At 33.6% G+C, this 72,089-nt stretch overlaps 5 protein-coding genes and 1 long non-coding RNA gene across 7 annotated transcripts; 4 read left to right on the forward strand and 2 right to left on the reverse strand.

Annotated features, from left to right (window-relative positions):
* Nucleotides 1-7,689: 7,689 nt before the first annotated feature.
* LOC136273247 (uncharacterized) lies at nt 7,690-12,267 on the reverse strand. The gene is made up of 11 exons (XM_066077783.1): nt 11,899-12,267; nt 11,643-11,775; nt 11,422-11,541; nt 10,969-11,161; nt 10,512-10,870; nt 9,971-10,222; nt 9,516-9,876; nt 9,150-9,413; nt 8,742-8,987; nt 8,529-8,660; nt 7,690-8,444 (listed from the first exon to the last, which is right to left on the reverse strand). The coding sequence occupies exons 1-11, from the start codon at nt 12,066-12,068 to the stop codon at nt 8,098-8,100; spliced, it is 2,577 nt and encodes an 858-aa protein (XP_065933855.1). The 5' UTR covers nt 12,069-12,267; the 3' UTR covers nt 7,690-8,097.
* Nucleotides 12,268-13,113: 846 nt separating this feature from the next.
* On the forward strand, nt 13,114-14,937 carry LOC136273552 (uncharacterized). Its single transcript, XR_010711746.1, has 4 exons — nt 13,114-13,372; nt 13,458-13,843; nt 13,985-14,104; nt 14,383-14,937. It is a non-coding gene; the product is annotated as an uncharacterized lncRNA (long non-coding RNA).
* A 16,103-nt stretch (nt 14,938-31,040) lies between these two features.
* Nucleotides 31,041-34,367, forward strand: LOC117688269 (uncharacterized). Of its 2 annotated transcripts, XM_034466146.2 has the most exons (4): nt 31,041-31,422; nt 31,516-31,749; nt 31,865-32,015; nt 33,440-34,367. In XM_034466146.2, exons 1-4 carry the CDS (start codon nt 31,142-31,144, stop codon nt 34,223-34,225), a joined length of 1,452 nt encoding a protein of 483 aa, XP_034322037.2. In that variant the 5' UTR covers nt 31,041-31,141; the 3' UTR covers nt 34,226-34,367. The 2 variants fall into 2 exon arrangements, with proteins under 2 accessions (XP_034322037.2, XP_065934711.1); XM_066078639.1 differs by having other exon boundaries at nt 31,042-31,749.
* Nucleotides 32,072-35,503, reverse strand: LOC117680595 (uncharacterized). Its single transcript, XM_034466145.2, has 4 exons — nt 35,129-35,503; nt 34,644-34,783; nt 34,361-34,470; nt 32,072-33,148 (listed from the first exon to the last, which is right to left on the reverse strand). Exons 1-4 carry the CDS (start codon nt 35,324-35,326, stop codon nt 32,079-32,081), a joined length of 1,518 nt encoding a protein of 505 aa, XP_034322036.2. The 5' UTR covers nt 35,327-35,503; the 3' UTR covers nt 32,072-32,078.
* Nucleotides 35,504-36,682: 1,179 nt separating this feature from the next.
* Nucleotides 36,683-42,137, forward strand: LOC105319880 (uncharacterized protein DDB_G0271670). Its single transcript, XM_066079928.1, has 9 exons — nt 36,683-38,542; nt 38,807-38,866; nt 39,023-39,088; nt 39,224-39,283; nt 39,372-40,043; nt 40,191-40,259; nt 40,444-40,500; nt 40,784-40,964; nt 41,330-42,137. The coding sequence occupies exons 1-9, from the start codon at nt 38,327-38,329 to the stop codon at nt 41,431-41,433; spliced, it is 1,485 nt and encodes a 494-aa protein (XP_065936000.1). The 5' UTR covers nt 36,683-38,326; the 3' UTR covers nt 41,434-42,137.
* A 17,618-nt stretch (nt 42,138-59,755) lies between these two features.
* On the forward strand, nt 59,756-64,278 carry LOC117685132 (uncharacterized). Its single transcript, XM_066086818.1, has 9 exons — nt 59,756-60,216; nt 60,656-60,757; nt 61,188-61,331; nt 61,665-61,746; nt 61,970-62,136; nt 62,635-62,699; nt 62,922-63,013; nt 63,397-63,506; nt 64,144-64,278. The coding sequence occupies exons 1-9, from the start codon at nt 60,058-60,060 to the stop codon at nt 64,276-64,278; spliced, it is 1,056 nt and encodes a 351-aa protein (XP_065942890.1). The 5' UTR covers nt 59,756-60,057.
* Nucleotides 64,279-72,089: the final 7,811 nt, after the last annotated feature.

The raw sequence follows: 72,089 nt of genomic DNA on the forward strand, positions 1-72,089 counted from the left end.
ATGAAGAAAAAGTAAGAAATTAGCTCAATTTTTTTAGTTCAGGCTGTCGTTTTCCTCCTTTTTGGTCTTCTTCCTCTTTAAAGCATCTTTAGATTACATGTGCAGTATGTAACACTACATATTAGGTAACATATACACTACATGTAATTTACATATTATGCTATTTGTATCTCTGAGAGCTGATAATGTAACCCCACCCCCTGTGCACAGAACATAACACAAAACACACAAAAATAGGTGATTTTTAGAGTTTTTATTAAAAAAATACGAATGGCAGTAGGAATGATGTTTTGGTTTTTCTTCACTCGGAATGAACTGAATTTCTCAAAACAGGGGTAAAGGGCCATTTTAAAGGGGTTTCCTTAAAGTTAAAGGCGGCAGGGGATAGTTTCGTACTAAAGACCCGGTCAAATTTCTTAAAAATTAGTGATAGGTGCTGTTTGATGAGATATTTTATGAATAAAAATGAATGAAGTAATTATCAGATACATTTCCTGTATAGCAGAGTGCTTGCTGAGAAAAATGATGTGCAATATGTAGGTGTCACTATGATGCTTAGGATAGACATAGATGCAAATGCGAAACTAATACATGCTGTGAGATGCTGAGGAAATTCCGCTGGTAAGCAGTAGGGTTTAGGAGAAGGTCTGTATCTCAGAACGAAGGTGATTGACCCCAGATCAATTGGTGAAATTTCATCAGGGCATACAATTATCTACCAAATGCTTTGTAATTTATCTCCCTCGCTCGGGACTGGGAGGGGCTGTAGGGGTGCGGATGAGGCCCAAATTTTGAAAAATCAAGCCAAAATCTTGCAGGGTCCCCAGTGTGTTTTTAGTGCATCTGCACTGCAATATGTAGATTACATGCTCTGGGTGGGTCTATTATTTAAGCTAGGGGTATATGAAGTGTAATTAACCAGCCCTCATGAAACTGCCCCCCCTTATTTATTTACATTGACCTCAAGTATATGTCTACCCCCTTGGTACATGTTAGGCACTCAAAAAAACTGTCCCCTGCCACCTTAGAGGTCAACAAGGCTTGCTCTAACTTAATTTTCAATGTTATGATTATAAAGTTATCAATATTGTATTTAGATTTTATGTATGGATAACGTATACGGGTTAGCTATACTTTATTATCTTCAATTGTTTATATTTGGCGCACCTTACGAACGATAGGTTAAAGCAAAATTTCTGTTTTGTGTGTTTGTTTAATATTTTTCTTTCATTTTTTATTTTTTTATTCTCTTTTTTCCTCCAATGAGTCCTCGGGTGGGGGTCTTTCGGTCATGGCGGTTTTTAACCCCACCTTTGCAAAATTATTGTCATTTATTCAATGATTTTTTATTATTTACTCTGTTGTTTTTATTGAACTAGAGCCGAGCTCGTTGCAAAGCAACGAGTAGGTCTTCCGTCGCAACTTCGTGTCGCGAAAGGATTGTCCATCAGTCTGATTAAAACACCTCCTTCTCCTGACACTTGTCAGAGCCTGACAGACCCTGTTTTGATAAAAGGTCATCTTTACACGACCATTTCTTCTTAACAATTAGAGCTTTAGAAAATTGATTGGAACTCTTCAAATGGAGACAAAATAAAATTAATTCATGCCTGTTTTCTATGTAACCTCTAGATTGAGTATTGCACCACTCATTAAACAGATAAAGGCATATCATTGCTAAGAAGGTGTTTATTTAGATTGTATGCAAATGTGGAGGTCAAGTGGAGATAGTCTGTTATTGATACAGGTCTATCAGAACCTGGCGAGTGTAAGGAGAAGGGAAATGGTTTTTAATGATACTGGATTATCAATATGATAATAGTAAGTTCAAGAAATCGAAAACGAGACTCAATTTCAAAGTATCATTTTCATACCAGGCAAGTTCTTTGTTTAACTTACTTCAAGTTTAGGATAACTTTAAAAAGTACATCATTTATGTACATGTATATAATCAATTTAATTATAATAAAAGTGTGGATGTGGTGGTGGGGGAAATGACCCAAAAATCAATTTTCTAAGCGTTAACTTAAGGGAAATTTTGGCTGAGAGAAAGGGGGGCATTGCTCCCACTGGACCATCTAAAAGGTACTGTTAGCAAGCTCACAAATGATATCCCCGCTAAGAAAGAAGTCATTACTCACGTATTTCTCTATCAGAGAATAATGGATGGTTCTTTTTCTTTAGTGAGTCAGACAAGGCAGGGTATATTTACAGGTCACAAGTAATCTTTATGTCAAACTCTAGCTTTTACTCATTTCCATTAATACAATATATGACACATGTTTAATATCACTTTGAACTTACGCAACTGACCCTGGGTCAAGTTCGTGACACATCATCGGTCATCAGGAATCTTTACATGAAAAAGAAACTCCCAATGTTTTTCCTTAAATGACTTAGGGACAAATCATTACACACCCTCAGGTCATAAGCAATCTTTGTGTGAAGTAATAAATTCCAAAGTGGACCGGAAACAAATTTTGCACTTTTCCTGCCAGTGACCTTTACTTTGTCCAAATGACCTTGGGTTTAGGTCATGGCGCTTTGTCAGGTAATGAGTAATATTTGTATGAAGTAAGAACACTTCCAATGTTTCTCTATCAGAAAGATATAGACCGGACACGACGTACGGACGGACAAGGTGATTTTTATTTACCCCCCCCCCCCCTGAATTTATTTTCGTGGAGTATAAAAATCCTTTTCGCCCGTTTTGTGCGGCACAAAAAAAGACCTATATTTTTCAATTATTTCTATTATATCACATATAAATATACATGTAAATGTATGATTTGTATGTACATTTGAGTTCTTCTCATCATCGTCGGAAAGGATAAGAAACCCTTGGAGTCCAATAATGTCTTTTCATGGGCATTTGTCAATTTGCATCACTAAATGATTTCCAAGCGGTAAGCTATCAAAGCTTTTGAGATGTTACATGTAGATATTGAATTTCTATATATTTAAATTTAAGGTTAGGAAAAAAAAACACTTTTTCATACAGTAAAAAAAAATCTAAAATAGCTTTATGTACGCGTACACATAAATAAGAAGATGTAGCAAAAGCTATAAAGACTTTATTTCTTCTGTTCTAGACTTTTTCAGAGTTAACAAACTACAAATTAACAATCTCCCATTTTGACAAGCTAGATTAAAAATAAAATATTCAGCTGAGTTTTAGGTCACTTAATCTGCATTACAACCTCATACTACACAACTTCAATGATTTTTTTTCAATGTGCATATAACAATAAGTAAAATCCCCAAGAACAAATATCTATCGCAATTAAATGCATACATTTTTGGGAGGCAGAAAAGTCGCTATATTATAGTCTGCAAGTCAATTGAACTACTACACTTATTTCAAAGAAATAAGAAACTGTTGACACTTGCAGTACTCTATATCATTACTTCTAATCCTGAGAACAAATTTTATTTAATCTTTGACTTAAAACTGTTAACTTATAAAACCAGAGACATAAATAACTTATTAAGTTATTTATGTCTCTGATAATATATATTTTATTCTGTTCATAACTATAGAAGTTTAGCGTGTTCAACAGGTTGATTTTTTATCCACATTCTCAGATTGCGATATCGCGCCTTTAATGTGAGGTTGATTGACATCGAATATTTAGACACTTATTGTTTAACAATTGACCGCTGCAGTGAAAGCATCCTTCCAAATGTTACTCAATTATTTATCAATTGCTGATCTGCAGCCCGGGGGCAATATTCTGATCGCTGACGCGACACGAGATTTTCGGTCGCACGTGGAGCGGATTGACTTAGCATAGACTGACCAAATAAACACACGGGTGGGAAAGTGACATACATTGAGGAGAAAAATGTACACATGTTAAGTAGTAGCCAAAAATAGGTCTTCGCCACATTTTGAAAAAAAATAAAGCCCTTGCACTGTGATCATGAAACCGATAAAATCTAAACAAATCTTGTTTAAGAACTCATGTGAACATTCTAAAAATAATCACTAAATCCCTCAATTCTGGACAATTCTTTTATCGTGTCAGCCTCTACAGCCAATCGCAACTTCTCGGGCCTTTCCGGCAAGCTCGGAAAAACACTTCGAATGTTTTACCTAGGCGTCCATGACAACCCCCCTTTTTATAAAACTTGATATAATTACAACACATTTTATGATCTGTTGAGATGTGAGCTATACTTCATTAAAGGTATCAATATACACTAAAATATAACACAGAAACGACATACAAGACTTCTTGCCGATACTTATTTTAATGGGAAGCGACTCCATTTTGTATAAAATTCTAACATCCGGTGATGTTAATACATTCGAGGTGTATTTCCAAACTTGCCGGAAAGGCCAGAGAAGTTGCAATTGCCTCTACCGCATGTGTTAATTTGATATTTGATTTTTTTTTATCCTGCCTTGAACGCTTGGGGACTGTTTCATTTTCTATATTCGGCTAAATAATGCTTCCAATTTTGAGCTTTCTCTCTCTCTCTCTCTCTCTCTCTCTCTCTCTCTCTCTCTCTCTCTCATTTTATGTGCAACCTTATGAAGATGTCAACTACTTTCTACGATAGCTATAAAACCTCTCAGCAGTATTTAGTGGAAATATTCGTGGGTAAATAAAAAAAATCTTAAATTGAAACACAAGTCAATCTTACATGTACCGGTCAAAATCTCGAATAAACAAATAGTTGGAATCGTACAAAATATCAATAAACATGCACGTGTGATAAAGTACATGTAGAAGAACACGAAGCTACCGCGGATCACTTGTCCACTCGCGCGGGATCTCCTTGGCTATGTTCTAGGGGTGATCATCATTTTAAGGTTTAATCTTTGTGGTTTTTCGTTGTTTATCTATAACATTATTAGTACATGTATAGTTTTTAGAACATTTTAGAATTACAAATTCACTATTGATTTATGTCTGATGATGTTTCTGATTTGGAAAAATATCGCTTATATCAATTTTTAGAGGGGCTTCTCATTTCACATTCTAATGTTTAATTAAATAAATTGAAGGTGAACAAACTTTAAGAACATAAAATTGAAACATTTCTTGTATATATATCTTGTTATTAGATAACCGCTTCCCTCTAGGTTGTGCAGCCGCGACCGATTTTCTCGGCCGACTTACGTAAAGGTAAAACACACATAGAGAGCTCAGAACCCAGGAAGATTTACAATGTTTGCAGTATGATTACTAAACTCTAATTAATATAAGATTTTTCCGCAATTAATCCCACAGTTGTTCTTTCTGTCTGACACTGCTTCAGTTCGAGAATAGCATTGCTTTTATGATTAAACAGAACGATTTCTTATTGACACTCTATCGTTTAATTCAAATTAAGAATAGTAAGCTTTAATGGCATTGTGTACGATTCTTGTGTTTGCGGCTAAATAAAATCACATATGACAGACGCGATTCTTGTGTATTAGATAACCGCTGACCGCTAGGTAGTCCATCCGCGACCTTGGCGATCGATTTTCTTGGCCGCGGGCGAGATGAGTTATGTAATGACGCACACAACAAAGAATTTAGGTCGATTTGAAATGCTTGCAGTAAAATGACTCAAATCTATTTCATGGAAGTTATTTTTTTTTTAAATCTAGTTTATGTATCTCACTAGATAAGAAAAAGAACGTTTATATTTTCTCGTTTTTGTTTTTCTTAACGGTTGTCCACTATAGGACCTAAACAGAGGTGACTCCAAAAAAAAAAGGCTGTAAGAAAAACATGTACACGTATACTTTTTAGACACTTTTTCAAATGAATCAAAGCATCCCGTATATGCTGGTACACTTTCAGCTGTTAATTTATGGACGTTATGCGCACGAAGACGATTCGCTTACTTGCCAAATGAATACAGGTACATGTTAACAAGACAAGCTTTTTACGCTCATATTTCGCATTACCGGTACAAAATAATTTTGTAACGACATTGATAACACAATAATGAACAACTTTTCTATCGACAGCTATAGCGAAATATTAACCATTTTTGAGTGATAAAGCGAAGACTTTTAAGGGCTCTAGACCCCTAATTTAAGGGGCCAACCCTTTTTCAATGGTGTCAGGTGAAAGCCCTTGATATTTTGCACATATTTTGTTCTGTATGTGTTTAGAGAAAATTTTAAACTAAAGAGCTACATAACAAAAACACACCCAAAAATCAGCATTTTTTGAAACACAAATTCAAATTAATTTTTTGAAACTTTAAAGGAGGAAAATTGTAAAAACAAAACTCGGAGGACAACGTTCAAACTCTTTATTTTTAAGATTTGTGACTTTGTAACACATGCTGTGAGCGGTTTCAGAGCCTTTGCGTGCACAAGAATGCCTATATTTTTGGGAAAAAGGGGAATAACTCGGTACCGGAAGTGTCGATTTCAACGATTTTCATTAGATATTGAGAAATATTAACTACAAATAAGCTCTGAAAATTTGAACTTTATAGGACAACAAACAAGCAAGATATTTGAGTTTTAAAAAACGTCTAGAAGAAAAAAAAGAATAAAAAGAATTACCAACAGAATCAGTACAAGGTCTTCCGTTGAAAACGGAAGACCTTAATAAACGACCTTTAATGCAATAACTTGTTCAATTGTCTTTGCAAATAAACTTGGACTCATTGGATTATGATAATGTAAAGGTTTTTCTGGTGTATGGTGGATTTCCTTTACTGGAAAAATTTGGTTGTCAAAAAACTAATTTTATTGTAAATAAAAACATTTTTGGGAACAAATTTTGTAATTATTCATGGGATGTATGTGTCATCTTTATATCTCTTTGTAAATCAAGCTGGCATTATAAATGTATAATAAGCAGATGTACGCATGCAGGGGGTATATCCATTAACACCCCATGGTCAGGTTACCCAGGTTGTTTGATATTCTACAACAGGGTCACCGAGTGTTAGGTGTCATGTTTTCACCATAGTTCAATTAACACGTCTAGCATCGATTATCTTTATGTAATTATTGTCGTAATATATCATGTCTGATGTGAATATTATCTCATTACTATTTTTTCTGTTCTGGCTGCTGGACGCAAGAAATTTTCATGAACCTTAGCTTGCATATTTACCATGCAACTTCCTTAAGACTTGGTTTTAATTTAGTTAATATTTTGTTTGGTGAACTTCCAATGTCTAAAAACAACAAAGTTATTAATTTTATTATTCTATGTTCGAAACAATATTTGTTTACTTGTTTAAAGAAAGGCAAACTGCCATGCCTTTCTGGTATTTTATCTTATTTATTTAACAAATACAAGGTTGAAAAATATATAGCTTGTAAAAATTTTGAAATGCAAAAATGTGTCAATACCTGGCAACCCTGGTATTCTATCTGAGACACTATGATTCAATCTTAGTCATGTTATTTGTCTTAGATAATTAACACTTTGTTCATTAATTACCAATTTATGTGCTTTCATCCGTTCTAATATTCTTACTCTTTTATGTTTACCTTATTATTTTTTTGTTTTTGTTTTTTTTTTTTGGGGGGGGGGGGGGGAGGGGGGGTTAATTCTTTTGTTATTTTTTTAAATTTTAACACCCTCTACCAATTAGATTGAGTGTGAGAGAGTGAGCACGCGTGAAAGAATATTTAAAAAACTGTATTGAATTTATTTATTATGTTTCTTGAGAGTAAAAAAAAAAAAAAAAAAAAATATTTCATTAGCATTGCTATTCTCTTTTGAGAAGTGGACAGGCATAGCCTACATCCACTTCTCTTCGCAAGCCCTCATGTTTTGATTCTGGAAAACGTGTAAATGCCGGAACCGAAGACGGTTTTCGCTTCGATCCATATTTCGACTCCAGTTTCCTTGAATTTTAGCAGCGGGCATATGAATTCCACATTCTAAACAATAATGCACATATACATCACAAAATAACCAACACTTACCCGCTGTCAAAGCAGTTTCCCAACTTTTACATCCCGGGTTTAAATATGTGGGTCACATTGTTTATATACGTCAGCGCACTCCTATGACAGCTCAGAAAATTGAGTTTCGGATAAAATTGAAATCGTTTCAAAAGAAAACATTGAAACAGAAAACGTCATTAAATCAATTTAATTTTACATTGTATGGCAGAATTTTACATAGTGGTATTTCGTCTTATTTTGTCTAGTTCTTTTGATCTTTGTTGGATTTTGCTCTTTAATTTTAATGGAAAATTGGAATTAATATCAAACTTAAACTGATGAAACGCGCCGAAAGATCGACCAGGAATCTCTTTAAACAGCTCTTCTGGGTACAAAATTTTAACGAATTGCTTAAGATCGTCAGAGAATTTGCTTTTTTCATGAACAATGAATTCTCTTTGTTGTATGTCAGCAGCTCCTAGAAAAATTTTGTCCAGCGTTTTCCCAAAGCTTCCCACCATTTGACTGTGTCTGGCTACAGTCTCATCAGTAATATTCCCTCCTGCATCCCTGAGAGAGTCTATGGAGAAAATCATACATATCAACAAAGCTGCTAATACATACTTAAATTAATTTTTTTCAGAAATGAAACATTTTTTTCGACCTTTGAATTCTTTATTGAGAAACTCATTGACAATATCTGCCTCCATGTTTCTACCCGGACCCCCTGCCAGATTGACCGTCCGATTCCATACACTGTCAAACGCCAGTCTTTCTGGTAACCATCCTTCAATGCCTAAATTAAACAAAAATTATCAATTCTTTCATAGTAAATAATGAAAGTGTATGTGTACTCTACAAATATAACAGACCAAACCTGCTAAGAGACGGTGGGCCAGTACGACGTATTTTGGATGGTGCCTGTTGTGGAACTGCACAACGTCATATCTCCAATGGCCCATCATCGCGTCCCCATCATTTTCTCGCACAGCGTCGTGTCTAACGAGGTCCATCAGACCATGGTATGTAAGTGCTCTAACATACAGGTTTTTCAAATCTGGTTTAACAACTGACTCTGGTTGATCCGTACCGGATTTGCATTGGTTGCAATACCACTTCCCACCTTTCATAAAATATAAACAATGAGCTATAATTATTTGATTAAGATAAAGTAGCGGAGCGGTGTATGGATGGGTAATTACGAGTAGTGAAATTTTATAATTAAATCTTTTAAAAATTCTAAAATGAAAATGCATTAGCATTTATTTGGTATATATATTCTTACGGGGTGCTGTTTTCAGTCCCACACATTTCATGTGAAACCATTCCAGTGGACAAGCAGTATTATCGCAGCCAATCATTGGCTCATGCTTTCCCAAGTCAACGCCACAGCAATATTTATAGCTGCCCCTACATTCCTCTGAGCATGCAAAGTCTTCAGATTGTTCAAAGTCCCCATCACCTCCTGTGACGCAGTCTATGTGGAACCAGTTGTTCCCTGGACAGTTTGCTCCGGTACATTCCACCATGGGTACGTCATCTCCCAACTCTGTAAAATACGATTTTTTTTTAGATGAAATCGACAGCTTTGGGAGAGAAAACTCACGAAACTCATATAATACAAAGTACAATATATAATAATGAGATATACCTTCCTTACAGTAACAGAATTCGTACACTGATCCATCCTCTCTCGCATTGACTATCCTATTCACATCGATCTCAAACCAGATCAAGTCAACGATTTGCCTGGCAATGTTCATGACATATTCTGTTTTGTTTCGGACCGTGTCTATGTCTGTGGGCTCGTCCGTAATTGATTCCATGTGTAGTACTTCCATCGCCGCCAGAATAGTGTACCCGTATGTAACAAACTTTAAAAAAGTAGATGCATGGTTGAAAGAATCACCTATCTGTTTCTTTACACCTCTGTGGCCGAAGAGATTTTTCAAGTGGAATAGTGTTCCCTTGTCTTGCGCACTTTTCCCACTAAAGAATATGTCCATTGTATCCTACTCAAAAAAGCGTTAGATTATGTTACATGTATATCATTATGATAAACAATTGAAAAATATAATATTTCTTTGAAAAAGGATATTTTTCTACCTGCATAAGTAGCATTCTTTTGTGAAACTCTTGCGCCACCGGCTGAAGCCCCTGCAATCCCTCCAATGGCGTCCCTGCGTTGGCCCGAGCCATGTGAGCATCATTATGACGCTCACATGAAAGACCATCGCCATAACATATCAAGGGGAAAAGGAGATTTTCTTGTCTAGGTACATACTCATGGAGTCTTTCAAGAATTCTGATCGTCCCCTCTGTTGTTGAAGGATTTTCTTGACACACACCTAAATTGATCTAACAGGAATGGCATCGATTAGTTATGGTGTTAAAAGGTAGGTGTTAAAAAAAATTAATTACTCGATTGATCATCAAATTCTTTAAATGATTGCGAAAGAGGGGCGAGGTCGTCACGGAGAAATTTCCGGCGTCCGTTTATCTACTAGAGAACCACCCCCACCCCCCCCCCCCCCCCCAACGAAATCGTATTTTTTTTTCGCTTTCTGCAAAAGATATAATTTTTCGTTTGTAAAAAAGTTTGACCTCTAAGAACACAAAATTATAGATGGTGTATAAAAATATTTACAACACTGCTTTTCTTTGACGACTCTCGCCAGAACCGGTGTCTAACGTGCTTTGGCACACATTCTGAGAAGTGTCTCTGGAAAAAAGGGATTTCTTGCACCAATATGCGTGCCACTATGATGCTCATCCTATTGCGTATCTCTTTACTATCATCTTGACTGGGCAGGAACTTCTCAATGGGAATTTCTACTGCATGTTTCCTAATGTCGTTGTCTAAATAGGTTGATGGAACTCTGTTTTCAACACAATAGGAAAGTGCCCACAACATCATCTTATTTTGACGTTCACTGCCTTGTCGGGACACTCGAACCATCTTTCCAACATTGTCCCAGACAAGGCAATACCCAGGTGATTGTTTGTCTAAAAATGGATCAAGAATTATGGATTTTGTGTACGTCTAATTACTAGTATTCAACTAAAGATTTATTCATACAGTTTAAACATAATCTGCGTTTTACCTATATCAATAGATGTATCTGATGCTACGCTTTCTAATTCTAACATCGGAAGAAGACTATTGGAGTCTGAGCTCATCCCTGACTCCACAGAACTGTTGTCGTCTTCGTCTGTATCTATAGTTTCATCCGCATCAGAATTTGTCGAATCCATATCTGCATCAGTTGGCTCATCAAAACCAAGTCCCATGTGTTTCTATTCAAATATTTTAAATGTGATACTTACGATATTTAGAAAAAAAAGTCAGCATTTTAAATATGTTTCCGCATCTTCAACGTTTATGCTCGGATCAACAAAAATTTCAGGAGTGGGGGAGGGGAGGGGGGGGGGGGATATTTAAGTTTGCCTTGCGGGGGTGGGGCTCGAGATATGTTTTTGTTAATTTTACTCTGTAAATTTAAAATAGAGCCCCCCCCCCCCCGATCCGCGCATGACATTTTATTGTATGTTCAAACCTCAATATTTTCTTTCATTTCTACCACTTTCTCATCGACGTGTACTCTGATGGATGACAAAAGTCGTAGGGTAGTGTCATAACTAGTACAAAATCCAACTCGATTTAGGTGTAGGAAAATCTGAGTAAAAGCAATATGTGTACATGCCTTATTTTATGATCATGTTGAAAGATGAATGGATAAATACATGTCGATGAATGAAGACTATTTGTTCAATGTACCTTTCTTTGTGCGCCACATCTCCATAGTTCGACCCCATGGAGTCCCTGAACAAGATTTATACGTGGTGAACGCATATGAAGCAAAACTGCTGACACAAGACCTATGGCCGGAATCAGTGACAAATCTTTGGGTCTGTAAATGATAAAACACATCTTACTATTTCTTCACACCCATAGTTTGATAAGTTGACGTTTATAAATTAATATTTTCAGTCAACAATTATATTTTTTTTTATTAGTTTGTGTATATAATTACCCTCGCAAACTCCGTTCGTTTTCAGTGGTCGTCACAGCTGCGATGATTGCCGTGGACAAGAGAGGGACAAATTGGTCGACTGCTTGAGTGATATCAGGCCATTTGAAATCTTTCATATTTTCGTATGTACATTTTTGGTGTACTTTATTTTCTTTGTCCCGCAAAAGCATACGAATTCCTCTCCTTACTTCCTTTTTCACCAAGACATGCAAGGCTCTCCTTGCTCCAGCAAAGTTTTGGTACAAGTAGGAGAAGCCCTTTCTGTACTCGTGATTTTCGATACATCTAACTGCATAGCCAATGTTTTTCTTGGCCTGTTATAAGAAAATAAAGTATCTACTATATGCGCAGATCTAGAAGTGGGAGAGGTCTTATATCACTAAAGTAAAATGGCCATAAATTGGCAGGACCCCCCCCCCCACCCCCACCCGTCAAACGTAGGTATCCCTCGAACCCCACCCCAACCCCACAAAAATGTTCTCTACCCGCGCATGGTTACTACATTGATATTAGCTAATTTGAATATGAGTTAAACTCTTTGATTATGTATTCTCTTTAAGAAATGAACAGATATAGCCTTCATTCAACCTTAATCATGAAGGCTATGCATGTCCACTTCAAAAATAATGTGAAAACTGCATACCTTCTGCTTTAAATCTACAACTATTTTCTTCGGAGTTGTTCCGGAAGGTCTGTAAATCTTTATTTTCCTCGGTGTTTTCAATGGAGTCAGCAACCTTTTCCCCTCCATCTCCCGTGCTGAAACTGCTTTCAACACTGTGACATTTAGCGGGAAACTCAATGAACGACGTCAAATATTTCATTCACAACAAAAAAACCGCGCGAAAACCGTGGGAATGGAAGGTGAGGATGTAATAGCAGTCTTCGAATCGATTAAAAACATATATAGATTTGATTTTGATTTGAAAAAGGAGCAAATCAATATCATACAGTTGATATTGAACGAAAGACACGTGTTCGGTTTGCTTCCAACAGGATTTGGCAAGTCTGTTTGCTACATACTGCCACCTCTGATGTTAGATGAAGTAAGTATATAGCGCGGGGTTAAGGCACGAAACGGGGAGGGGGGGGGGGTCAAATTTATTCATAATTATTTTTACTAACTTTAGTATATGAATTCAATAAATCTGAATTTGCCAAGGTGCCAACAAATTTCCAAGGGGAAACTCAGAGGAGGGGAGGGGGGATGGCGCGGCTATGCAAATATGATATGTATACGTTTTAAATCGTGTATTTGTTTTGATAAAAAATACATTCCTAGGTTTACACACACACATGCCGTTCATGTTATTATTGATCATCATCACATTTCAGTTGAACTGGACAATTAAACATGTTTCGATTGTTGTGTCACCTTTGAAGTCACTAATGGCTGATCAAGTCGCAGACCTTCAGAACTTTAATGTTTCTGCTATTGCAATTGAACCGGGAACAAGTCCAGATACCATACGGGGTAAACAAATAATATCAATTTTTACATATTCATTAATTGATGATATGTTGCAGTTTTCATATTTATTTTCTTGCACATTTTCTAGATATAAAGTTTGGGAAGTATTCCATCATTTTCATGTCCCCCGAATCAGCGACCTCCCCCCACTGGAGAAATATACTACTTTCTGAAGACCTGAAACCCAGAATATGCGTGTTTGCGTGCGACGAGGCCCACTGCATTTCAGAATGGTTTGTATATCCACTCTATGTATTAGAAAAATGTTTGTAAATTTTTAATTATTGCCATTTGAATATTTTACAGGGGAGAGGACTTTAGACCATCGTATAAAGAAGTATTATGTCTAAGAAGTATAATCGAAGCTCCGGTTTTGGCAATTACGGGTACTTGTGATGAAAAAGTTAAGAAAGATATCTTTTCTTCTTTGGCATTAACAGACGAAGTGTCTGTAATTGCTGTTGTCCCAGACCGGTATGTTTTTATTTTATATACATGTATTTGAATATTTGCATGATTTTAATATTAGTATGATCAGTATGATTAGTAATCAATTTTCTTTGTATTACTATAAGAAAAGTTATTTTATATATATCAAAACTGGTACATTTTCAGGCCAAATATTTATCTTGATATCCGAGAGTCAAAACAAAATCATGAGACTGATCTCCAGTGGATGGTGGACTACATAAGTGCAGAAAAAACGAATGCAAAGAAAATTATAGTGTACTGCAGGTATACGTTTTATATATATTCATATATACATGTTTATAATGATAGGGAAGAGAAGCCACTTGATCTTGCAAAAAGAAAATGTCGCAGGCGACCCCTTTTTTCGTATTTACTGTGAACAGCCAACGCTGATTTTTTAAAATCAAGAATGACCCCCCCCCCCCATTTTTTCACTATAATATTTTTGTTGTATGTAAACTTCATACTACAACCACTACCTTCTCTTCTCTATTTTTTTTGTAATCGCTGATACCTGTTTAACTTTTGTTTCCGTTTTTTAGGTCGGTCAGTGCTACAGCCCTGCTGTACGTACACTTTAAGGACGCATTGCGCGAGCGTGGAACTCCTGATGGACTGATAGACATGTATCATCGCTCCATCGATGATGAAAGTAAAAAAAGGATATTGGAGTCCTTTAAGAAACCCGATAGTTGCATTCGTTGCCTTTTTGCCACCATTGCGTTTGGAATGGGCATACAAATTAAAGACATTAGAATTGTTGTTCATTGGGGGGCGGCAAAATCATGTTTATCATATTGGCAAGAAATTGGTAGGGCGGGTCGCGATGGCCAGCAGTCTACTGCAATCTGCTATGCATATGGCCGTTCACTCACAAAACAAATGACAGCAGAAAGTATGATATCGGCTGTGCGTGGAACACTAAACGACAACAAATGCATGAGGCAGTCTGTTATGGATGCTATGTCAATAAAAGAAGCCGTATTTCACATTCAAAAACAAGAATGTGTTGGCTGTACAAATGAATGTTCCTGTGCATTTTGCATGTGCTGTAACTCATGTAAGAGTAAATGTTCTTGTGTAAATAAAAAACCTAATATGGAATTAAAATAAAGATTGAAATGTATATCTTTTTGTTTATATGATACAGTTATTTTAATTGAGCGTATTTTACTAAATTATTTTCTTAGAAATAGTAAAACATACTTTAAACCTCTTTTGATTGTGTCAAAGATACGTAGATACGTTTAATCTGAAGTCGCTTAAAAAAAAAATTATATTTCCAATTTTTCCGACTTGAAAATTTTCTCCTTTTGAAACCGCCAATAGAGAGCTCTGACCTAGATCTCATAATTTAAACCCGGGATGTAAAAGTTGGGAAACTGCTTTGACAGCGGGTAAGTGTTGGTTATTTTGTGATGTATATGTGCATTATTGTTTAGAATGTGGAATTCATATGCCCGCTGCTAAAATTCAAGGAAACTGGAGTCGAAATATGGATCGAAGCGAAAACCGTCTTCGGTTCCGGCATTTACACGTTTTCCAGAATCAAAACATGAGGGCTTGCGAAGAGAAGTGGATGTAGGCTATGCCTGTCCACTTCTCAAAAGAGAATATAGCATTGCTACACGAGGCCAAATCTAGCATGTATTTTACTGTTTAACATGTTGTTTTTTTATCTTATAAAACATACAGTCACTGTTGCTGGCAGGAAATCTTTAAAATCGAACGGGAATATAGGGATTTATTTTGTCTCTACCATGATTTGTAGTGAACCTTTGGAATTGTATTGGTTTGAGACCTTCATTCAAAGCGGAGAAAAAATGATATTATGTACGGGTTAACAAATCTGCAGACCTTCGCAAAATGTTAATTTATACCTTAGAACATTATTCACGTTTATCAAAATGAATCAATCACATACGACCTAGAATCATATAAGTAATTTGACATTTTAAACACTATCCGTCTTAAATTTATGAGCTAAAAATTGATAATTTTTCATCATAGTGGAAAAAAATACAAGCGACCTAATTAGGATAGAGTTAACAATTTGTGGATGTTTAACTACTTTTCGAACTTTTCTGGCAACGTTTTTATTTCCGAATTATTTATAGGTATTATGAATTCATTGTGTATGTTTTGTTTTCTCTATTGTTTATGATGTATATTGATCAGTAAGTTTTAAAAAAGTATCCCTGAATGCTTATATAATGTTAGAAGGTTTCATTTAAGGTGGAGTAATCCTTCTAGCGCCTCTCTCACAGGTGAATGAAACGTGACACCTGTATTCTGATTGTTATCTATAAACGTATTTGAATTCGTTATTCATTCATAAAATCATTTTTTAAAGTCTCGAAATCACTTGGTGGGCATGTTTGTTTAACAATGAATCCCAGGGTGTATATTTATAAGGGCGTTCACAATTCGTAACAGAAAAAAATTCATCTTTCTTTATAAATTGAAAAAACGCATTTTGTACAAAAAATATCTAAGGGTTGAACTTCCGATATACTTACGTTGGGATAACTGTCTTACGGGAAAGTTTGTTTTGTACATCAAAAAGCGAGTATGCTAAAATCATATTGACAAACGATTAATAGTACGATTTCCTAGTAGAGAAGTTTTGATGATGTAGAACATAAATGCAATTTGTTAAAAACCACTAATTTTTCATCGTCATTAGTTCTGAATTAAATTTTTCAACACATAAGCACAATTAAGGTGAAAACCCCCCAGAAAATACTATGTTTTTTTATATTTTAAAAACACCGTTTGGAGACAATAATGACAAAGAAGTAGTTGATTTCCTTTTTGTCCCTCATTCATTTATCTGGAGTGTTGTATCCAGCAGTACAGCGATTTCTCCCCCTTGTCTGCTTTCTACATTCATCCCGTCGCGTTTCTGCGTGTCGGGTTTGCTAGACTGGTGGAAAACCATTCTTCTGGTGGTCTACATTGAAATATCTGAAGTTTTTCTGGCTTTTTTTTAACAATTTTGATATTTTTTGTGCAAGAAAAACGGAAGAACCAGCGCTACTACAATAACTGTAAATTCGCCGCCTCGAACTGGAAGCGGCATTCTAGATTCATATATATATAATGTGATAAACACACACATAAAACAACAGTGTTGTTTACCTATTTCTCGCGAGATGTCTAAAATGCACCAACTTATAACAAATGTCATCAGTTCCGTAAAATGTATTCAAAAGTCTGTTTGAATAAATGTTTCTGTTTGAATGGGATGAAGGAAACCATAAAAGCGATATTAGTGAGCAGTAAAGTCCTCGTTTTATTAATTAGTTGTGAATGAAACATTTTATTCAACTTGTAAATATTTAAAATCGATCGGAGAATGTTGCCTCCAGTTTGAGGCGACGAATTTCCAGTTCTATAATGGCGCCTGTTCTGGCGTTTTCCTGGCATCATAAATGTAAATTTATTTGCAAACCCATCAATTATGACAAGAAAAGTTTTAAGAAATTTTTTAAAATATTGTTTAAAAACATACAATTTGAAACAATTTTTTCCTAAACATAATTACATATTCATGTCAGTGAACACAAATAATCTGAGCAAACTTAAGATATTTCACAATTTAATATTTAAGTCGTTTGACTTTGAAATTGAACTTGGCAAAAATCCATTTGATTCTGGTTTCTTAGGAATTCTTGCCAAACTCCATCTCTTTTATTCGTCACCAACCTTTTTGTCGACTTCAGGCACCAGTTTCCTGAGAGATTCCGAGGGTCGAACTGACATTTACAACGGTTAGCATTTTTTTAGCGTTATACCTTTATTAGTTACGTAGTCGGTTCAATCTTTCTTTTTCTTTGTTTCATCCCGATTTTGCAATACCCTCCTAATTTTCCCGTCTTTTACTAATGATATAATATTTCAATAGATGTTTGTTAAAGTAAAAAAAAAAATTTTTTAAATAAAGTTGTAAATATTTGATATAATTATTGTTTGCGGAAACAAAAATGAGATAAATCAATCATCATATTTGATAAGAAAAAAAATCAGAAGTACCCAAGGGCGTCATCGGAACTATCGGACACAGTGATAAACGGTTTTTGTACACATTGTCTTCTGTACATTTTCGTCCAAGAGATAGTTATATAAAAAAAAATGCCTCTTTTTTCCTAAACGCAAACTTTAATGTTACTTTCTGGAATATATTGAAAACTTTTTTTTTTCCAATGTGCTTGGAAATATGAGTCATCACCCCAAAGCAGATTTTTTTTTTTAAATCAATCAATCCATTGCTCAGTCTACAGATTTCTGGAACTATAGATACCAGGTTTTTTTTCTTTCAAGTAATTCAATTGCAATATACACAACTAACAATGCAAACACTTTTAAAAAATATTTATTAATTTTAAAACATGTCCATTTTCTCCTCCTGTCTGGGGGGAAGGGGACCTCTGTTAATCTGAAATTAAATCAAACAAAATATTGCTAAATTCATAGGAAAAAAAAGTACATTTTATTTATTTGTTTTTTTTTCATTTATGTCTTTGAAATATTTGTTTGTTTATTTAAGTTTAGAAATTTATTCAAACAAAACACTGTTAAAGTCATGATAAAAAAAATAGATTTTTTTTTTGAAGTTATATTTAATTTTTTTGTTTGTTAATTTTATGTAAGAAATTTAATCAAAGACAATACTGTTAAATGCATGACCCAAAAAAAAACTTTCATTCAATTTTTTTTTAATTACATTAATATTCATTTGTTAATTTTATTTCAGTGCATTCATTTTATTTTCAATCATCAACATAGACTTACTTTTCCAATCATTTCTCGGGCTCCTCGGGCTCCATCGCCGCGGTGGAGGTGCTGGCCGAGGCCATACTTGCGTTTCCCTCAAGCGATCTGAAATTTATTGTACACAAACCTCATCATTAGGTTAGAGAAATTTTTATCTAATTCATTAACATATATATATATATATATATATATATATATATATATATATATATATATTCGTGACAATAATATTCCCATTATATCTATCTTATTTTCAACATTAAATGTAAACTTACCCAAATACAGTGACATCCCTATGTAAAAAAAATTAATATAAACCAAATAAAAAATAAATAAATATAGAATTAATAAATAAATGAAAGAAAAAAAGAATAAAAATAGACTATATAATGAAATACTGAATAAATATTTGTTAACAAATAACTGTATTTCATAGTTCTTAATTTACATACATGTAAAAATTTATCATTAATTTTCTCTTTCTTTCTTTTTTTTTTTTTTAAATGAAATCGTTATTATATAAAATAATAACTCACAGCAGTTGTCTCTCGAGACTAAAATAAAATGATTACAAGACAGTGTAAAGAAAATGCGCAAAATTGGTTAGATAATGTTATACGTTTCTATGTACTTAAAAGCATGAATAAATAACGTAGACATCCAAAACCATGACAATTAAAAATGACATAAATATCATACAGTTAGTATTTGATATAACAGATATTCTATGGTGATTAAAAAAGACATACATACCTATTGTCCAGAAGGCAGTAACTCTCCGTGGTTGAACTACGGGAAAAAGGACGTAAAATTTGGAACTAAAAAAATCTATATATATTTAAAATTAAACCAAATGAAACATGTAAATTTGTTACGTAACTTACTCGTCGCTAATTTTTTTACATATATAACCATTCAAACATTAAAAAAAAACATAACTCAGTGACAAAAATATTTTAATTTAATAAAAAAGAATCATACTAACGTCGGACGAATCGGCGCATTGGGGGGTAATCTAAATGAACATGAGAATTAAGGGTCACATTATATTTACTGCATACTACAATGTATAAATTACGAATTTAATATTTAAAAGGATAAAATCAAAATTAATTTACTGACCCAATCGGCACCGACGGAGTAAAGGGATTAAAGTTAAGAATATATGAAAAAATTAATGTATACGTATATTTCTAAGATCATTTACAAAAAATTGCGTTTCATTGAATATAAAATATACTAACAGGTTTCCCCTCCTCTTCTATGATATCGGCGTGCTATATATGTACGGACAGAATATGAAATGCTATTAATTTTGAGTGAAAGTTGAGTGTAGAATTTATTATTTCTGAACAATAAAACAATTGAAACTTTTAATTTTGGGAAGAAAAATACTAACCCTGACGAACATCCCGGTGAGGAGCTGTGCGTCCTCTTTCTGGATGCTAGTGGAGTACTTTACATATGGGTGAAAAATGATGATCAATTTTATTTTTTGAAGTGTAAATCATAAAGAATAAAAATTTGGTTAAAGTAAACAGAACGGAGATTAAAATTATATACACTGGAGAGTACGTTTTATTTCTAAAAACAACACAAACGAAACTTACGAAGAAAGAAGTGGAGTGGCACACTGCTCCATACTTAATCCAAAAAAAAAAAAAATGAAAAGACTAATTTACAACTTCGTTCTACATTCTATTACAAAAGATATTTTCACACAAAGTTGCTTCATATTTCAAGTTATCCTAAAATTTACTTTTTTTACTTTACAGTTGTGAAGTTTTCATTGTAATGTGTGTTTTAAAAAAAATGACTCACTTGTAGCTAACTTTTTAAGTAAAATCGTGTTATTTTTTTTTTCTATTATCAATTACTCACGGACATGGCAGGTCGTCCAAGTCGATAATCGCTTGCGCGAGATTTCTCATTACTTGACGCACTTCCCCGCAAGTACAGCGACTTAAAATTATATTTAAGAGAAATAAATAATTTTATCGCCATTTTTCTTGTGCGGAATTTACTAATTTTATTTCTGAAATAAAAAAAATGAAACACAAATCATAGGTAAAAAAAAAAAAAAAAAAAAAAAAAACTTACATTGCCATGTTTGAATCCTTGTGAATATATTCCAAAGACAATTTTATTGAGCGTTTTCTTCGGTTTTAATACAGCTTTGAAAATTCTCGTGCTCATTATAATTTTAAAGAAATTTAGAAAAATATTATAAATCAAATTTCGAGGCAATTTGGGTTTAGGAAAAAAAGATGGAGGGGCCCATTATGCTTTCTTATCTTTTCTGAAACTCATCCGTTCAATTTTTATGTTACTTTGATTTTTTATTCTTTTGTTCATTTTTTTTTCTTTTTGGTAATTATATTTGGTACTCCTGCTGTCAAATTTCGTCGGAATTTGATATATATTATCACTATCTTAAAACTTCATCGTGAGAAAGGGATGAAGGAGATCGGTAGGTACTTTTCTCCTTAGAAATTGTCTAAATGACTTTTTGAAAAATGACATGTTTGCAAACTTAAAACCGTCAAACACGGCCACTAGGTTAATCACGAGTTCAAACGCGTGACATTAATTCCCTTACGCACTCTCCCAACTGGTTTGGCCTACAATTATTAACAGGGAATTTCAAATCAAATCAATTGTCGTTAAAATTAAAACAATTCATAAAACTTAAAATTATCGAAAAAGCGACATTTTGTGTAATCAGTATCCTCGTCAGGTACAGAATGACCAAATAAGCAAATTTTGATAGACACAAATGTATGTCATAAAGCTCAGACGATATACACAATACAGTGATTGTCTGTATACAGAGTCCAATAAAAATTGGTTATCATCACTTTTTATTTGTTCGGGATCACCCTAACCCGCACTGTTAACGGGAGTTAATGACTGATCAAAATATCACGTGAAAGGGTAAACTTTAATTTCATGATTAAAAGTTCATAATTAGTGCATTTCAGTTATTCAATAACACTGCTACATAAAATGTTTCATTCGAAATATAACTACCTTAGTCCCGATCGTACAATTAAGAATTCGGGGTAATTGCGGATCTATTGTACAGTATGTACATTTATGCAAAGAGACCCAGATCAGAGACATAGTCATGCTGGACTCGACGGAGAAAAACCACAGGTGCAGACGTAATTATTTTTTTATTTCCTTAAACGGGTCTCTGCGCTCACACTTCTAAGGTTAGACCGATCATAAGAAAACACCGATCGCGAGAAAACTCTGCCTCTGTCACTTTTATCAAATGAATAAGCACAATTAATTGCCGATTGCATCACATTTCGCAATGGCTTGCCGTTTCGTTAATGGAAGGCCTTTGTGCCCTGGTAATAATTTTTTTTACTCCAAAAAAAGGATAGCGGAGAAATCTATTTTTAATGTTATTAGCTAATGTAAATAGTGTTTTTTTCCTCCCGATAGACGACGCAACCACCGCAACAATGCCGCCAATGTGTAAGTATGTGCATGATTGAAGATGTTGATTTTGTTTTATTTTTTATTTGTTGAATAATTTCTCGGGTGCAGATACACTTTGATATTGCTTTTTGCTTTTTGATATTCAAATTTTAGCAGACACTTCCTCTGTTCAACCCTCCTTAAATCAAATATGTCGCAGACCAGTCGACCGTACAACACACAATTTCAACACGTACATACTCTCAAACTGTCACAGCGACCCCATTTACCAACATTGATTCCACACGTACAATCAATATCAGTACCCCGCACACTTTGACATCAGACATCACTACATCACATCATACGGGCACCGCAGACAGCAGTACACTGTCTACTCGACCCACCATTCTCTGGCCGCACAGTGTATAGTACACGCAAACTATCATCATTTCTACTTTAATTACTATCATTTTTAATACATCACTTTTAATACATCACATTCTATCAACATCAATACTGATAGAAACATAGAAGAAACTCCGACGACAGAGGAGGTCACGGCACAGGGGCATCGGCAACGACTTACCGGGACAGTGACAGCGACACAATCTGTAAAAAAGTACACAATCTGACTAACGTTCCTTCTTGTGATTGGCATTATTATCCCCTCGCGCAACTTGTTATAGCGTCGCTGCTGTGCATGTGTGCGCTTCATTTCTGTGAAACCAACATATTCTTATAATACTTATGTTTTTTTTTTAAAAAGTTATATAAAAAATATTGAATATAATTTTATTTTGTTTGTTTTTCCCCTTATTTTTTTTATTTTCTTGCTTCCTACAGTTAATTATCACAAACTTGACTAGTTAAGCATATGAAAAAACTAACCGTAGGCTGTCATGAAAAGTCTTTCATCATCAAGTACATTAGGTGGGGAAAAACCTGTTCACCTACTATATTTGATTAATGCTTTTCCCCCAGTTTCATTGTATGAGATACATCTTTTCGAAAAATTTGGTGGGCGTTAAAACGACCGTTGAAATATTTCAGCTTCAAAGAAGCTACTGTTCTTTTCTCTTGTCTTCTTCTTCCTTCTTCTCCTTTACTTCTTCTTTATATTCTTCTTTTTGGTCTTCTAGATTTTGTAAGTACTGTTCGTACTTATAATCAAACATATATACCAGTCTGCCATCAATGTCCCTTAACCTCCCAGAAGGATAGGGGTCCATTGCTATTTCCCAAACCCAGTCTTTATGCTCAGGGATTGGTAAAGCAGTATCCAGCCCGTTTACCGCAGCCGAAGGAGTTGAATCGTTTGGTGTTAAAGGCATTTTGAAAAATGATAAAAAATTGTAACTACTTTTTAAAATATACCCTAAACTTTTTTAATATACACCCTTTTTTAATGTTCAAGTGCGCATGCTACATCACCGCATTTTTTCATGTAATTTTTTAAATTAAAATATCTCTCTCTGTGCACAGGTAAGTATACCTTATTTTCACTGTTTGCTCAAAATAGGTCATCTAAATCGACCTATTATTTCTAAATAAAATTCACGTATTGCTTAATATCATCTATTTTACGTTATCGATACTACAGCGCATGCTCTCAAACCATATAATCATCTTATGGTTTCGTCATAACCTAAAACCTCCTACTTTTTTTACGCATGCTCACTAAATCTGTATATTCATCCTCCCTTTCTAAAAGCAACCAATGAGAACACGACCTCTATAAATTTACTGTTCTAAAAAGTCCCCCTCTATAGGGCCTCAATAGTAACTACGTCACCACCTCTATATTCAATCCTCCAATGAAAACACGACCTCTAGTAAGACTGAGGTTAAGAGGTCGCCGCGCGCATTATTCTGACATGGTGTTGACACATGATTGTTTTAATATTTCATTGCAGACATGACGAAATTTTGACCCGTTAAAATATAGGTTAAGATGCTTAATTCTTTTAATTAGTATAAATAATCAAATCGGAGGAAAAGGGTGTCACTTCATGGTCCACAGCAAGCATTAATACATTTATTATAATTACGCATTAATAAAATGACAATTAATCAGTGTACCCCAGTTTGATGCACTCATAATGTAGATTGAGTCACCATTCATAATACAAGAATACATGAGACCAGTTTACATCAATTCAATCAAAATATATTCCAGGTAAACACATCAGTTATGATAAAGTTATTTTTTCTATTTATTATATGTATACCTGACGAAATAAATACTCAGGGGTACCATGATAACAGTGAAAACAGTACCTTGTGTATTATTAGGTAGGGTTAATAGTAAAATAATTAACGTCAGGTACCTGTGTCAAACGTATATAACAAGGGCGGATCTAGAGAGGGTCGGGGGGAGACACCCCCACCCCCCCCCCATGGAATTTCCAAAAATTTTGCATTTTATCATAAAACCATGGGAATTCCAAAGTCTCCTGGGGCTTCGCCAGACTTTCAATCTTTTGGACCCCTCCTGATTTAAAAAGCTGGATCTGCGTCTGCTATATAGGACATCTTGTACCTATATCTATGATAACGCTTACAAGTATAACTAGTGGGTATTGTTTTTTTTACAAAAAAACACATGTCTCCCCTTTTCCCCAAGGATTGTAATATGGGGCAAATTTAACAAATATTATTCAATAGTACACCTAAGTGTAATATTATTGTTCTTTGTTTAAAGTTTGAAGTCCTTCTGTCAAAGTATATTCAAGAGTTGAACAATGAAGTTTTTTCTAATTTGACTTTGAAATAAATTTTTTAGGTCAAGGTCAAAAATTTTGGTACAGTTCAACTAGGTTATATACCATCTATTCATGATACAAGTTAGAAGTCTGTATGTTAAAGGAGTCTTGTGTTATGGTCCGGACAATATTTTTTATGAAAAGCTTGACTTTGAAACACAAAATAGGTCAAGGTCAAAACTGTTGGTGGCGTGCACTCCTTCTCAATACCATCTACCTATGTTCCAAGTTTGAAGTCTTAATGTCAAAGGGTATTAAAGTTATGACCCAGACAAATTTTTATTATTTTTTTCTTAATTTGACCTTGAGTAAAACAAGGTCAAGGTCAAATATTATTCAATAGTACACCTAAGTGTATTATTAATGTTCTTTGTATAAAGTTTGAAGTCCTTCTGTCAAAGTATATTCAGAAGTTGAACAATGAAGTTTTTTCAAATATGACCTTGAAATAAAAATTCTAGGTCAAGGTCAAAAATTTTGCTAAGGTTTAACTAGGTTATATACCATCTATTCATGATACAAGTTAAAAGTCTGTATGTTAAAGGAGTATTGTGTTATGGTCAGGACAATATTTTTTATGAAAAGCTTGACCTTGAAACAAAAAATAGGTTAAGGTCAAAACTTTTGGTGGCGTGCACTCCTTCTCAATACCATCTACCTATGTTCCAAGTTTGAAGTCTTAATGTCAAAGGGTATTTAAGTTACGGCCTGGACAAATTTGGATGAAGAAGAAGAAGAAGAAGAAGAAGAAGAATGAGAAAGTCGACAAAAACAATATGTCTCCCCTTTGAAAGGGGAGACATAATAAGGAGCTCTTTTCCAGTCTGCATTTTACCATAATGAGGTTAAATAAATAACTATCTCTTATCGCGTTTTAATGAAGGCTAGCAAGGGTGTCGAAAACGTGACTTTAAGTTTTGGCGCAATTTCTGCAAAAAGCGCTTTTTGGACCTGGCGCGAAATATTTTTTGCTAGCGTCTGTGCTTTTCCCCAAACTTTTGACCTTTTTGAAACAAACATTTTTGAATGGTCAGAAAATCGGAACAAACTTATATCGATAATTATTAAAGACGCCCAAAAAGAACTATATATTAAGGGAGTCAATTAATACATATCATCTGTCCACCATACGTTCTAGATCTTAAATTTTGTGACATCTTCATTTTTACAATGGCCGGGTCGAATCAAGTAAAGTAAGTAATTCTACTTAAAGTAAAAAATGTATTTGTTTGGAATTATGTTTAGACTTTTTAAAAAGTTTAAAAGGTTTGTGCATTTTTTATAAAATTTATACCACTTGGCTGTTAATTAAGTCGTTTTTTTTTTCCTGTTTTCTCTATTAATATACATATCACAGTAATCAACGGTACCTCCTTTCCTTCAAAATTCTTGGGTATATTCGATGATTATTTATTCCAAACAAGTACATGTATTTGTGATTTTTTTCTTCTTAAAAATGAATTCAATGTGTTTAAATTCAAAAATTCAATTAGATATCTTTTAAAAAACGGATCACATTATCTCTGTACATTTTAAGACTATATAGGTTTCTGAAGAATTTTAAAAAATGATAATGATTGGATTGCTTTAAGCTAGAGATTACAACTTAATGATTATCATTGTCAATGTAAAAAAAATATAACGGTAAAAAAAATTACGTTTATTTCCAAATATTTTTATAGAAATTTTGTAAAAGATGAAGATATTAATGAATATTCCCCCATATTTGACGAATTCACAACAGAGTGGATCGGTGATCAAGAATTCTCGGTTGCCTCCTTTAATGAAGGGTAATTAATGACACATTCAATGCCTCATAAATGAGAGTTGATTTCCAGGAATAAAAAGATGGGACTTACACTTGATATATTAATTAATGTTGTAGAGATTTTATGGGTAAGGAGGGCACAAACAGAAAAAGAAAGCTAGAAGTGGACTTTTCCTGTGAAGGACAAAGGTATGATGATGTACATTGTATAGTTTATATACACTGTTTTCAAATACATGAATTATAATAAACTGATTAAAATATTAATTTTGATAAGGTATACATATATTTTTTTAAGTAAAGATTTCCTAATAAGTCAAACTGTAAATATTATTGTTTTTTACTAACTTAGAATTATTATTATGATGAAAAAAATAATTTTAAGTTATAGTGTCTCTATAAAACGACTGCTTTTTTATTGTAAATCTTATACATTGACATATTACTTATTTAACCCTGTTGTTTTTTTTCAGTCAAACAAAGAAACCGAGATTTAGCGAGGAGAACCTTATCCACTCCACATTCAGTTATATAGAGATATGTGTGTGTGAGAGTGGGTTAAGGGTGTGAGTGTGTGTGTATGTGTGTGTTATTGACCATAATTACTTAGTTTTTTTAAATTTTTTAAAAATAGTTATGGTAATGTTTTGGGAGTTTATTAAAGTTAACAAGCTCATTAAAGAAAATCATAGTCCTATGAGATAAATTTTCCGATATAGAGTTCCATTGTACCACAGGAGAAATTGGAGAAAATTTGAAACAACTAATTGCATCTATCAAGACCAGGGATGGGGTCAATTACAATGGAAAGTTATTAATTAAATTACAATTACTTGCTTAAATTCTTCAAGTAAATTACCATTACAAGAGTTTTCAAAAGTAATTAATTAAATTACAATTACTTTACAGATGTAATTAATTAAATTACAAATAACATTTTGAAATTCATCAAAATTTAATAAAACTATGATTCATAAAAATTTAATAAAACTATGATTTAACTACAACACATAAATAGTCAAGGAGGAATGTCTATAAGGTGAAAAAAAATTCGTCATAATCAAAATACTTTCACTGTTTGAGAATTTGCTAACTATTTTGATAAGTAACACTTTTTGGAAAGAAAAAAAAATAAATTTGGTTTTATTGTGTATTTCAAAACGCATGTACCGGTAGTAACAATATGGAGGTGCCCCATACCACCTTAAGACTGAATAAACATTTAAAAGTCATATCCATTAACATACACCTATCATGTCAACTAGTATTTCCTGCATGCAAAACTATTAAATGAAAACTTTTCCATTGCATTTTTATACACTATTTTTTTTTCTTTTTAAATACAATGCCAAAGTACAGGTTAATCTCGGGTAGAGCACAAACTATAACACAAACCACGAATGTAAGCAAGACTAGAGACAGTCCAAAGTTGCCTTTAAATTCATAACTTCTCATAAAATTCTTGAGTTGTTCTACTATCTATCAATCCTTTTTTTATTAACGGTTCCAACAGCTCTCCCAAAAATATCTGATAATATATGATTGGTTGCAACCTCTCTGGTTCTAAAGTCATTCTTCAACTTTCTTTGAATATTGTCCTTTTTTTAGTAGAGCACAGAAGTTTTGGTGCATCCTGAAAGCAAATTATAGAAGCAGTCATGAACGCTTCATAACCATCGCTACCATAATGCTTGTATAGTCTTCAGATTTGGGTTCATCCTCAACAAAGAACAGAAAAAACTAACTATTGTTTGCTCTTTTCTGTGTGAATGAAAGTAGGTCCTATTACATATGAAAGTCGACCCCTGTATCTACCATCTGCATATGCAATTTTGAAATTTTGGAAGCAAGTACTTGAAACATAGAAATTTCCCACAATGCAAGTCGAATCGATTGAAAACATGGAGAACTTCAAAGGGTGTGTATAGAAATGCTTCAAATCCTTCTGATCTGTTTTTACTAGTCCACTGTCATAAAGTCGGGAGCTTCTGATCTTATTTTACTAGTCGCCGATCTTAAAGTCAGGGGCTTCTGTCTGATCTTGTGTTTACTATTTTCCGGACCAAAAAAACAGCATTGTAAACCTTATAGGGTTGCTCCTATTATTTTTTAACTAGCTATTCCAATTCTTTATGTACATCTAATTTTTTCAAATGCAAGATACATTCATAATTTAATGTGTTGGATGGGGCGGATAAAACCCCTATTTTTGTTTTATTCAGGGATTGTGATCGGTGTCCGATCGCGACTCATCTTTAACAAATGTATTAGATTATAGCTTTGTATTATAACATGTAACATACTTGTAATGTTAATTGAAAAATGTTTTGTTTTTTTAATTATATGTTATGCTTGATAATACTGAGCTCACATGTGTCAAACCGAGCACAGGCTTTTATAAATTATATTTGTTCACATGCAGCACTATTTAATGAAGTAAAAACAACCCATTCATCTGTAGTATATCGCTGGAACGTCAATCGCAGACATATAAAACATTAAAATTCTTTAAATGTATAAATAGTTTAAAAGGATCGGCCTGCTTAATGTCAGTTCTTCATGAAAATGTATCATTGCCTATAATATTTTTGAAATATTTTTTTGGATTAGTCACACTTTATTTTTCATAATTTTTTGGCCCATGTTCACGTGCACTAAATAACCAGAAAAGGACATTTTGATATCATATCTATGATAACTGTATAGATGCACGTATACCTGACTTGAGTCTAAAAACAAATATCAATGGTGTATGAATGAACCATAACAGAAAATCATAGATAATTATAAAATGTCATAGCCGACATGATGTACTATTGTTTATATTTCAACAAATTTGATTAAGAAGAAATATGAAGTGCTGTTATATGTAGTTGTACTTTATTAACCAGTATTTTTCGCTTTTTTGCCAACCTTGAATTGAACGACACAAGGCCTTCCTTGTCACATGCTTTATAATAATTGATGCTATCCCTTGATTTGGCAATTAACATAGTATCCAACCGACTAACCGATGAAAAAATGTTTTACCTGCACAAATAAGTAGACACAGGGCAACCTTTTCTTTCATCAGTACACGCTACAGTTCATACTTTAACTGATGATCTTTGTCTTTCACATAACGTTTGGACTTCATCGAGACATTAAACAGTTCTCTGCTAATTCGGCCTATTACATTGATGATTTCAGCAACAATGTCAGGACCAAAATGCTTTTTACAGTCAGTATCAATTTGTCTCTCATTCGATATTTTTGGAATAAGTTTTGTTTTCCCTTACGGATTGCGGCACTGTCTCCATCTGTAGTCATAATGCTAATGAGGGTAGGTTCTCTGTAAGTAATTCTTGGCAGATTTCCTCGGTGGTGAAGTGTTCACAGCCGATTGGTGAATCCATGGTATGGGATGCTGAGCATTTTCCTGGATGATATGGGCATTTGCCCATTTTTGTACGCTTACAAAAAAAACTAGTTTTTTTGCAGCGACCCTATGATTTTTTTTCTCAGTGGTAAGATTTTCACATATGGTGTAAGTACCCTGTGGTGCAGACTGGAATGAATTCCTGTCCCGGTACCAGCATAGTGGATTGTTGTAGCGGCCGTCACCTTCAACTGGTATGGGTGCGAGGCGTGGGTATCCGCAGTTTCCAGAGTGTTTTTCAGGTACTTTCTTTAACGTCTCTTATACCTTCTTCAATCATCACCACCAGGCATGGGGTAATCGTAATCGAGTAATCGTAATCGATTGTAATGATTACTATTTTTGGAGTAATTGACAGTAATCTGTATTCGAAGAGATTTTCGATTACTTGTAATCGTAATTTAATCGATTACAGCCAAAAAGGTCAGTTTAATTATAATTACTTTTTCGATTACTCTTTACATAAACATATTGTGATGCACATATTGTATGAAAAAATGCTCTTAGAGTGTTGTTTATAATACATTTTATAAAATATAAAATAAAATTGTTTACATTCATTTTTTTATGATTTTCCATTTTCACTTAAAATATAACTATTGGTTCAAATGCCATTGAGTATATAATCAAATAATCAGTTCACTCTGTGTTTCAAACTTCCTTGCAGAATTTTTTGATTATTTAACCTAGTGTGGCTTAGAAAAATCACTAAGCTACTGACATTATTTAAAGAGAGACAGAAAGAGGGAGATAGGTTATATTTAGTGGGTTTTTTTGCCAGAGAATAAAACAAAAGAGTGTGTTAGTGTCAGTAAGTGTGTTTGTTCTTGCTTGCCAGGTAAGAAATGCACAAAGTAGTAAATGAGGTGTTACCACCCTAATCATGCTAAAAAAACAGTTTAGATAACAATTGAAATAACCCGAACAAGGATCTATTAAATCAGAACAATTATAAGCTCCAAACCCAATTCATTCAAATCATGAAGCAAGGTTCCCTCAAAGTTCTTTGGATATTGCCGATGATATTTTCAAAATTTTAAAATTTTAATCTAATTCCTATACACCGATCCATTTTGCATCGATAAGCTCCGCCCCCCTTAGTTACGTCATAGCGACGCTTCCGGGTCGGACATTCTAAAGTAAACATGGCGGGCGAAATAAACTTAACATCAATCCCTTCGGACATTTCTCTCGATTATTTCAAGAATACATCAATTTCCAAGAGAGCGAAAGAAAGAGGTTATAATTATTTCATGAATAGTTATGTACATGCGTTAAAATTGTACAAGTCCAGTGATGAATCAATAGATATCGCCGCCAAATGTTTTCGATCTATGCGTAAAAGTGAAGCTCCCCACAAAATAAACATGACAATTACGATCGCAACTTCAAGTATCACAGAGAGTCATTGCTCATGCAAAGCTGGGTATGTACTTATATCGAAAGATTATGATGTTTATTTTAAAAAAAAACCCATCGTAACATATTCCACATACGTGTTTAAAAATATTCTTTTCAGAGTAAGCGGTACTTGTTCCCATTCAATTGGTATGCTATACACTTTAATTCACTACAAAAATCTTGGCATGACTGAAGTTCCTTCAGCACTTGCCTGCACTAGTATGCCACAGCAGTGGCATAAACCACGGGGGTCCAAAATCAGCCCAGAACCACTTTCTGCAATGGTGTTTTCTAAACCTAAACAGACCCCAAGAAAAAAGAGGCCTATCCATAGCATTATGCCAAAGATGAGGTACTGACAAATTATTGTAAGGTTTTTATAATAAAGTCTTCATGAGACATGTTACGTTTGAATAATATAAATCTAAACTAGAATATATGAACTCACCGCATATAAATTAATTAAGAATACCAGATATTGGTGCTATGGAGGTGAAAAAGCTAAAGACAGATTCCGCAGCTGTGGGAACACCACTATCCTACCTCCTTCAGGAGGAGGTTCAGCTGATTGAGACAACACTAGGTGGTGTACAGATGGGGTCAATGCTTCCATATCAGGTATAAGACACAGAAATGTTTGCATGCATGTACTAAATTAAATAAAAACAAGAACATTCATTTTCAAAACTTTACTAAAGTATCTTGGAAATTTGTCAACATCGCAGCTACAAACCAATGTGCATTAATACAATTAAACATGCTCACAGGAATTTTTCTTTTCAATAATTTAAAACACTTTATTTGATTGATGGCACGTTCAATGTGTATTCTATGAGTAGCTATTTTTCTGGTGAGGTTTACATCGCTTTCACTAAATGGCCTAGCACTAGATGCAAGGGGTGGAATATTCAACTGCAAATCTAAAAGTGCCAACTCTTTTTCAATTAGAAACCCTTTGTCAGCCATTAAGGCATCATTATTAGCAATAAACTCCATTTCTTTCAAATGTTTTAAATAATCATAAAAACCACATTGTTCAATGATATCATTGTCAGAAATACTTCCAGAAAATAAATCCGAAACAAATAAAATTGACCCTCTTGGGTCACAAACAACAAGAGCTTTTAATGTATTGGATGATTTGTAGTCTGAATAGCACTGACTTTGTTGTTTCAATGATGAAGGTTTTTCAGTTTTTAGCTCGGTACAGTCAAGAATAGCTAAACAGTTTGGAAAATCATGTTTGTAAGATTCTGGCATGATTCCTATGATTGTATTTCGATGGGGCCAATAACTTAAGGAACCTAATCTCAAATACATGTACTTCGCTACCCCATTAATTACTGTTGACACAGTTTGAACCTTAATATTGAATCTGAATGCTAAATCTTTCACATTTAAAGCATTTCTTAGTCTGCAAAGGTACATAAACAACTGCTGTGACAAAGGAAACTTGTCAATATGTGTTTCTTTTCTTTTGTCTTCATAAATGATTGGATTTTCACAACTTGGAAAGAGAAACACAAGAAGCATGAGAAATCTACTATAACTTAATCCAGTGTAAAATTCAAACAAGTTTTTGATCTTTGACTTTGAAACTTCTTCAGCAGTGAAATTTGTATCTCTCTCTGTTTGGCAAGCAGCATCAGAAACTTTCCCTCTCTGTCTGATTTCCTGTCGCAACCTGTCATTTTCTTCCTCCAGTTTTCTAACTTGTGCAACCCATGAAAGCACATCCATAGATGAAAATACTGAAATAGTAAATAAAATAGTTCATTAATAAGTGTACTGTAATTAACATCAAAATAAATAAAATTATATGATCAGAAACAATACCGATAAAATTACATGCATACATAATTACATTACTTACTTACAAGAGTTTGCATACCATTAAGTATATATGGTATATATAAATATGTAGTTAACTTTATTCTCACAGTTTTCTGTTATCAATAATTTTTGTAGTTACATGTACCATGTATTAGCCTATGTACATATTAAAGATGTTAATTATACTTATATTATCTGTAAATTTTCAGTTGAAAAACTACAAATCTTTTCCGACCATTGTACATGGGGCTTGTGGAAATACTACATTTCCTCTAGACACTGATGTGCCATTAATCAATTCTAAATTTCAACAACTCAATGAAGCTTTTAACATGACACAAGATGACGCCGAGAAGTTAGAAAGATTAACCGTGGATCAATCTGGAAATGCTTTGTGGTATGAGGAGAGGAAGAAACGTGTGACTGCTTCCCAGTTTGCAAGAATATGTAAAAGGAAAAAAGAAATCACCGACACTTTTGTTTCTAGCATATTTGAAAGTAAAAATTTTACTACTGAAGCAACTTCCTACGGCAAATGTAATGAAAACATAGCTAAACAGAAATATATGGAAAAATTCCACAATGTACATATTCATGACTGTGGATTAGTAGTAAATCCAAGATTTTCATTTCTTGCTGCCTCGCCTGATGGTAAAGTTTGTATAGAAGGACAGACTGGGGTATTGGAAATAAAATGTCCCTTTTCAGCTAGAGATTTACTCATCGCAGAGGCAGTGAACTTACCAAAGTTTTGTCTTGAGATATTAGGAGACTCATATACATTGAAAAAGAATCATGATTATTATTTCCAAATTCAGGGACAATTAATGGTGACAGGTGTTTCTTTCTGCATATTTGTTGTGTACACAAGAAAAGATTTATTTGTGGAAAAAATAACCAAAAATGTTGACTTCATTACAGAAATGTTTGATAAGCTTGCTAATTTTTATCTTCAATACAGACCAAGAATATTGAACAATATTCCTGCTGCATAGTTTAAGTCATCAAATGTTACTTTACAGCTATGAAATGAATTATTTCACAAATGAAAGTGTGTTACTGTGTTCAATTAATAAAAAGGAACCAGCTAAATCACAGAAGCAGAATCTGATATTGACAAATATACATACATTCTTCTTCTGTTTGGCATGAGGAATCTATGACAGGATTTGAAGTTGTCTGTGTTGTTAAACAGCATTCCATTGCATGAGAGTCTGGTGAATCATCAGTACTGGTACTACTGAAAAAAAAATTGATAAAAAACTTCTTTATAAGACCGGTATAGAACATGTAGAATACAGAATACAGATGTAGAGAAAGTTATGCAATATATTATCTGACCAGAGACAAATATGTTCATCTTTAACCCAACACTTATCAGCTGATTATTGAAATGTTTTATTTGATGCAAACCTGGTCTTGCTGTTTAAATCATCTGATTTTGACTGTTGAGACAAGTATATGATCTTTCGCCTTGCTCTGTGCAGTTCACCAGTCTGGGCATCACAAGGATCTGGGTATTCATCTGAAGGGCCATCCAATGAAATGAAATGCTGAAACAGTGTAAAATAAAATAGTAATACAATCCGTATATTCTATGATATGTAATGCGCTCTGTCTGACTCTCTGTCACAGCACAAAGCTACAGGTTTAAAATTTTATTGTATTTGTTTTACAAGCATTCCGACATATAAACAAGTGTTAAAATCTAATTTGTTTATGCCAGTATGGGCATTTTGGTATTTTAGAAGTCGGAACAAAAACGACGACATTTTCAAGTTGTACATACGTGATGTAACGTTACTGGGTATAGTCAGTGTTCAACATGTTCAAAGGATATCGAATTACTGGATGAGAGGTTATTCTATAATTTGAAAATAAAATGAACGTGTACTTACCTTAGAACACACATATGTATGCTTCGTAATTTTGTCAACGTTAAGCTGGGCATGTGGTCTTCGACAGCATGATATCCATCGTAAACATTTCTCCAAATCAGACTTTGGCTTCGGAAATGGGATGAATTTTGCTCCCATAAGTTTCTCTGGATACCTGCTATCCGATTTACATGTCCCATACGAACAGTGCTTCACCATTATATTTAACTCAATCGAAAAATAACACCCAGATTTATAGTTTCAATGCGTAAACAATCGCCATTTTCATGTAGCGATGTCCGACCAATGTCCGACCTTATACGCCGCATCAGATGACGTGATCTGATTGGTCAAACCCGACACACCCACAAATAAAATGGATCGGTGTATTGTCGAGAAATTACCAATAACAACAGAATGATTATGATGTTAATGGTGCAAGGTAAAGATTTCATACTAAGTCGTTACATTCTAAAATGTAGTTCTCAAAGTAAGGTTGGTCCCATACCATTTTTAACAATAAAACACGCTTAAATGGCAGAGTTGCCAATCTAGTCTGTTATATATGTCTATGGTAATACATGTGTTTTCTCAGCTGTTTGAACCCCCCCCCCCCCCCCCCCCCCCCCCCGCCGCCGCCGCGTAGTTCATTACTTTTCGAAGTACTTAATTGACAAGATAACCACAATGTAATAAAATACTGATATAAACCGAATCAAGTACGTCATTTTTATTCATTTTATTCTGACCATATTCTTGACGGTTAAGTACCATCTGCCTGCCGCGGCCTCATGAAAGTCAGCATGGTGGCGTAGCAGCCTCAACTGATTGGAAGTTTACGATACTTGGAATATGTGTTCAACTGTTTTAAACAATAACACCGTAATTGAATGTACAAATTACAATGTCATAAAAGTGTACCTGTTAATGGGCTTATCGTAATTGGTGTGAAAAATGCCAGCTCCGTGTTGCACATGTTGACTTCATGATGGCTTTCATCTCGGTTATTTAGAGACCTGTATCAATCTCCTATGATGACCATGATCAGCAAGCGTCCAGCAGCCGAGGACGATTTTATCTCGTTTGCGATAACCAATCAAAATCGGTGTGCGCCAAATTTTGATTGATAAAAGTTTGATGCAGTATAAACATGATAAAGGTAACCAAAATCGAGCTTAAAAACAATTAATCATGTCGAAGTTTATAATCGTTGATTGGGAAGACGGAACATCTTACTAAATGCAGTTCTCAAGCAGTTTGGGAAGAAAGTGTTTGAAGGGAAAATTTCATCATTCCACAGTAAGTAGTGTTCTTGATGATATAATCATAATAATGGGAATGAACATATGAGTATACGTGATGACAGTTAGGCGTTATTAGTCATAATGATAATAATGATATCATTTTTTTCTCTCATTTTTTTTGGGGGGGGGGGTATATGTAGAAATATATAAAAATGTAGAACAACCCCCCCCCGGATTTCACTGTTTTAAACTAGCCTAAAATCTAATCAAAATTTTAACCCCCGTTTACAATTTTTTTTACTTAAAAAATGTGAATAAAAACACCAGTTAATTTTGTGATCTTAATTAAAAAATTGGCATATATTATTAATGATATAATCAATAATCATTCACTAAGTCAGATTGCACATTCATCCCTAAACAAAATATAATTCGGTTTTGAAGTACAATTCTATCGCTTCAGGTTTGCATACTTATTGTATGTTTGAATTACAATAGGCTAAAAAGTATGGTCTTTGGAGATTTTACAATCCCCAAACACCGAATTGCTGAGATTTTATTATTCATTAAAAAAATTCTGTGGTCATCTTAAGCATTGAGCTTGTTGAGACTAGGTACAGCTTTTTACAGCATAAAGTCATGATAATTTTCAGCTATGAAATAATGCACCAAATTTTCCATTTTTCAATGGAAAAACAAAATATGTTATTTTTTCTTGTGTGACTGTCAGACCAGTTTTAAATACCAGCGACGGATAGTTCAGTTGGTAGAGCACTGACTAGAGATTAGGGGGCCCAGGTTTGAAATCCAGTGTGGTCTAGCTGTCATTATTTCTCCCATCCTGTTACATTTGGTAACGTGCCACCCCCTAGAATTGACTTATTGAATCAAGAAATGTTCACTCAGTAATCTGATATATTGCACTTAATGCAAACAGTTGTTATGCTTGCAACACACCCCACCACTCAATGGGTACATGTACTATCAAATTTTATTAATAATTCATTTTATCAAAAAATCTTCACACGATAATCTGATATGTTGCATTCCCATCCCACCCCCACCCAGTAATAGTACATTTGTAATACATAATACTTCACAAATCTACAAAGGAGAGGATGTAAACTATTAAATGATTAAATGATAAATTAATAATATTTGGTTATAGATACATGTATGTAATTATGCAGGGTAGGGGGTCTTTACACCTGCAAGAAACATCATTTTTTCCAAACTGAAAACCATGCACATGGCTTACAGGAACTGAATGTAACATTAATGTTACAGATTTACATGCAGTATTTAGGTGATTAATAAATCAGTCACTTCTTGTATGTTTATTATCCAGTTACCAGTTGTACTATTGATATGCATGTTTTTAATTAGCATGCATTGATCTGATTAAACAGACAAATAGCTAGTGGATGATTCTTGTTCCAAGCATTCATTACTAGCTTCTTTGATATCATTTTATTGCTCTAAAAATTCTCATTAATGTATGCAGATCTGCATCTTTTTTCATGAATTTAAAATTTAATTTTAGTATTGAGATAATATGAAAACTCAAAGTTCCCATGCAGTTAAACCCTAAAAATTATTTGAATTAATTTTGATACTGATCATTTATAAAGTAACCCACTGTATTTGCAGAACAACATGCAACTATATTAGATGTGCATGCTTATTGTTTAAAAAAGAGTTCCATTGATTATGAATTTCCCCTTAGATTTTTTGGTCAGCCCCTTCCTCAAACAAAACAGAATTGTTTATTATTATCATGTATTATGCCCTCCCTCGAAGAAGGGATATTGCTTTGCTGCTGTCTGTTTGTCGGTAGGTATGTCTGTATGTAGGTCCACCAACAGTTTCTGTTCATTTTCATCGCAGAGGATTAAAATATTTGGTGTACAGGTTAATCATGATAATATCTAAGTCAAGTTAGACATTGAGTACAATCAAGCAATTTTCAACAGTTATGCCCCTTGCACGTAGAAAAATTCCAATTATTTGCAATTTCCATTTTTTCCTCACAGATGTGATAACATGCTCTAATAATTTTTCAGATACCAAAACTTCTGCAAAGCAAGAACTTGCAGAAAGGACCGAAGCACCCAAAGATGTTGCTGTAGTGTCAGAAAAAGATGGGAAAAGAGAGAGAAAAATGACCTCAAAGATGGAAGAGAGTACAAAGGTATGAGAATTAAGATAGACAGACAAAAATTTTACTGCTCTCATGATGACATATACCTGTATTATAGTTTTATGATATTGAGATGTGATTTAATCTATCAACAGTCTTACCTGATTAATTTTACTTTCTAAAAATGACAAAAATAAAACCATTTTAACATCATCATGAACAATTTTAATTGTAAATATCCTGCATAAAAATGTTTTTGCTTTGAAGAATATACAATTTTCTGATCATTTTTTTTTTAAATATCATTTTTGACAGGATGTCACAAGGTCCGCAGTAAAGCCTGCGAAAAAAGGCAATCTGCAGACAAACGGAAAGGTACAAAAAATACTAGTTTATTCATTAACTTTTATGTTGACCACTGTATAAAAAAAAATTGATCAGTGTTTTTCTTTCACATAGCAATTTGAGTATATCTAACTAACAGTGAATCATCTTATGTTTATCCTTAAAATCCTTTCTATATATTTTTAGAGAAAAAAATCAAGTAAAAAAGAATTGCCATCAGCTTCATGTCTTGAAAGTGTTGAGACATTACCAGTATGTACATTTATTTTACCCATCATCTTCAACATTTTTTCCTTTTTTCTTTAATGCATTATAGGATGACCAATTGGATTTTATACCTAACCATGCTTATTTTTATGCATAAACCTTTTTACAAACACATTTTAGGATAAATCAAAGAAGAAGAAAAGTAAGGACGCTTCCATTAAAAAGGCAACAGAAAAAAATGTAAGTTGAAATATGTACTTTTAAAGTTTAATCATGGTCAATGTGTGACATTTAATGCCATTTTAACACCAGGTTTTTGAAATTATAGAAGAAAGATATATCTCATGTTGCTGACATATTAATGTCCTCGCTAATGGAGGAGGAAGATTCCAACAATTCTTCATCCCTGAAAAGTGGATCACAATCTACTGGAGACCCAAAACTAGCAAGCCAGCTTTCTTTGACATCATCAAGATCATCGTCTCCAACACCTTTATTTTCTGCACAGCCAGAAACAGCGACAACCTCATCAAGGACACCACAGTCATCGTCGTCATGGACACCACATTTGTCCTCATCATGGACGCCACATTCATCATCAACATGGACACCTTATTCATCATCAACATGGACACCACAATCCCAACCAGTATCATCCTCATGGACACACCATTGTGAATCATCATGGACACAACAACAATCCCAGTCACATTTTTCACTCTGGACACCACAGCCCCAACAACATCCATCTTCATCTTGGACATCACCTCAGTCGTCAGGTACATCGCTTCATTCCCAGGAGGGTGGTTATCAGTCCTCAAGTTCCTTATCAGGAGAGGCTGTTGTAGTGTCAATGGATATTGACAGACTTCAGACAAGCCAGACGTATCAATCCTCTTGTAGAAGCTGTGACCAATTGAAATTTAACATAGAGACTCTGCAGCGTCAGTTATATGAATTGCAGCAGACATACTCTGTCTACAACACCAGATTATATCAGGTAAATTGGTGACACTTGTGTGATCATTCATGGATTGTTAAACAAATATGAATTATGACTTTTTAGTGTAGATCTGTAAGTGAGTTATTTTTTAAATAATTTTATTTGATAACCATATAAGAAGTGAAATGGTTTAATTATTCACAGCTTGAACAGCAGGTGACACAAATGAAGTCGAATATTCAAGGAACTGTGGCAGGCATCAGTGGACTACAGGTATTTAAATCATGAAATTCATATTATGTAACTACCTCTTTCCCCACCATCAGAAGTGATTTGACAATGTATTATATGATTACATCATCTTATTAATTGTACTACATAGACTATATGGGTGGTACATCATATACTATATGTATTTAATTAAATGTTAACTCAGTTTGTATCAATCTTTAAATAGGATCAACAACCAACAGTTGAAGTAGTTTCAGAAATTCTATATAATGGATTTACAAAGGTAAGTGTAAAATTATACGAAATGAATAGTCTTTTGTCAATAATAAGTAATTGATAGGTGAATTCCAGATTTATTTACTATTTTAGTAATGTACATTAAGTGTTTTTCCTTACATGATTTACATGAAGTAATTAAACTTTGACTTTGAATTTTTAAATCATCTACTAATCTCATATACATGTATTGGTGTTGGTTTGCTTTTTTCTTGATATGATTAAGTTATCTCTACATATAGATAAAGATAGGTTTTAACATTTCGCACCTTTTTTTAATGAAAAATTAGGCACAGCTGGAACATGACCTTCCTAGCAGAGGATGGAAGTCTGATGCTAAGTGGCTGCTAAGGAGAATGTTTTCATTAGCAGAACTGAAAGGCCATTCTATAACTGGCCATCATGGCAGCAAAAAGACTGGAGCAGCTCGGCCCCCGTTAGAAAACCGAGACAAACTTCGAGTCCTTTATGGTAACTAGCTATGAATAATAATATATGTAATTGAAATACTACTTTAAGCAACATTAACTGAGTTTCTGACTTTCTAATGTATAGTCAGATAATGATAATGTGCTCAGATTCAAATGACATTTTAAATATGTTGAATCAGTAGCTGAGGTTTACAATTTCTTAGTATGCCCTATTGAAGACTGAAAATATGACTGAAACTTCAATCTCAATCTTTTAGTGAGCGCTGCTAAATTTTCTGATTAAATCAGAGTTGTATAAATTAAACACTGCATGATGCCCTCCTTAGCATATTAGATTTTTATATCATTTTGTCTGTAATGAAATAATTTTCTCTTTCATTTCGTTTTTTTTTTGGTTAATTACAGACATCATAAAGGAAAAGTATCCTGGCCGAATGATTACAGACATTAATTTAGTGCTTGCTGATGTGGTCAAACCGTCTGCAGCTGGGATGTCATCAACTCTTTAAAGGTCTATTGGCAGCACTTGATTTAAACTACCCCATTAATGGATGTTTGACATTATATCTTATCATAAGATCATTTTGATCTGAGAAAATGGAATTAGGTTCGGACGCTAAGAATTTTAATGTGTTTTTTTAATTATTATTTACACAAACTCAGGATATGAATTTTGCATGTTAATTTTTTTTGTATGTATATATTTCAGATAATATTATCTTCATGTATTTAATAATAATTTTCCATATCTTGATTACTGTGAGACCTTGTTAGTGTTTTATTTTCATTTGGAAGTGATTCGGAAACCACTTGGAGGTTAACTTGGAAACCATTCGGAGGCGACTTGGAAGTAATTCGGAAGTTACTTGGATATTACACGGAGAATGTATTGAGCTGTTTGATATTTGGAATTTATTCGGAAGCATTCGAAATAGTGTTCCAATACTCCAAATTGTTATTCAGAAATTCCAAATTATGATTTCCAAATAATTATTCGGAAATTCCAAGTCTGACTTGGAATTTCTACACACGGGATTGATCGAACCTTAGTGACCGAAATAGACAGGAATGAAATCTAGATGCCTCTTTTATCAATTGGTTGAAACCACCATTGCTTTTAGGAAAATCATAGACTGCATAAAATAATAATGATGATGTCAGACTCAAACTCCAATATGAGACAATTTGTTTCTTTCTTTAATCCAACGACTTAAGTACATTAACTGTAAATTCATTTAACGATATAATTTAGACACAAAAACACTTAAAACCAACATGCTCTCAAATATCAGTATACCTTGTATTCCTACGCACTATGAACTTGCGCGAGAGTTGGTGCGTGGCGCGACGTAACAACGCCACAGCCAGCGCGAAATCACTGCGCGTAAAAATAATATAACCAAATGATGAAATGTACTGCATGTTATGTACTATAATTAATGAATTCTCATGAAATCTACACCAACAAGTATTCCATTTTATTTGTATTTCATAAATGTATATTCATTCATATTTTTCTGGTTTTTTTCTTCTTTTTAAGAGGCTGGCCTTCACAAGCTTTTATAAGAAATATAGATTCACGAGGCAGTTCTTATTTTTTTCCCTTTGTACAGAGATAAACTCTTTGGGGGGGGGGGAGCAAGAAAAAGGCAGAACTATGGAATTTCAGCAAACTTGTTTTGACACCAAATTTAATTAAAATTAATTACTGCACTATAACTTTGCAGTTAGTTTCTCTTCACATGACATGTGTACACGAATTCTAGACGTTTCGTGACCAAGATGTTTCGGGACTAAGACTTTTCGGGTCCTGGATCTTTTGGGACTTAATAAGATTTTTTGGGATTTGTATAAAATTAATGCTAAATTCATTTAAGTCCATGTTCAATTTGATGGGTTTTTTTGTGTGTAAATAAATCTTATATATAAAACTTTAAAAAAAAAGGAAATGGTTAATTGTACTGTGCGTGCATGTTTAAAGTACTTAATCATGATAGTGATTGATAAAACACATGTTTATTTCAACCTTTCATTTTAATTTTTTGATAAAGAGAATACAAATAATGCAGCATGACAAAGAAAAGCCCTGATTTAAAAAGAAAATTTATTTTTATTGTGCATTTACATGTATGCAAGCCTAAAGGTCAGTTAGCGTAAGTGAATTTTCGACGATGACCTTTGTTATAACCATGATAAATAGTATAACTAATTTGAACAATGATGAATGAGTAATAGGAAATATATTAAGTAGATAATAACGCGTGTGTGTTGACAGCTGGGGGGTCTCTTCATTAGTCTCCTCATAATAAACACCTGGGTACACCTATACACAGGTCAGGCTAAAAGGTGTGATTTGATTGTTTTTATAACAATTATCGGTAGCCCCGATCCCTCCTTGGATATTTCTAGTAAATGTATCAAATTACGGCTGAGGTAACAGTATAATAAATCAACTGTTAGTATTACTGTCGGGGCTTATTAACTTCACCCTTTTAGGTACAGGCTCCTGTACCCTTTATTTTTGTCGTCGACAAAATGCCCTTTTGGGGAAAAATAGATTCACTCAGTAATACGACTCAACGCAAGTTAGCAAAAAACAAAAAACAAAAAAAACAAAAAGTTTTTCCTGGTTTTCATTTGCATGTTACATGTTTAATCATTAAATTAATGTTTTCATTAAAATCAACCACACTTTATAGATCACTGACAATTTGATGAGGATATCTCATCTAGCGTCCGGGTCTCGAAACGTCTTTAACATTAGGTCACGAAAAGTCTTAGTCCCTAAACATCTTGCATCCGTGTAGTAGTATATAAATACTGGAAACTTGAGAACAAATGTACTCAAATAAGAAAACAATATACAGTTAAGCTTAATTACAAGTCATATACGGAAGCGATGTCACTTTACTATAACATAGAGACATCGTATAGTATGCCTCTGAAAATGACTTTCTTATTTGAGTACATTTGGTCTCAAGTTTCCAATATTTTTACGACAAATAAACAGTTCAATCATAGCACAGCCAAGGTAACTCCATCGAGGGAACATTGTGCCTTTTTTAGATCTTTTTTATAGAACTTGGAAAATCCCCAACATTCGATAATGGCGGAGGTGTCGAAGAAGGCACATTATAATAAAACAAGTAGTAATTGCCCCTCTATTTATGCATTTATTCCCGATTTATAATCCCAGTTTCAATATATCTCAATCATAAGTTCAGTTCTTTAACCGTTAAACACTTCCCCCCTTTGCTAAGATCGATGTCGATCGAAGTTAGCGACGCTCTCTGCGGGTGCAAACGTTTTATGAAGATTGAACGAAATAACGACAACTTTACATTTACTTATCACTGTTAGGATCTGAAATAATTGGGAAAAGATTTTTTGCTTATAATACATGTAAGTATGCATAGCGGAAAGCATGGCGGCACTGTGTGATGCATGGCGGGGGCCTATACCTCTATGCTAAAAATCGGTCTAGGGAAAACACTGCAGTTAAAATTCATTCGCGTTAGATTTCGAGTTTATTTAAATAAAGTCAATTCATATTGGTTACAATAACATAAGTGATAATAACATATGGAAAATATAATCTTGCTTAAACATATTTATTATGAACAACAAACAGTTAACTTTGCAACATTCGAATAGAACTATTTTTGTCGCGCATGTTCAGATAACTGAACACTTTGCCGTAAAGATTATCCGGCAACTAGATGACCGTAAGCCATAAAAAAGAGAATTGTTTGTATAAAAGCAGTCATATAGTAAGCCATTTTAATGACCGGAATTTCCTAAGGCAATCCTGCTTAAAAGGAGAGGGTGTACTTAAAGGGTACCTGCAGTGCCGGTCAATTTTTGGTATAATGGAGATCTATGTGTAAAAACATCATCCTGAAAATTTTACAGCAATCGCATAAGTAGTTTTCGAGATATTTGGGGAAAACCCGATTTCACACCTGAACGAGTTTTGAATCAAGCCGATTTGGCGCGAGATGAACTGTGACGTCACGGGGTCAACGCCGCTGTATGAGAAACAGGAATATCGTGTGAAACCTGTTCGTTTTCTTGCATTGTTTTATCGATATATGAACATTTTTTTCTGTTGTTTTATTTCCTTATCAACCCTGGATGACTAATTATACTGTTGTTTGAGTTTAACCTGTTTTATCGAACAAAAATGCCGAATTCGGATAATTGTTTGCTTCATGAATTTCGTCAAATGTGTAACACATTTTACATATAAATGCACACCATATGGAGGGAAATGACAATTAATCAAAGCATTATTGTTAAGAAACATATTTTGTTAATATTGCCATTCTTTCGAATGATTTCTCAGTGACATTATTAACTGATTAATAATATTGATAATACATAATGATATTTCGTAAAAGGTAACTCGGGGTCTATTCCTCGTATAAGGCATACAATTACAAATGATGTCGCCCGATTATTCAATAATATTGATATCGGACCCATACAAATCAAAACAGTATGCATTCTTTAACAAACATACACGGGATTATTAACGGATCAAGGTGAAAGTCCAAGATGGCTGCATGATTAAGTCTGTCTAGTATTCTTTTAAAAATACGATGGAATTTAATTTTACATTTACTTACATCCTTTGTCAAAATGTTACAGTTTATTCAGATTTCATAATGATTCGTTGTCAGTATTACAATTTAAGCTATACAGAGTTAATTGTATTTAAAGCGGTTAATTGCTGACCATAGCGCTCGAAAGAAAGTTGCACTTTATAAAATAAAAAATTATAAAGACCACCGTAATAACTTCCGAAATAATAACTTGATCACATAAAAAAGGTTTCAATTGCTGAATTGTAACTTTGGTCATTATTTAATTGATTAGATAAGTAACAATAAAGGCATTTACTTTGAACATTAGTTTTACTATTTAATAGTATCATGCATGATTCTTTAATCACTGATTGACGGACTATACACATGTTTTAGCTGACGAATGCTTGATTTTACACAGTCTAATTTATTTTTCTGTTTTATCTTTTAACAATTCAGTAGCTAATTATACACAAATCAATTTACCAGTCTAGAGGTGTGAAACTCTCTTTGTTCACCAGACTCGTGTACCTTGTGTATACATACCCCAGATACACGTGTGTCTGGAGCAGTGGCTTCGTTAGTTTACCTGTTTACCTGTGTCATTGTCTCGGATCACTCGTGTGTGAAAGATATTATGTAATCAAAAAATGAATAATGAACATAAATCAGCCCATGTAAGCGTTTCAAGATATGCGACAGCACAACGCTAGGATTACCTAGGAGGGCCTGCACCGGAAGTTCATGTGGTAAATGTAAACAACCAACGTAACTCTCTCCATGTGTCCGATATTAAAATCGTAAGTTTAAATGTTTGCGGCTTATGTTCGAAATTACGAACTCCAGATTTTCTAGAATTTATCAACGAACATGACATTGTGTGTTTAACGGAAACCAAAACCGATTGTGCTGATGTTATAGACGTGGAAAATTACACCGTCATCAGTAAACACAGGTCAAACCTATCATCTCATAAATCGGGTGGAATTGTTGTTTATGTACGTAACACTTTAAGTAAGTTTGTCTCTTTAATTACCAATGAATGTGACCATGTTTTATGGATTAGAGTTAAAAAAGATGTAGTTCATTTATATGAAGACTTGATTATAGGAACTATTTATATACCACCTGTAAACTCTCGTTATTCATCTCTAGAAATGTTTGACGAACTTGAAAGAAAAATTGTAACATTTTCAACTGTTACTGAATGTATATGTCTAATTGGTGATTTTAACAGTAGAGTAGCGTCTGAGAAAGACTATTTCGATCTCGTAGATTTTGAAAATCCGGTATTAGATGACAACATTTTACGAAATGCATGTAGTTCTAATGATTTTATGGAACTACAAAAATATGGATTTTTTGTAGACAGAGAATCAAATGATAAAACCATTAATCAATATGGAAAGAAGCTTATCAACATATGTAAAAACTGTAATATTTTTATTCTGAATGGTTGATCCAAACATGATAAAAATGGTGCATACACCTGTAAATCTTCCAGTGTAGTAGACTATTGTATTGCAAGTGTAAGTTTTATCAAGCATGTATCAGAAATGAGGGTACTTCCTTTTTCACAGCTATTGTCAGATGTGCAAAATCCAATTCAAGTTATAATGTCTTCCATTAAAAGTATAAACACAGGTTTATGCACTTCAACAAACGATTATGAATTGTCAAACAAATGTATGAATATAGATGTTGCAAAAAGATGGGTTATTGATGACAAAGTTACTTACCACAATGTTGTAGATACTAAAATATCTCTTATCAATAGTCTGGAGGATAGTCTTATATGTTGCACAACTGAACATGTATCTTTAGATTATATTAATAGTATTGTAGAAGAAACTGGTAATATACTTGTACAAAGTGCAAAAGAAGTTTTTGGTACACAAAAACCATATTCATGCGATAAAAAACCCAAGGCTTTTAAGAAACCATGGTTTACAAGAGAATGCAAATCTGCAAGACACAATTTTAGAAAAGCAAAAAGTTTATATAAAAAATATGGTGGGGAAATATTTAGAAATAATTTGTATGAAAAAGAAAGATTATACAAGAAAAACTAAAACATGCAGTAGGTCACCATAGAACAATTATGAAAGATAGATTAAAGTATTTGCGAACAACAGACCCGAAGGAATATTGGAAAATTCTCAATACCAATTGTGGTAATAAGTCAACGTGTAATGCTGACTTGAAGGATCTTTTTGATTTTTATAACAAATGCTGTAATACTGAAAATGATGGACCTTGTGAACATGTATTATCTGAAGATGAATTGAAATTGTTATCTGATGGGGAATTTAATAATTTTATTAATCAGCCAATTACAAGTAATGAAATTATAAAATGTATTAAAGCACTGAAAAATAATAAGTCATGTGGAATTGACAGGATTTTTAATGAATATATTAAAAATACATGTGACATTATGTTAAATCTTTATGTGAAGTTATTCAACAAGATTTTTGAAACTGGAATTATACCTTCACAGTGGATACATGGAAACATTATCCCAATTTATAAAAATAAAGGTAACAATACTGATCCATCAAACTATAGACCAATCACACTTATAAGCTGTCTTGGGAAATTATTTACTTCTATCATCAATGAAAGATTGACTGAGTATGCAAATAGAGTAGAACTTATTTTAGAAAATCAAGCTGGGTTTGGTAAAGATTACTCGACTATTGAACACATTTTTTCGTTATATTCTCTGGTAGAATTATCAAAGACATTTAAATTAAAATTATTTTGTGCTTTTACAGATTTTGAAAACGCTTTTGATTCTGTTTGGCGAGTTGGTCTATGGAACAAAATTTTGTTGAACAATATTGATGGCAAGTGTTTTAATGTTATTACAAATATGTATAAGGGAATTAAATCTTGTGTAACTGTCAAGGGTTTAACCTCTGATATGTTTCCATGTACAGTGGGTGTTAGACAAGGTGAACATTTGTCACCTTTTTTATTTGCACTCTATCTTAACGATTTAGAAGAATTTTTATCAACATATGATGTAGAGGGTTTGACATCACTATCATACCAATTAGAAAACAAATGTAATTTATATCTTAGACTTTTTGTATTATTATATGCAGATGATACAATACTATTATCTGAATCTCCTGATGATCTTCAACATCAACTTGATGTTTTTCAAAGATATTGTAAAAACTGGCATCTCAAAGTTAATAGTGATAAAACAAAAATTGTCATTTTTAATAAAGGTAGATCACGTGTAGATTATTCATTTAAGTATGGAGACATTAGTTTAGAAATTGTAGATAATTTTAAATACCTTGGAGTACATTTTTGTAAAAATGGATCATTTAATCTCAATGCGAAAGAACTTTGTGAAAAAGCTACTAGAGCTATGTATAGTGTAATAGCCAAATGTAGAAAACACAATATGTCAATCGATTGTAAATTAGATATGTTTGACAAAATTGTGAAACCTATTTTACTATATGGATGTGAAGTTTGGGGATTTGGTAATATAGCACTTGTTGAAAAGTTACATCTGAAATTTTGTAAACATATCTTAAACCTAAAGTCTTCAACACCCAAATTATATGGTTTATGGGGAACTTGGACGATACCCACTAATAATTAATGTTAAAGTCCGCATGCTAGCATTTTGGAGTAAACTTGTCTTTTCACAAAATAATAAAGTTGCGTCAAAACTACAATATGCAATGGGTAAAATGAACAGACCCTGGTTTAAATTTATTGTTAAAATATTGAATGATTGTGGTCTATCTATTATTTTGTATCAACAAAATGTAAATATCCAGTGGCTTAAGAAAACAGTTTTTCATATACTTCTAGACCAATTCAAGCAGTCATGGAATAGTGAAATGTATAATTCATCAAAAGGTATTAACTATAGAATTTTTAAAACTACATTATCTTTGGAAAAATAATTATTAGATCTGCCATACAAATATCAGAAATCTTTTTGTATGTTTAGAACAAGTAATGCTAAATTGCCTATAGAACGAGGTAGATGGTATGATATACCTCGTGAAAACCGTATATGTACCATATGTAACTGTATTGAGATAGGAGATGCATTTCATTATTTATTTCATTGTACAGATGTAACAATTAAAGATAAGAGATTTTTATACATACCTTCATTCTTCTACACACAACCAAATGTTTACAAATTTCAACAACTCTTTAATACTAGTAATAAAAAATTGTTGATTAATCTGTGTAAATTCATTAAAGTTATAATTGAGAGAGTTAGCTCTCTAGGTTTATTGTTTATCATACTTTTTTCCCTTTTTCATTTTTTTTTCACTTTTGTATTGTCACTCCAATGCATGCAATGTATGTATTATATGTATTATTGTTCAAAATTTTTTTGTGATTTTTCTCAACACTGTAATTTATGCAATTCAGAGAATAAAGAAATTGTCATTGTCATTATTCATCGGTAAAAAGGCGACGAGAATAAGAAATTTTAAAATCCTTTCAAAAGAAATCTGATTGTAATAAAATAATAACGGATACAAATTTCTAGATCTACAATACTTAAAATAACAAGATACGTTAAAACATTAGACTTATATCGATCATTTTGGCTGAAAAATCGAATTTAATTTGTATAGCTTTGTAAGGAAATCTCCCTCCCGTTGACCTCGTGACGTCACTTCCGCTGAAGCCTCGTTATCGCCTAATTCTGTTTTCTCTTGATTAAATTTCCCAAAGCAGGTAAAAATAGCCACTTGGAAGAGGCGTAACTCCGTTATTTTTGCACCGATTTCGATGCGGTTTTTTGCATTAAATTTTGGTAAATAAACTCTTTAACATATGTTTCACATCGGCTGGGCTGCAGGTACCCTTAAACGCCTTTATAATGCATCCGATATGTGTGTCCGATCTCTTCTGGATGGTCCGAGTAGCAGCGATTTTGAAAGGTCCTTATATACGATGAATGCAATTTCCGTCAATGCAGATTTTGACGGAAGAATTTGGTGATTATTATGTTGTTAAAGAAAACATCTTAGTACGACTTACTATTTTGTACATTTGCGCTTCCTAGTAAGTTGTACCGATAATCATAAATATTATAAACTTCAAAAATGAAAAAAAAAAGGTTGTAGTCTTAATGTTATCCCTTAATTTCGTTTCATGTTACATACGTGTTATGAATCACTGGTTTGTTTTCGGTTTGTTCTGATTTTCTTAATACAGTTCTAGTGTTATAAGACAAAGACATTATTAGTACGAATTATTTAAAATTTTGTTGTCACTAGTTTTAGAATATTTATAGAAAACCTTTTATTTCCGATTTATGCTAAATCTTTTGATATTAAAGTTTTTGTTTCTTAATAATATTGTATTCAGTTGAATATGTCAAACATCATTTAAGGTTACATCTGTTAAATGATACTGACGTATAGGGAAAATGTATATTAAATTTCTTTTAAGGGTATATCCTTAAAGCACCTCTCTTAAGTAAATATATCATATGACCTGAACCCAGATTGCTTTCTTTATTTTTTTGGTTGTTTAAATGAGAATAATGACCAAAGAATTCATCACACAAACCGGTCGGTGGTCGACCAAGGATGGCGTCTCCAGTTGTACATGAGTCTACGTTTTTAATTTGAAGAAATGGTTTAGGTAATCAATAATTAAAAGAAATTATAGTCCTTGGTGTTGGCGGTATTTTTATTCTGAGCTTCAAAATCTCGATACGATTAATTTAGATAGAAATAAACGAAAAGAACAACACATGAGACGGTGTTGTAGTTCAAAGTACGCTCCCATTAGTATTGTTGCTAGCGTGCCGTTGTTTGCCAAATATAATACGCACTCTCCAAAAAATATATAGTTCGTCTTGAGAGAGGAGTGCCAATGGAATTTCGACACTTTTTTTTAAAACAGGTAAAATTACTGGCTATCGTTATACAGTACGTAGCTTTAATATGGAACCGAAACTCTCTAAACAAAACTTCTGATTGTTTACCGCGTGATTTTTTTTAAACAATTGAAATTTATTGTTAGGGCGCGTTTAGCAGAACATGTTTTCTCTTGGTCCGTTGATTAACTGTATCAAAATAGCCATTTAATATCAACAGAAACTGTTTACTTAGCAAAGATTCTTCGGAATGTGTTACGAAACCGTTGTGACAACAGCCACAATGAAAAAGTAATTGCAGACGGCTAAGACAGCCAATTTTGAGGGAACACAGCAAGAGCAAAAAAAACTGAGGATTATGGATTATGTCCAGGTTGTTTCCAATGGCTGAAGCTAGGGGATTCCGTGTTCAATGCCAGTAGTGGTATATAAGGTGCTCTACAACACACATTATAGTTAAATATAAAGACCCGCCCAATTTACTATATATTCTTACTAATTATGCTAATAAGATGAAAGGCTTTTTCTATATATTTATACCAAAGGCTCACAATAGTTTCCACACACTCGGAAGGCTTTCTCTATATATTTATACCAAAGGCTTATAGGAGACTCTGCCCTTTTGGAAGGCTGCACGCACTCAGAAGGATATTATATTTATTTATACAAAATGTTTATAATAGTCCCACCCATCTGTCAATTTATCATTCAAAATCATGGAACCATGGCTGTGACGACATGCGTCAATTAGCTCCTGGGACCATTCAATATAAATGGCAAGTGAACCTACTCCTCTGTAAAACAAGTTGATAAATGTTCTGTGTTGTTGGAATCTGAATAGTTGAAAAAGAAATCTTCCTAGTAGTAGTACAGTTCAATATTATATAGAGTATAAATACTCTATATAGAATTTTTTTCTATATAGAGTATTAAAACACTGTCTGTAAATTCATACGATTTAAATATCTTTTATGCTCTTTATACACTAAAATAAAAAAAAACTATTAACGTATGCGACTTGTTATTGCAATCATTCCGATAGAAACAGTTTCATTTTACTGATATCATAAATAATGGGTATATAAATATATATGCCCTTAGATTTTTTTCTTTATCTCTTTAGAATTCATCATCTCCGTCTAAATCCACCACTTACTTCTTTTTTGCGTGGTGTCATCACAAGCTATTGATTGAAAAAACTTCCTATCGTACCCTTATATATCCTAAAAGGAACATTAATTGAATGTAATGTCTGTGATACTGAATTAACTAACTTACCAGTTCCTGGCTAGGTGGTCCTTGATTGGACTTCCTGATTTCATCCACCGCTTTGATGATTGTGAAGTATTGATTGTTCATAGTTTCAAAAACATATACAGAATACTCGATTTTCCTTGTAAATAAATTCGATCATTTTATTGCATAAAAAGTATTTCTTACCCATTGTGTCGTATTCAAATCCTTTCAGTTATTCCACAGATACAATTTTTTTGATTTTTTTAAAAAAAATATGCGATAAAAAAATGAAACGATACCTTTGGTTAGAAATAATACTAATCAACGTTTGAGAACACCATCAATGTAAAAGAAGGCAACTTTTCGAAAAATTTAGTGGCTGTTAAAACGTTTGTTGGCTCTTAAAAATATAGACATAGGTAATTTTTTTCTTTCTTCTTTACCCCCTTCTCCCCTCTCTATATCTCTTCTCAGGCTAATATACGGCATTAATCACGTAAACCAGTTCCCCATTGATCAGGTGGAACTGACCTGAGGGTTGTGGGTCTGCGACAATCTTTGCATCCTAGTCTTCTGGTTCTTCAGGGACTTTAGACGCGGCTTCTTCCATAATTACTTGGCTATTACACTAATCAACTATTTCTGTTTTTTTTAACCACAAAAATAGTTTTAAAAAGTGTCTCAATCGTGTTCATTTTAACATTTGTATTTTTAAAACAGTAATTTATACAGCCGGGAAAACTTAAGAAACACCACAAGGTATTTTTTTTCGCGATGTTTAGCTATCTTTATTTTAAAATGATTCTTACTACACTCAGGTATTCATTCTACACAGTGTCTAACAATAGGGTCGTTCTCTTACTCTACCCCCTTAACTCATTGTATATTTAAAAGGACACTTATCATTCACTTTTTTTTACTTCACTCGTATATTCCATCTACTCCATTTTCATTCATAGCACCGTGTCCTTATTCTACCAAAAATAATCTTTGTAATAAATTTGTTACTACGCTCAGGTGTCCTTCCCCTTACTCAGTTAAATGGTCACTGTCGCATAGTTTCTTTTGTCCCTTCACTACAATACCCCGTTGTGTTCGGGACCCCTGATTCTCGGTCGGCACCTGTCCCAAATTTTTACATACCATATTATGGGGATCAAAATATAAAAAAACAAAAGATATCTACCTTCAAGTTATTGCCAGGGATTAATGTAATTCCTTAGCAAAATATTACTGTTTGCATTCTTATAATTTAATAAGTAATTAGTATAAATTAATTTGCCGAGGTGTCAATACCTTGGTGTTGCCAAGGTTGCAACTCTCAATGGCCGAAGTGTCTTTCTGCCAATCAACACCCCCCCCCCCCCTTCAAAAAAACACATATCCCTCTTTTCAGTTTGTTATGCCATTGCCCTTTCAATATAACTTGTGATAACTACTGTTAAATATGTTTATATACTTACCAATGAACAAGGGTGTGGGCTTCATCCACAACGAATAATCTATAGGATTTGGATCCTGACAACATATTCTGCCATTTATCGTTATGTAGTATAGCTTCTGGTGAAGAAAAGACAAATTGGGTATTTACCGTCGAGTATCGAGGCATCTTCAGACTTGTCCTTGCCAATGAATGTGGCTGTAAACCCCTTTAATACTAAAATATCCGTCTGTTCCTTCATAATGGTCAAGAGGGGACTAAGAATAAGAACTTGTGGCATCATAACCTGCACATCCAAGGAATTGCTATGTTCATGAAAAATAGGGAGAGCCATGTAGCACAAATTTCCCACCACCTGTCCTAAGAGAGAGAGGAACACATCCTTCTTTGCCAAAAGACTGTCGGTAGCTTTTTCTTGTTCTGCGCTTAATTTCTTTACTTCAAATATTTCCTGCAATTTCGTTATGCTAGGCACCGCCATTGTTACTGTAACTCCAAATATCGAAACTGACAAAAACAACTGATCAGGAGATCTTTGTCTATTGTTATGTGTGCGACGACAGCATTGTGGGAGGAAGTCAAAAACACTTTTGAGAAAACAACAACAATGTGATTTTTGAGCGACCCTATAGAATTCCATTACGTATCAACGACCTCGGAGACACTTCAACAAGTCACCCCCGTTACCGCCAAGCGAGAAAGAGCACAATCAAATTAAAAAGAAACCATGCCCAACGACGAACCTCACATGCCTCTGCAAAAAAAACCTATAAAAAAGAAATTTCATCAGGCATTCTTCGACCCCCAAAGGGAAAAGACGTGTCCAGGAAAGGAGAAAAATAACAACTTATAAAAAAAAAACTCCAGACAGACGCAAAAAGGAAAAGGCAGGCCTACTCATTTCGACGGAATACCTATATTTTACTCCTAAGTGTTCTTTGGATTTAACTATATGGCAATTTAACAATTTGACGCGTACGTTTCCATGGAGCTCTTAAAACAATCATAAGTACATCCAACAAAATAAGATAAAAAAAATATTAGATCAAATCAAATCATAATTATATTCAGGTTTGAAATTGCTACTCCACTTATTTTACATAATATTTTATTTAATCTAATCTTCATTTTGTGTACCTTCTACGTAAAAATAAACCACTCTTTTCCCTTTGATGTAATAATCACAACAAAACTTTTCATTTACATTTTAACATATTTATATTTCATTTAGAAGAACAAGAAACATCGGAAACTTGGGTCGGTTGTTGTTTACCCTGGTCAGTGCTGAAAGTCAAATAAATAATTTAATAATTTATTTCTGTATAATTGAAAAATAAGTCAATACCACATTTTTTTTTAAATATTTCCATCTACTTCATTTCTCATTTTAAAAAAATTGTACTTACAAAGTCTACTGTAATTAAGGCGTAGCCTTAATTATCCGATGTTCTTGTCTCCTAATGGATCCACGACTGGCCAACGCTCCGCAGCCGGTGACATTTCCTCCGCAGGCGTGGAGTCTACGCTGTAGAAAAAAAGGAGTCAAATAAAAAGAGAGAAGTCGAATTCTTTCTCTGATCATCATCAATTTAAACAGCATTGTATTTTGTATAAGTATAAATGTACAGCAGGCGTTGGCTAAAAAGTCCTCTCCAAAATTATCTAATGTAGTTAATGAAATGATGATATAAAATTGTACTCACACGGTATTAGCAAGGACCTCAAGTTTCCTTGCCGCAAGAAAATGGGGAAAGCACATTTAGTTTTTAAAAGAAAAAATATCTAGTTTTAATATAAATCATAAACTCAAATAGATAAAAATTCTTATACGAAAACAAAGAAAACACGTACATTAAACATGTTGAGGTCAGGCTACAAAAAAGGTTTACAGCAATATATAAGTATAATGTCGGTATTTATACAAATATATAATTCGTGTTCTTAAAGCAAAGGATTTCATTAATATGACAGTAAAACGTCCATAAAATTTACATAAAAAATTGTAATTCGTGTTAAAGATAAAAATACGAACCTTTTACTTAAATCCAACTCATCCACTTCCAAAGATGTAGAACTTGAACAGAAAAATTAATATGCATAAATATAAGGGATATCGGAAGGGGGAGGGGTTTAAAGAAAATTTTTACTATGTAAATCAGTAATAGAAATCAAAATACCTGCAAAATGATCGATCATAATAAACATGTCTAGTTTTAACATCTATATATCATGATTAAATTAATTATAAATTCACAAATTTTCAGAAAAAAATATGCACCAAAATCCTTTTTCTTAAAACCCATCTATAAAAATTCATGCCTTCAAAAAGACAGATTGATTAATGGATAGACAGATGGTGATTCAAACAGTACCGATATACCTTAACAAAGAGTGTTTTAAGTTTCAAGCAATTGCAACTGATCATTGCGAAGAATTCTTCGACAAAATTTTGTTACAGACTTGGGCGGATGGACAAACAGACACACAAGGGTAAAACAGTAAACTGCACTCTTCTTCAAAGCAGGGATATAAAAATGAGCTGAACCAATATCAATCTGTTATTTGGGTTCTCTTTTAGTCACCGTCAAGGTTTCAAAAATGAATTTCTTATCATAATAAACCTTATCTTATATATAATATTTACATTTTCCAGTGTCTAGCCTGTAATAACACTACGTATCGATTTTGTACTATATAACCCATAACTTCAAATAACGCCAAGTTGAGGCGCCAGCAGGGTTTGCTTATTTATATTTCAATATTTAATCGTACGATTGCTTTAAATTATGTAAAAATAAGTAACAATGAATCATTCTTTGAATATTATAAAGTGATAATTTCGGCCGGGCGTGATCAAATCTATCATAAAGCCCCGACCAAAATTATCACCTCATAATACTCAAAGAATGATTCCTTATTCCATAATAAAATATGACTTATAATCAATGAAGTATACTTCTAGTACTATTTCTTCTGGCAGACAATCACATTAACATATAAAACATTTGATAGTGTATCATATATACAGCATTGAAAATTTTAATAGTACATATCAAATGAAACATAAAAGAAATAATTACCTATTCCATCAACAGTGTTGATTACATGTCGACTGCTGTATTTCTCCACATCAGCTTTGGCTTTCAAATACTTCCTGAAGTCTTTATAAAGCTGATCATTCTTCAAGTCATCTTCATAATCTGTAACACAAATCAACAATAATTACTGCTAGAGCATTGCACAATATTCTTTAAAATCAAGGAATATAAACTAGTAAATGCTGTCATTTATTGGTAAGTTGGGTTTATTCACAGAGATTTCAGACATAAACTTTGAATTGAAAAAGAAAAGTGTTTTCAGTCCTGCTGTCCTAGGTAAATATGTACACAAGAAAACCAGAACAACATAATGACATGTGAAATATTATGCAATTTGTCCAGAATGAAGAGACATACTTTTTCTTATCAAAACTAAAATAATGTAAATATTGCCTGCTACATCTACGCTGACTGCTGCTAAAGTTTCTTGATCGATATTGCAGGTGGAAGGAGATTCCTCTGTTGATGGTATGCTCCGATTTTAATAGAAGGGTATCTCGTTTCCTTATTTCTTCTTTTACTTTTCACTTTTACAGCCTCTCTGGACCTCTGGCATCGTTTTCCCATGTACGTAGCTAATTGGTCTAGAAAAAAAATCAGAACAAATTATTTCACAACTTTCAGTTTCTGTATTAAGGCTGAATAATCTCTGCATATAATATTTATTACCGGTTACTTCCTGCTCTGTAATCTTACATATGATTTGTGTATTAATTTTCATTTAAGTTCAAGTTAATGTAACAAAAATATCTTTAAAATTCATCTATAGACTATAAATTATATTAAGATACTCAAAATAAACTTTTATTTGCACCAGGGTATTTAATCAAAGTTTTGAAAATTATGACATGTATCAATCATTACATTAAATTGAAAATACATCTTCCCTGACTTAAATACTTAATTAACAAAAATTTAATATTTGACTCAGTGTATATTAGAAATTCAAGCTCACAAAATTTATGCATGTTAAATGCACTGTACTATCTGAAGCTTTCATAAAAACAACATGGGTCCATGGTTATCATAAAAGCTTTCCTTTCATCTTATTTACAACCACTGATCAGCTCCATGTATTTGCATTAAACATATAGGTTATCAGTAATGTAAAAAAATGGTATCTGTTAAATCTGGTTACAAACAGGACTCCATACTGTGACCACATTGACTTACAGTGTTTACTTCTTTTAAGAAATCAGCATGTGTCTATATACACATGTGAACTGACAAGGAGATAGAGAATTGTTAATTGATAAAATGTTAATCCTTATCATAAAATTGATTGGTGAAAGGAATCCTTTGTGTCAGGGGTTTGTTTGCATTTCTAATACAGGATCCTAGTCTCTTATATTACTTTAAAACAGTATTTGATGAGAAAAATGTTTATATTTCAAAATTCTCAAACCAAAATTCAACCTGTTTAGTTTAAAATGTACAGATATATTAACATGAACTCGTGTAGCTAATTAACGTACACTTTAAAAAGTCAACATTTGTTGTTTAAGCCATTCCTTTTTTTCTGTTGAGTAATTTCGGTTTTTGTTTTACATGTAGACAAAGAAATGTAAAGATACTTACATGTACCTACAGGGTGATAAGGAATACATCTCTTTATTTGCATTATCATATATATATATATATATGCATGCATGATGACACGCACTCTTAAATCGTATTCCGGTCAGTTGATTTTCGATCCCGAATCAATTGTTTCTAGTTTAATTTTACAATCTAATATAATAAATTTGTTGTACTCAATTGTACAGGAGAAATTTAGTTTATTTACACATGGGCGCAGAGGGAATGCAACAAGTGCACCCCCCCCCCCCCCCCCCATTCTTAAACTATTATACTTAAGTTCTTATATCAAATCAATATTAATTCATGTGAAAATATTTCTTTTCTTGACAGCCAAAATTTGCTTTATCTGTAATAAGAGTTGAATTGCGCGGAAACAGAAATATTTTCCCCAAAGAGTTTTGTTTACCAAAGGAGGCCGGGGGTGGGGGGGGGGGGTACTTTTTTTTGGGGGGGGGGGGGGTTCTAAACCTATTATTTCTGGCTTGTTCCGATTTTCATCTAATACTAATATTTTATTTTAGGGCAATTTATCGAGTGGTAAGTTTCATTTTTCGGATTTTCCAAGCTGGGGGGGAGGGGGGTGTCGATGGGTCTTCTCGAGTTGAGGGGGGGGGGGGGGGGGTGAAGTTTTAACGAACTACGAATAACTACTGAATTTTCTTGTGCATTATGATTCTTTTTTTTTGTTTATATGATAAAAGAAAACAATTCGATTAGAAATATGGTAAAATAAACTATCATTCTGCCAACCGGCCAACTTGCTCCGACGACATTTTTCTATCATAAATTCTCATTATTGCACCTCGTTAAAAAATGAATTAAACGAAATATAGTAAATCCTTATAAAATCGCTACTTACAATTAACAAATAAAAGGGATCCAAGCGTTGGGCAATAACTTCTATCTGTCTTTGAAATTCCTTTGTCTCTCGCAGACTCTTGAAAGGCGCCAATATTTGCGTGCAGAATAGTGTGGTATGCTGGTAGGATAGTTGATACAGGGAATTGGATGTGCGGTCATAATAATTTTAAATGAATTTACTTTGATTTGGTTTTATCGGCGTATTTAACATTTTTAAAATCTATTTTATTTAAATAACCAACAAATTAACTTATATTCGAACTTGTAGCTAAATATCAATATCATAGTGGTAAATAAAATCCGAATTATTCGATGTTCGCTTACCTTGGTACATCCAAATATGGCAAGATGATGACATTGATGCTGCGAACCAATCAGAGCAAAGAGCGCACAAGCCATTTCTCATAAAGTTTGAAAATTTCCCCAAGACTTCGACAGATGAAATTATGTCGGAGTTAGATTTTAGTGCGACGGACGATGAAAGACTTCATCTACAAATCGACGAGACAATGGAAACAGAGACGGACGAAAGCCTGGAAACAGGAAAAAGGGACGCCTTTCGTTCGATAACTTCCGATTCAGACTCCGAGTCTATCTTGACAAAGGTAGGGTTCTTTAAATTTCGATGTACAAAAACATTCTATACATAGGCTGCAAATGCCGCTGCATGTACTGAATTCACTTCGGCATTTCAATCACTGGTCTTTGAAACCGTTCAAAGGTTTTCAATTTTCATATATAAATATTCAGTTTCTCTCCAATGCCCGTGGACAGGACTGTGCTCCCTTTTTTCGTTAAAAAATATTTTTTTCATTGCATGTCTGTCTCCTTTCGCTAAATTCAGTTATAAAACTCTTCCCTATTGTATATGTGTTTAATGTGCATATTGTTTATTTACATGATTGTACAACCGAATCCTTGGACCTATTATCCCTTGAAGGCCCATATTTATTTTGTAACTATTAAAGTTTATTTTATTTCACCCCCTTTCAGTGACAGAAGAAATATTATATGAGATTAACAAAATATTCTTCTGAATTTCAGAAACCCTCTGCAAGCTTAAGGCGGTCACCCAGAAAGAAATCACAAAAAGCAACGCAGAGAAGTGTTCTCATGCCAAATTCAGAAACTGATGATACCACAAAGGTAAATACTAAATTTAATTTCATTGATCTTCAAGGAAAAAGTATCTGCATGTGTACTAGGCGAAAACGTCTGTATTTCTTTATAGTTATATAGAATTATAGCATAAAAAAGATATTGTTATTCATGTAAACAAAAGTCCTTGCTGTATTTTAACTAGGGACCTGTGGTTCAGTAGACTTGAGCTTTATCTGTTTCACTACGGAGATAGACATCCAAGTTTTGCAATATAGACAGTTTCACAATTGGTTAAAAAGTAAATGTTGCAGGGTGTCTTGGACTCTTAAAAACTTTTTAAGTTTTAAATTTATATGAAAGTCCAATTATTTCAACTATAAGCCTTAAAAAAGGTCCGTGAAAGACAAGTGAATTAGGGAGCCTTTCCATTTTTGATATAAAAAATATTAATACATAGTACTTGATGTCTGTTTAGGAAATTACAACAAGCACTCCTTTGAGGCGGTCACCTAGGAAACAAAGGCAAGAAACAAGAAGACCTGCAATTGCATGTGCTCAAGAAGACACAGAATCAGAAGATGAAACATACTTATCTGCTGCAACTAATATGCAAAAAGAGGTGAGATTGTATTCATTTACTGATTTTGATGATGAAATTATATTATATTACATATAGTTTACGTACAGTCACAAAGCATAGACAACTTTGGTAGTTTGTCCTGGCCCCAGCCTCACCAACTTTCCTCAAGTCAATACTCAGCCTCAAGTATGAATATTAACCTCAAATTTATGCACTTTTCTATTAAGGATTTGAGTTGAGGACTGAGTTGAGTGATTTGAAAATTTTGGTGACGGTGGGGCCCGATTAACAATAAAATACTCATTTATACAACTTCTTTTTTATTGTTAACTGTTTATGATATTATTTAATGTAATTCATTCTTTCTTTCAGAAAACTGCAAAATCAAAGAAATCAAAGACCCAGTCTGGACAATCTGAAAGACTTTCATCTTTGAATAGCTCAAAATCTAGTGGTATGTGTGACAGAAGTAAGATTGAGATGAAATCAATTTAGGTCATAATTTAACCTAACAGTTTTTTTATGATAAAAGGTAGATAATTTTGACCAAATGAGTAATGCTTAATGATAATTGCCAGACTGATTTCATGGCTGTCATGGTACATTATTTATTTACTCTATTACATTTTAAACAATTTGATTATGGTTATATTCACATTATTCCATTTTCTTCAAAGGAAAAAACCAAGGTCTACATGGGCATATTAAAGAAATACTGCAAAACCAAAGAGAAATTCTTAGTCATTTAGGAGTTTTGACGAAGGAGTTAAAGGGACTTCGAACAGACATTGATAACAAAAGAGATGAAGTTAAGGAACCAGTATCAGTTCCAAATCGAATAAGGGTTGGTATCTGCCTTTTATTTTGCAAGAGCTTTAAGCATCTATAATTTTAAACAATTTTTTAAAATATTAATTGCAGACAGCATAATACACAGTTATTGAATATGACTGGGTATAATGGCAACATGATTTGTTGCACCTGGAGACAATATTTATTGCCCGAGGCCAATAATAGTGTCTGAAGGTCCAAAAATCATATGTTACCTGAACCACAGTCAACTATCAAGCAAGTCATTCATGTCGCTCAGCTGTTTCTCCATTTTGATTAACAACTAGACAAATATTGATTAATAAGCAATATCATAGAAGTCAATGGCCAAGGTTTCTGTTGTTGGGTCTGCAGACTGGTCAGCATCAAAATTGTTAGAGCAGTTGAATTACCATTCTTTTAGTAAGAACTACATTAAATAACATTTTTAATGGTCTAACATAAAAAATGCTAGTACCCATTCATGATCATTCATGATGTTTAAGTTTTTATTCTTTATTTTTATCTCAAGAATGCTGTGATAGAATATTTTACAAATGGAGAGGAGATAGAGCTGAAAGGGGATTATAAAAAAAGGTTTGTCAACTCGTCAACTTTTTCCCATTTAAATAGATATATTTTGGGGATAATTGTATGTACGTTACATTATTTAGTATACTCTTTATTTGATTGTTATCTCAAATTGATGGACAATAATAAAACTTGGTATTTAAAAACTTGTAGGAAAACATAAGAAGTCAAGGAAAGTACATATATATACTGCTTAAATGATTTTATAAAATTTATATTTTATTTCAGATTTTATGATGAAGTCAACTCTGAATTCACAGATTATATAAAAAGAAGTGTGAAGGGGGTTGCTCCTGATGTCACAAATGAAGTTTTGGATAGTAAGTTTTCTTTATTATTATAAAATAATTCATTGCTAGATGTAAATGTACAAAGTAAATGCATTTTGGGGTGTTTCATTCAGACTATGAAGTGAACATTGTGGACAAAATACATGTAATACATGATAATTTAAAAAGTATGTTAACTATTTATGTTTTGTTTTAGTTTTCTATTCTGGGGTCAAAACTGATTGTCAAGCTTTTCATAATGCACAACAGCATATGGCATATGTACAATAGTTATCCCCTATAGTTACATATTAATGCTTCTTGTTATTGTGCTGTAGAATAAATATTCATTGCTTTTAAATTATCTGACTTTATATATTAATGATGGCTGGTTATTTCAATATTTGTATGTCTTTTTTCTTGTTTTTCCATAGCTGCTGTAAAACGATACTTTACATCAAAAAAAGAAGCTGCTAACAGGAAATCAAGAAATAAAGAAACAATACGTAAGCAGAGGCAGGCCACATACGAGAGGAAGAAAGAGGCAAGTTGTTTTAAAATACTTTTCAAGCACCCCATCATTGCTATAAGGCAGATTATTACTCCCTACATTGGTCATTGTTTATAAAATTGAGTGTTAATTTCTATTTTTATGAAAAACCTACCAGTTATATTCTATAGTTTAATAATAATTGGTCTAAAAAAATCAAAGGCTACCTTATTATTTGAGCATGAACTTGGTTGCAATGATTTTTACTTTCAAATGAAAAAGCATGACTTTGTTTTCTGCAGAGAAAACAACCCAAAACCGGTTTCAACCCAGTTTATATTTACTTTCATAGAGTAGCATAATAAATCATTGGTGTAATAAAATTTTCTACTGTTTATCGTAAAAGTGTTTGATGTTTAACCTTGAAAAATCGATAAATTCAGAGGAGTCTCGGAACGCCACTTGTTTACATTTTTATCGTGGCATGCCATTCCACTGCAAATTAGGTCAGCTCAGCTTTAAGCAGAGACATAAATCCTTGGTCTAAGATTAAGAAAAAATAACCGAATAAAACATAAATGATTTTCATGAAGAAAAAAAAATCATATTTATTTTAAAAGAAAGGCAATGTGTACATCAGGTTAATATTGATCACACAGTGTTAGCTTGATGACGCGACCTCTAAATATAGAATGAAAACAGTCCCGCAGAAACGCATGCACAAACTCAAAACCCGTATCAAGACAGCCCGCGCTCTTGCGCGGCCTGTAAAAACAGGATGACGGTTGTCATGGGTCAGACTCATCAGGATTCAGGCAACAACTGAAAGTTTAAACTTGCAGCAACAAGTTCGCTGAGTGACAGCCCTCATTTTTTCGACACAAAATTCGGTCAATGACTAGGATTTGGATTTTGTTGATGCCATTCCTCTCGCCGGAGACAGTTTTCCTTTGAATGATCTCCGAAAAAATGGGTTGGCGAGTTCATAGAGGTGACTCAAGACTAGACATCGACAAATGGCCAGGAAAAATATGAATGCAGCATTGATTGGTTAATGTTGTGGTTCTAGATGAGGCATAATTTGCATTTTCCTCATACAACAACACATTTATAACATCTGCGCTGATGAGAAACACAACCCGACTTTTGTTCTCTTAAATCGTCATTCGTTGTCGAAACTACGAAGAATATGCAATTTTTTACCCACATGCCATAGATTCGCATGGAGATATCGATGGCAAGGGTTCCTCAGCGCCAGAAATGCCGTAAATGAACACAAAACTAGTCAGGCAGCAAGGCCATGCGTTTAAATTTAATTTGTAATTTTAAGACATTGGGAACGGTAGAATATAGGTATCTCTTACCATATTTCCGCGATCTAATTTAATAAAACGTTAATAGACGTGCACACAGATTATTTTCTAAAAATATTGCTACATGTATGTATCAATAAGCCAGAAATTTATATTATTTCAAAATAAAATTGATGAATAATTTTGCGGCATTTTTCAGCAGCTCTTAAATACAAACTATATACACAATGCCTCAAACATTTTCATTGGCCTGCCTTATACTTTTTTATGTGACAACATACATTAAATGAATTAAAATGCTTTAATTCCCTTTAAATGTAGCTCAATCATTATACGTATCGAAAAGAAAATGATGTTTCTATTTCAAAAGGATAAGGATAATTCATTAATCAGCTGTTAATATTGGGGCATTTCTTTCGTTCAATTTTCACTGCAGAACGGGATCTTCATCATGATTTTACTCTGGTGAGAAGCTGATATTAGATTTATTCAATAACGACCAATTAAAAATAAGTCATCTGTACTACGAAATCAAATGATCTCATTTGAAAAGAAAGACACGTTCATATATGCAAAAACTACTTAAATCAAATCGATAAACTACTGTAAAATTACACTAGATTTGATGCATTGTTTACATCGGTGGGTCTGTGTGACGTCATAAATCCACAAAATCAAGAACGATAATCGGGGAAGAATTTTTTCAGGTGCTGAGTTTTCACGGTTATTTCTCAGTAATGCAAAGGCAAAAAAATCTTATTTCACGTATTTTAACATTTGTTTATACCAAGCTTTATATTTATGAAAGAAAATCATAGTGTTAAAAATCGTTTCATATGACCTTTAATTTATACTAATGATTTAGACTTTAATAATTTAAGAAATGAACTACTTACATGCTGATCTACAACATCAGGTTTTGTATCATGCTAAATAAAAACCAAAATTGAAACAGATTGGAAAGGGAAAACACATGCAAACGAAATGTCAATGACTTTTTATTCATGTGAGAATAATGTAAGCCGTCTTACGGATCCAATTGAGGTTCAGCTCAAACTTAGTGTTCACAAGTCCAGTATTTCTTTCTCTAGAGGTTTTATTAAGCGTGATCGTATAGTTACAACAATTAAAAGCAGCCCAAATCAAGAGTCTCATAATGTATTTCAATAAGCGGTATCTGTTCAACATCATTTTACATGGGTATATATAACATTTTACTTATGATGGACAGTTTTGACTAGTTCGGCTCATTTACGACGATCATGAGTGAACATTTAGTGTACAAAATTAAGATTAATAGTTTATTCCTGAATAAAGTAACAAAACCGTCAAAACTGCCAATCAAAGAGTCTGGATGCAGGATTTGAGTCTCAGAGTCCTGGGTCTCAGAGTCCCCCACCTAGTATGAGGCATCACTTACTCATAATACGTTCATTCATACATGGCATAAAAAGTTACAAAGGTTAATATATAGAATACACAATACATGACTCAATATAGAGTACCAGAGCTATCGTTGCAGACACAGAATCGCTAAATATGTCACTTGTTGTTTAACTCTCAATTTGAATATTATTATGCCCGTATTGTGCAACTGGTTTCATTACATCATTTAGTAATACTACGCAGGACAGATAAGGCAACACATCGTTTTGATATGCTAATGAAGGGATAATGAGTTTTGACGTCATAATATACGCCCCGCCTCTGTATTTCCATATATAGAAAATATACCGAAAACAGCAGTTTAAGCATAAAATACGGCTGATTTAATACTTCATTAGAAAAATATAACTAAGAATCACTTATCTGTGTTTTATAAGTTTACAACAATCAGAATATACGAAGAATTTCGATAACACATCTGTCGTATGGGTGTGAATCTGCGTCCCAAAAGCGCTCGTCAGACGATTTAAACACGTGTAGCTGGTATTCCCGATGATGGCGATCTTTTGATGATTTATCAGGTATGTAGAATAGATATACAGTGTATTTGTAATGTACCAGATAGCTCAATAACTACTTTATTGTGATTTTATACTGTTGATGCATTTCTGGTCGACTTAATGTGTTGTTTGGTTCTAAACATGAGGAGAGACTGCATTGTTTACATTGTAAGCATTGTGGCAACGCACTTTGAAAAAAAATTTGGCACTTTGATTTTTTTCCCATTTGATTGATTACAGGAAAAAGGCTCCTATCCCCTCATTTTCCCCTCCAAAACATATGATATTCAGCAACTTAGAGTAAATGTATACTATCGGAAAAAAATACGCTTTGTTGTAAATCAAGTACAGTTATATTGAAAAAAAAACGAGCTAGTCAAACAATATTGTATCAATAACGTATCCTGTTTTAGCTCACCTGAACCGAAGGTTTCAGTGAGCTTTTCTGATCACCTGTAGTCGGTTATCTTTCTCTCTCTCTCTCTCTCTCTCTCTCTCTCTCTCTCTCTCTGTGCGTGCTTGTGTATGTGTGTGTGCGTGCGTTGGTTCGTGAGAGAGAGAGAGCGAGAGAGAGATTGTTAGCGTTCATGGCTTATCTAGTGGAAAAGGGTGTGTTTGGGAAAATCAAGGTTTCCTTCTTGATGGTGGGCCATACCCAGATGGTGGGCCATACCTACGAGGACATTGATCAGGTGTTCTCAAAGTACGAATAACAGTCGTATCATCTTATCCTCACTCTTTGGTTGTTTCTGCATTTAAAAGTGCCCTCCCTTTTATGTTGCGGCGGGGGGGGGGGGGGGGGGTTATATACAGTAAAGTAATAAAAGCATGTGCATAAAAACACTCACTTTGAAAAAATGGTGTTCTAAATAAGTGATTAAAATTGCAAGATAATGCAATAGCAATATTGCGTTAAACAAACCCAAACAAACACACCAATAAAGCTGACATGTCCTAATGTTTTTTCGGTATATCAGATTCAGCCACTGGTTGTGTAAACATGCAGCAATGACCCTGGAAAAGCTGATGGAGAGATTTGAGAAATGTTATACTCCAACACCAGCATACATACGGACCTCGACGGTGTTCAACATCACCGAGTGGCTTATTCCACATCTTAACACCATCAAAAACCACTCCAAGCCACATAGATTTAAAATCGCAAAAGATGACAATGGCAGGGCTAGAATTTTTTGGCAAGAGTGGTCTACAGACAAAGTACGTGCCGTAAAGTTAGAGATGTTAACAAATGTTGTAACAGGTCGGGTACACAACCTTTTATGGATAGCATTATTTAACACGTGACAGTATTTACGTCAAACAGATTCTCCAATCCAGTGAATTAGTTGCAATGCATGACGGTTTACAACGAGTTTACGATTCAACAAACGCACGTAGTTTTGTCCGTTTTATTCACAATATTTTATTGCTTGCCGGAATGTTTGTACATCTTGATTTTCACTTTAGAAGGTAAAAAAGGAAATATTACGTACCATTAAATTTGTTCCAGGCTCACATTAAAAAATACCGTTGTTTTAGTTGATCAATTGTTGCCTCAAAAAATGATCAGTATCAAGCGACTGACAAACATACGCATAAAAGAACAAACAGATTTTGGTAAGAAAAACCGCCAATTGTGTTTTGGTGACTTTATCATTGTATACTAGAAATAAATACAGGTAACTGTCCATTTTATATGAATAGCCACGGTAGTAGAAATGCACAAATATACAAACGCAGAAGCGCAAGCTATGCAGCATAAAGTATTTTGTCTGTTAAGCATTCTGATGAACGTCACTGAAAAAATATCAAAGCGCATTCTACTAAAGTTGTCCCAAATATGGGCTATCACGTGAAAAACGGTACTCACTGCTTTTAATTCAATAGGACGTACCTCTCTTTTGAACATTGACAATGGGCATTTTAATAGGTTGATATCAGTCCTCATATGCAATATATTTTAAATGTGAGCATAGAAATTGAAGTTCAGACATAATTGTCCATATTAATTTCATAAATTCTGAAAAATCATTCAAAATGAGTTTCCAAAGGACAATTCAAAATGGTATATATTTTCAATACGCTTTGTATACACTGAAACTTGTAGTAGCCCACAATGCCTTGCAACTCATTCACTTGATTGGTTAGTCGATAAAAGTAAACAGATGGCTAATTTAGTACGCAAATTTATGCCGACGTCACAATATATAGTGGTGTCGACCTGTGTAAGGTTGTTTGTCAATTTACTTTGTATGGTATATGGCAACACCCCCCCTCTCTCTCTTTCTCTCTCTCTCTCTCTCTCTCGCGCGCGCGCTCACACACACGCACGCAAACACACATATAACTGAGATAAAACATAAGTCATATGTAACTCGTATTCAAAAAACAAAATGTATATGTATCTTATTTTTAAGACTCTGAATGCTACTGGGGAGTATCTTCTGAAGACGCAGGTAGAGGACTCGCCAGACGCAGGTAGAGGAGCGACTTCACGGAGATAGCTTCTAACATCGAGAAGCTGGAGGGAGATGTCAGGGCAAGTTTTAAATATTTTGCTAAAGAGGGCGACAAAGAATTGTGGAGGTCATTTTTTGAAAACTACGAAATAGGTATTTATTTATTTGAGCTTAATTTTATAGGCACAATATTTTAGTTGATATTAATCATCTTCATTATTAATTATGATGATATCAGTCATTCTTGTTGTTTAAGTACATACTCACATACTGTTACATGTATTTTTAGGCAATCACACAGAGTGGTTCATTGAAGAAATCCTCGACTCCAAAGCAGGTACTGTACGCTTCTTTTCTCTGTGTGTGTTTGTGTGTGAATAAACTTTAAAAAAGTAAGGTATTTCTGTCTTTCAGAACCAAATTCTCAGGAAAGTGCGAGCGTCTTTGATTTCGGCGATGACGAAGATGTGCCCTCCGGTAAATAATCATTATACACTTATACATGCACATTCAATAACAAAATCCTACGTTACAGAATAGTAACTCATTTTAAATATTTCTATTTAGGTCATTAAAGGAAAGGCCTGCGGACCCAGAAAGTCGACACAAGAGATCCAGGTAGACGATTTTGTTCTGGTGGACATTCTAAAGTATGCAGGAGATTGGCCTCAAGTCTGCTGCCTTCTGGGTATTGATTGTCAACATGTGACTGTGAGGTGGTACAAGGGATCCAAGACGACTTCTTGGACTCCGTGTACTAGGCGTGTCAAGGGCGCCCGAGGGAAGACTGGGCCCTGGACTGAGACAGTCTCCAGATCTCAAATCTGGACATCGGGATTTTCTCTCACACCGTCTGGATTGCTCCCAAAGAAAATCAGAGATGATTTGGACGTATATGAACAGTATTAACACGAGTAGATAATGAGGAGTGTTTCATCGGGGGCGGAAACTGTCCGCTCCGAAATGAATGTATTATGTTTTTATTTTCATGGGAGTGTTTAAAAGGGGGCGGAAACGGTCCGCTCAGAAATGTATATTTAACTTGTTTTTATCATACTCTTTTGCGTAAACTGCCCCAAACCATTTTATTTCTTATACAATAAATAAATATTGAATTCATTTCTTAATTAACTATTTTATCCTAACCCCCAAGCTTTGTGGTGTATAAATTAGGAAGGGGGTTACATGTTCGTGGTTGCACAGTTTTCCTATTCCTAGCAGAAACTCAACACATGTACATATATGCTTTAAAGTTAAATAATTCAGATTCATTAGGTGACAATCATTTTTAAAGAAGGATACTTAAACGATCCGTATATATTATTAAACGTAGCTGAATATCTAGTGATCTGTAGTCTGCTTTGATGGACGATTCTAAATGCTTTTGTCTCCTCTGAATTTTGGACTTGTTCTATTGTAAGTAATACGGGAAGATTTGTCCGAAATCGACTGTTTAACTTGAATGTAATAAACTCATGTGAACAAAAACGTGACTCAAACCAAGCTATGTATCTTGCTTATAATTCTACGATTGACGCTGAAATTTTGGTTGATCAATAGTAATGTCTTGCTAAAAGGATGATATGCTGTAACTACTTTCTGGTGCCCCTTCTTGAACGATGAATTGCCTAAAATCTACACGAATTTTTGAGAGTTATTCAAACACCAGTAAATGAAAACGACACTTTTCTTCTTTCACATATAGAATTTTTTAAAATACAATAACTAGTAAGTAGTGGAGGGAGAAAATGTACCCTTATGCTCTCATGCATTTTAATCGTTTTATAAAGTGATTGGTGGTGGGGTTAAAATAAAGGGAACTGGAAGTTAACCGTGAACACCAACTGAAAATTTAGTTATTTATATTGCATATGATCTTATTTTGGTAAAAATGGTATTCCAGATAAATATGTCAAAGATTAAGTATATGCAAAAATAAGTGAAAATTCGGATATTCATTTTTTGTTAATCTACTGAGGGGCCACATGGCACAATATCCTTTGAACGTCCATATAAAGCCAGTGTTGCTCAGGTGAGCGAATAGGCCCATTTGGACCTCTTGTTTCTTGATAGGGGTTTTCCGCCAGCGACAAGGAATGTACTTTTTTATGAGATGGAAAACAACGTGTAAAATGCCTGGGTCCGCCGCTGTAACGAAGAATATTGACCCGGGTTGAAAAATGACCCGGGGGTCATTTTTCAACATTGAATATTGACCCGGGGGGTCAATTTTCAACGTTGAAAATTGAGACCAAAATCGTGAAATTTATACCCGGGGTCATTTTTCAACGGTATCAGAAAGATTTTTTCTAAACTCTGATGACCTCGACCCGTTGAAAATTGATCCTGTTGAGAATTGACCCAAACCTCAGAGTTTTGATCTGAACTGGGGCTTACACGGTTTAAATGTATAGTAATGCACATATTTGAAAGTTTCATTTTTAAAATGTACATACTGTCCGATACATATGCGGACGTGGCTAATTTCGTTTAGGCTGATATGTCCAATTAAACAAGTTTTTAGATTGAAAATATGATATCTATTTATTATTACAATACTATATGTATAAAAGCTAAGAAGATGACCGTTTGCTTCGGAATGGAGCAGGCGAGTAGGACTAGAATACTTTTTGACATAGATGACATGGTTTTCATTCCCTCATGTGACAAAAATTTTAAAAAAAAGTTTAAACTTGTCACAATCTCTGATAAATATATCTAACAAACATATTGCCCGTTATCGTCACTTTTAAGGCAATTCAACAGAGCTCTATTTGACAGGCACCTGACGTTGTATATTTTTCTAATAATTGAAAATATATAACCTTTATACTGCTTTATTGGGTAAAGGGTATGTATATTTATATCAAGACAAAAGGATATAATGTCAGATACCTATGCTTAATTTGAAGAAGTCAG

This window comes from Magallana gigas, chromosome 1 (genome assembly GCF_963853765.1).
Source record: "Magallana gigas chromosome 1, xbMagGiga1.1, whole genome shotgun sequence".
Taxonomy (NCBI): Eukaryota; Metazoa; Mollusca; class Bivalvia; order Ostreida; family Ostreidae; genus Magallana; species Magallana gigas.

Excerpts from the sequence above, each read along its gene's own strand:
- LOC117688269 (XM_066078639.1), top strand. The coding sequence starts at position 31,142 with ATGGCGGGCGAAATAAACTTAACATCAATCCCTTCGGACATTTCTCTC. Across the intron at positions 31,750-31,864 it reads AGCATTATGCCAAAGATGAG|AATACCAGATATTGGTGCTA; the intron begins GTACTGACAAAT and ends AAATTAATTAAG. Across the intron at positions 32,016-33,439 it reads GGTCAATGCTTCCATATCAG|TTGAAAAACTACAAATCTTT; the intron begins GTATAAGACACA and ends GTAAATTTTCAG.
- LOC105319880 (XM_066079928.1), top strand. The coding sequence starts at position 38,327 with ATGCCCCTTGCACGTAGAAAAATTCCAATTATTTGCAATTTCCATTTT. Across the intron at positions 38,543-38,806 it reads AGATGGAAGAGAGTACAAAG|GATGTCACAAGGTCCGCAGT; the intron begins GTATGAGAATTA and ends CATTTTTGACAG. Across the intron at positions 39,089-39,223 it reads AAAGTGTTGAGACATTACCA|GATAAATCAAAGAAGAAGAA; the intron begins GTATGTACATTT and ends AACACATTTTAG.
- LOC117680595 (XM_034466145.2), bottom strand. The coding sequence starts at position 35,326 with ATGGTGAAGCACTGTTCGTATGGGACATGTAAATCGGATAGCAGGTAT. Across the intron at positions 34,784-35,128 it reads ATACATATGTGTGTTCTAAG|CATTTCATTTCATTGGATGG; the intron begins GTAAGTACACGT and ends ACACTGTTTCAG. Across the intron at positions 33,149-34,360 it reads ATGCCAAACAGAAGAAGAAT|TATTTTCATCTATGGATGTG; the intron begins GTATGTATATTT and ends TTACTATTTCAG.
- LOC136273247 (XM_066077783.1), bottom strand. The coding sequence starts at position 12,068 with ATGCTTTTGCGGGACAAAGAAAATAAAGTACACCAAAAATGTACATAC. Across the intron at positions 10,223-10,511 it reads CGTCAAAGAAAAGCAGTGTT|ATCAATTTAGGTGTGTGTCA; the intron begins GTAAATATTTTT and ends CATTCCTGTTAG. Across the intron at positions 9,414-9,515 it reads ATTCTGTTACTGTAAGGAAG|AGTTGGGAGATGACGTACCC; the intron begins GTATATCTCATT and ends CGTATTTTACAG.
- LOC117685132 (XM_066086818.1), top strand. The coding sequence starts at position 60,058 with ATGTCGGAGTTAGATTTTAGTGCGACGGACGATGAAAGACTTCATCTA. Across the intron at positions 60,758-61,187 it reads AAACTGATGATACCACAAAG|GAAATTACAACAAGCACTCC; the intron begins GTAAATACTAAA and ends ATGTCTGTTTAG. Across the intron at positions 63,507-64,143 it reads CATACGAGAGGAAGAAAGAG|AATGAAAACAGTCCCGCAGA; the intron begins GCAAGTTGTTTT and ends CTCTAAATATAG.